This window comes from Anabrus simplex, chromosome 10 (genome assembly GCF_040414725.1).
Source record: "Anabrus simplex isolate iqAnaSimp1 chromosome 10, ASM4041472v1, whole genome shotgun sequence".
Lineage (NCBI taxonomy): Eukaryota > Metazoa > Arthropoda > Insecta > Orthoptera > Tettigoniidae > Anabrus > Anabrus simplex.
The window spans coordinates 66,178,626-66,250,714 of NC_090274.1; the positions used below are offsets into that span (position 1 = coordinate 66,178,626).

Consider the following 72,089-nt stretch of genomic DNA (forward strand, 5'->3'; position numbering starts at 1 on the left):
CAACAGAATCAAAAGCCTTTTTGAAATCTACAAACATGACTACAATGTCCTTTGAATTAAGTAACCTGTGGCGAATTATTGACTTAAGATTAAATATTTGTTCTGAGCATGATCTTCCTTTCCCGAAACCACCTTGATATTCACCTAAATGATTGTCTAGTGTTGTTTATACTCTGTTTAATAAAATCTTGGAAAATATTTTATATGCCACTGCTAATAAAGATATTCCTCCTCTGTAGCTTTTAACGTCCTGTTTATTACTTTTTTTGTGGAGTGGATGTATCAAGGCTACTTTCCATTCCTCAGGAATTTTTTCAGTCTTCCAGATTTCTTCAAAGAGTAATTGTAGCTCATTTGCTATATTTGGCAAGGACCACTTCAAAAGTTCCGCTGTAATAGAATCTTCTCCGCTAGCTTTGTTGTTTTTGAGGGTTTTAATTACTTCTTCATTTTCTTTTATAGTTGGTGGTATGTCTTCTTCCAAATTTTTATCAATATCTTGAAATTCTAATTTATGACTTAGTTCAGGACAGTTCAAAAGTTGATCAAAATATCTTGCTAATATCTCACAATTTTCAGTATTGCTTAGTCCAATTCTGTCGTTTTCATCCTTGAAACTAACATTTGTAATTTGGTACCCCTTTAATTCATTCTTAAAAGTCTGATAAAAGTCACGGGTGTTATTTTTTATAAAGATTTTGTCCATTTCTATAAGTTTCTCCTTTTGAAAGGCTCGTTTAGTACTTCTGATTATCCTTGCTGTTTCCTTCCTTTGTTGTTTAAACTGATCAAAATCTTCAATTTTTTTTAGCATTTCCATTTTTTCCATGTTTTAGCCCTCTCTGCTAAAGCTTCTTCACATATTTCATTCCACCATATTTTCCTTTTATTTTTTATTGGCCCAAATGTTTTCTGTGCTGCATAATTAATTGCTCTGGATATTTCTTGCCAGTTGCCTTGTTTAGCCACTTTAATTTCGTCTTGGTAGTTTTTAATCGATTCTTTTGTTATAGTAAGTCTGTCTACATTATATTTTATTAACCTCTGTGGCTTTCTTTGTTCTTTATTAGGTAGGAGTTTGGCTTTAATTTTAGAGAGATAATGGTCAGATTCAAATTCACCATTCCTTACTACTTTCACATTCATAATTTCTTTTGTACTTTTTTTAGAAACAGCCACATGATCTAACTGAAATTCTCCTAACATTGGGTTTGGAGATATACATGTTTTAGCTTTTCTGGGGAGTTTTCTAAAGAAGGTTGACATTAGTTTCAGGTGATAGCTTTGACACAAACTGATTAGCCTAATACCATTTGTATTTGTTCTTCTGTGGGCTGGGTAATGTCCTACTACATTTCTAAATTTCTTTTCTCTACCTATTTGTGCATTGAATTCACCTAATAGTAATATGGTGTTCATTTTCGGAATTTTGGATATTTCATTTTCCAAACGAACCCAGAATTCGTCCGTTTCTTTGAGGGTTCTTCCTATTGTCTTATTTTATTGGTGCAAGGCAATTAACAAGTGTGTACGTTTTGTTTTTGCATTTAATTGATAGGAGAGATATTCTTTCTGAGTTGGATTTAAATTCTGTTACATTTCCTATTTTACTTTTATAAATGTAGGAAGCTGTGCCAAGTAGTGGCATCCCCTTCATAATTTTGATTGCTGGTTTGCCTTTAAAGATCCTGTAGTTACAAGTGTCTATTACATTTTCATCAAGGAATCTAGTTTCTTGAACTGCCAAAATTTGAATTTTGTTTTTCTCTAGAAGTATTTCTAGTTCTTTTTGTTTACCAGTCTTGAGTAGAGAATTTACATTTAAAGTGTCAAAAAAGAGTTCCTTTTTGAGTTTTATTTTAGAAGGACTCCAAGGTTGCTCCGACTCAACCTTCTGATTGCAGTTGTTGGGACTCCCCAGAACCTTTAGTCCCAATGCATTGCGTGACGCAATGGTGGATTTCTCTTTCGAGTTACCACCTGGGGCAGTGCCTTCATTCAGCGGACTTTCCATACTGCAATTGAAATTGTATAAAATACAAATTGAGGAATTAGATTCCAGGGTAAGATCGGATTGTTAGTCCGAAATTTGATTTTTGTTCGTGGTTCACTCCACTAGGCTCTTCCGCTCTCTCCACCGTTCGGAACTAAAGCAGAGTTCCTCTTCCGCCTTCAAGACCGTTGGCCAGGTTTCACCTGTAACCCTAGGCAGGGGCCCTTACTGGGTGCTACCACCCGGAGCCCGATGGACCCAGGTTTTTTAACGAGTTTGTTACTCCTCCCCCTCCTCACTTCCCTGTCTCTTGATAGACGAGGCCCCGGGCTTGGGACCGGTAATAGCGGAGTTATTATTATTATTATTATTATTATTATTATTATTATTATTATTATTATTATTGAAAAAACCTACAACCTGTTTTCCAGTCATTGACCAGGTCAGGGATGTAATGAATGAAGCATATATAGGCTATTAGTACGATGGGGTTGCCACTCCCAAAGTGATATATTAATAACTGATAGATGCTATGAAATGAGAATGGAGAGTGTTGCTGGAATGAAAGGTGACAGGGAAAACCGGAGTACCCGGAGAAAAACCTGTCCCACCTCCGCTTTGTCCAGCACAAATCTCACATGAAGTGACCGGGATTTGAACCACGGTATCCAGCGGTGAGAGGCCAACGCGCTGCCGTCTGAGCCATGGAGGCTCTCATTATTATTATTATTATTATTATTATTATTATTATTATTATTATTATTATTATTATTATTATTATTATTATTATTATTATTTTAAAATGTCATGTTTTACCATCTTCTGACATCTTGATTCCCTGAATTCGTCTCTATATTATTCTGATATCGTGTATGGAGAGAACACACCGATTGTCATGTTTAACTCTGAAGTTTGAATAAGCAAATAGTGAATTGAATAAAAACATGGTAATAATTAACTACTATGTTTTATTTTTGTAACAAAATAATATCAAACAAAAAAGAAGAGCTATGTGTTCTTGATGGGTTGTTCAGCCCAAGATGGCGTTGGTCTTGGCGTTGACGTGAGCAACAGCATCAGCGACCCTGGCGGCCTGAACGGCAACTGTCTCAACAGGTGTTCCGGCAGCTGTGAGGGCGAGACCTGCAGGTCCTCCTGGGGCGAGTGTTGAGAGAGGACCAGCTGCGGCGGGTACCACTGCTGGGGCGGCTATTACTCCAGGGGCGGCCAGAACTCCAGGAGCGCCAAGGACTCCGGGGACTCCAAGCACTCCAGGGGCTCCAAGGACTCCGGGGACACCAAGCACTCCAGGGGCTCCAATGACTCCAGGAATGCCAAGTACTCCAGGGGCTCCGATGACACCTGGAACTCCAAGTACGCCAGGGGAAGCTAGTCCTGCGATACCTCCCGCGATAATACCAGCCTGGCTCACTGCCACCACTGCGCACAATACGATCTGAAAACAGAAGGGGAGAAAGGTCCGTTAGGTTTTAAAAATAATATTCATAATTGTAATACAGACAGGGAAGCTGCATGATTCTATTGAGAAGTGGAAATTTGAAGGGAATAAACAGAAAATCAAGGTAATGGTTGTAAACGAAGAATATAATAATAATAATTGTACCGGGCGGTACACCTCCACGCCGCTAATTCAAACTTTGCGCCAGTTGAAACTCCCCTACTGGAGGAAGTCTGAACCTTATCTAATGTGTTAATTTTCAAGTTTCTCAGAAGATGTCACTACTTGGAAATGTTGAAGTTTCTGAACTGGGTCGTTTTCGACGTATTTTTGTTTTGCTTGTAGTAAGAAGTGTGAACATTCTCTTCCAGAGGACACTACTGAAGAACTACAATGGTGCACCCTAGTGCGAAGTGAAAGAACTGTTTTTTGGAGAAATTTTTATTTCAAAAGTTTGTTCCTTGTTAAATTTCTTTCTGTTATTGTTTAAGTTGGCTGTATAACCCTTTCTTTCCCCTTGTTTTGAATTTAGCCAATCCCGAATTTCTTTAATTAATTTATGACCAATCAGGTGTATCTTCTCCAACTTGAATATCTTGCTTAACCCTAGCCAATAAAGTTTTTGTGGGAGGGTGTTCTCATTCCTGAAACGCCTCGAACTTTCCGCGAGAGTATATAAACTGCTGATTTTCGGGTCTCCGCGCCACTTCAGTAACATCTTTCAGTGTGTAAAGTACGTAGCAGGGGGGGGGGCGGGAAGCGCCTCTTTCTTCGGGCAGCAGTTCATCCACAAGGTAATGGCCTTTTAATAACTTCTTTTCTTGCTAGCTCAGCAGTTTAACTCTCGGGGCAGGTCCGAAGCCTTTTCCATGTAACTTTCCTGTAAAAATGTAAAGACACTCGGTGTCAATTCTTTCTGTTTTAACTACATATTGGGATAGAGAGTGCTTAACCCTCTCGAGCTCCCACTCATATTGCATTGATGTGAACTTAATTTTCACAACAGTTTCTTCCTTAACGTAATGTAAATTGTTTCCTTTTATAAGTCACCTCTTTAGTATGGGATTAGCCCTTGCAAGAACGGCCTAGTGCCAAGTAGGTTTTAAACAAATGTATTAGGAGTGCAGATCGCCTCCTCTCCAATTGGTATTTTAGAGGCCATGTAATTAACCTTTTCTCACTTAATAGGCCTCAGTAGGTTGGGTATTTTACCCCTGTGTTTATGTCCTTAGAGGACAGCTTGAAGGTGGAATTTGGTGTGGCCTTTGACAGGCTTACATTTTGAGAGCGATTTGCTCTTTCTTGAAAATTTTGTTTTCTGCGCGCCTCAAGGAGGCTTTACTGTGTAATTTGGAGCAAGTGCTCCTGGGCATGAATGGGGTTTTCTGCCCCTCTGTTGAAACTTGTTTTGGGGTAAAACTGGGCTAATTGCTCAAGAATTGTGAGTTCGGGGCTCGAAGCCCAAATCCTGTAAATACTGTAAATGTACTTTGTTGCCTTGCTACTCTGTACCTGCCATGCTTGTTATTTCTTGATTTTGAAAAGAAAATATAACCTTGTTAAATTTTATCTTAACGTTAATTTCGTATTTTGAGGCCCGTTCACCCCCGCACCTTCTTTCACCTCTGCTGTTCCACAGATACCTCGGAACAATAATAATAATAATAATAATAATAATAATAATAATAATAATAATAATAATAATAATAATAATAATAATAATAATCTGGATTCCGCCCTCACAGATCGTGCGCTGAACAAATATTCAATCTCAAAAACGCTTTAAAATTTAGGGCCCTCAGGAACTTCCCAATCATCTGTACCTTCGTTAATTTGAATTTTGCTGTTTTGGGGAAACAGTTAATGAGTAAACAAAGGTTTACAGTGATGCTGGGAGCTAATATGACAGGAACCGAAAACTAATACTTCTAATGATCGGAAAATCGGCGAAGCCTCGCTGTTTCTTGGGTGTGAATTAATTACCGGTTACGTACGAAAGCAACCACCGTAAGCAACCGTAAGCTCCATTTACGAACCTAGGCTGCGTGATATTGAAGAGAAGTTTCAAGGTGAAGGGAGGAAAGGTTAACAAACAGAAGATACTAACGGATTTTTTCCAAAGGTGTTAACGGAGGTATGTTTCTTGTTTCACTACTGCATGTACTGTATCCTGCATTGTAAAAGTTACTATAATAAGGGTAATAATTAAATTCATACCGTAAAATAGAGTTGGTTTGTATATTTATAAGTAGTGTAAAAAAGTAGTGTACCGGACGAGTTGCCCGTGCGCGTAGAGGCGCGCGGCTGTGAGCTTGCATCCGGGAGATGGTAGGTTCGAATCGCACTATCGGCAGCCTTGAAGATGGTATCCATGGTTTCCCATTTTCACATCAGGCAAATGCTGGGGCTGTACCTTAATTAAGGCCATGGCCGCTTCCTTCCCACTCCTAGGCATTTCCTATCCCATCGTCGCCATAAGACCTATCTGTGTCGGTGCGACGTAAAACCACTAGCAAAAGAAAATAATGTATTCAATATACAGTAATTCCGTGGATATATACGATTCAATTATGTGCTATACATGATCAAAAAAGGTATTCTCGATAACTCGAGATAACATTCAGCTCTCGAGGTGATTCCAGATATCCAGGTTCCACTGTAATAGCATATACAAGAACTCCTCCGGGACAACATTTCCGGCCTTCGATGTCTCCTAAAACTTTAGAAATAATTCGAGGGACGTGAAACAAGTAACATAATTGCTTGAAGTTCAGTGAGAGAAAATCCAAATACTTATGATATGTATGGGCCGTCGCCTACGATATTATACGGTATATAGTGTACGCAACAGTATGGGTTAACCGCGAACAATTGATACATTTTATCAAGCTCTTAGTTACAGAAAGAAAGCGCACAGTGGGAAGATGACGCTACTGACCTAGTGTACATAGACAACACTGGTAGAAGAACGTGGTTCACTTGACACAAGCTCTTAGTTACGAGAAGAAAGCGCACAGTGAGAAGATGTCGCTACTGGCGTAGTGTACATGGACAACACTGGTAGCAGAACGTGGTTCACTTGACACAAGCTCTTAGTTACAGAAAGAAAGCGCACAGTGAGAAGATGACGCTTCTGACCTAGTGTACATAGACAACACTGGTAGAAGAACGTGGTTCACTTGACACAAGCTCTTAGTTACGAGAAGAAAGCGCACAGTGAGAAGATGTCGCTACTGGCGTAGCGTACATGGACAACACTGGTAGAAGAACGTGGTTCACGTGATACAAGCTCTTAGTTAGAGAAAGAAAGCGCACAGTGAGAAGATGACGCTTCTGACCTAGTGTACATGGACAACACTGGTAGCAGAACGTGGTTCACGTGATACAAGCTCTTAGTTACAGATAGAAAGCGCACAGTGAGAAGATGACGCCTCTGACCTAGTGTACATGGACAACACTGGTAGCAGAACGTGGTTCACTTGACACAAGCTCTTAGTTACAGAAAGAAAGCGCACAGTGAGAAGATGACGCTTCTGACCTAGTGTACATGGACAACACTGGTAGCAGAACGTGGTTCACTTGACACAAGCTCTTAGTTACGAGAAGAAAGCGCACAGTGAGAAGATGACGCTACTGGCGTAGTGTACATGGACAACACTGGTAGCAGAACGTGGTTCACTTGACACAAGCTCTTAGTTACAGGAAGAAAGCGCACAGTGAGAAGATGACGCTACTGGCGTAGTGTACATGGACAACACTGGTAGCAGAACGTGGTTCACGTGACACAAGCTCTTAGTTACAGATAGAAAGCGCACAGTGAGAAGATGACGCTTCTGACCTAGTGTACATGGACAACACTGGTTGCCATGCTTACAATGCGGTGGGAAAATTGCTGATATTTATTCCAGAAAGACATCCAACCTGAAAACATGTCCATGTTAAGGAAAATTTAGTAATAGGAAATGCTTGGTTATACACCTGAGTAGTTTATTAAGGCTGTAAATAAACAGTTATACATGACACAACACATAAACTTTCAGAGTGCTCTGATAGTTAAAAACGATATCATTCGCATATAAACCGAACTATGTACAATTTTCTCCCACCAGTTGATTCTATGATTATTTGAGCGTCGGTTGGAGAAAATGGGACTGTTTTCTGAGTCGGACACTGCGATCTATTACTTGTGTCAAACAACTCACTTTTCTCACTCCTGATTTCTCTAATATGCCTCTTCAGTGATGCCTAGGCCATCTATGACAGCTAATGGTAGGGGTGTAGAGGATACAACCACCATTCGGGTTGAGGAATGAACTTACGTACATATATACAACAACAATAATAATAATAATAATAATAATAATAATAATAATAATAATAGTAATAATAATAATAAAACTCGAGAACTTATTAAACAAACCTGGCACGAAATCTAAAGTGAAATTTATTGAGGAAATCTCAGAACCATCCGACATTCAAACAGGCGTGAGGCGAGATGATGGACTCTATCTTATTCTGTTCAAAGTCGTCCTAGACAAGGTTATGGAAGAATGGGGGAAAAACTCAAGAAATGTGAGTTTTGAAAGCCAATCCGACTGGGCTTTCCCAAAGATTACCTCTACATAAAACACCTTGCTTTTGCAGATGATCTGGTGATACAAACATAGGATAAGGAGACTCCCGTTAAACAGCTCGAGATACTTAAAGGAAGTGCAGAAAAGGTGGGACTACAGATATCGTTCGAGAAAAATAAATTCTTATGTTAAAAGACAGATATCAAGATCCTGAAAACAAAATGTCGTACAATTGGCAGAGTCCCTTACTTTAAATACTTAGGAGAATTTATGAAATCGACAGTTTGGAGAAGATCTCACACAAAAGCTCTTCTCCAAAATGTCCAAAACATCTACAACAAAACATCCATGTCATGACATAGCAAAATTCGGCATTACAACACAGTCACAAAACTAACAGCCCTATACGCAAGTGAAATGCTGGTACTCAACAGAAAACAAGAACATGAAGAAATTAAAAAGAAGAGAGGAAGATTATTAGGAAAATCTTAGGAGCAAGATACACTCTAAAATGTTACAGGTTACAATCAATCAAAACAACATAAAAATTCTCAAACAACGAAACTGACATTATTCAAAGACGAATGAAATTCTTCGGCCATATGATTACATTACCAGAAAATCGAGTGACAAAAGGGATAATAGATTATCTAACCTCGCTTAAGAACTCAACACCCTGGCTTAACAAACTTTGAAAGGCCCTCAAAAATGCAAACATATGTTCGACAGACATCCTAGAAAGAGACATCTTTAGACACAAAGTAAACAACTGGGAAGCTACATCAGAGCAGCCACAACAAAAGCAGTACAGACCAAAGTGGTCGGAAGAACGTAAACAAGTCTTCTCGGAAAGGATGAAAACCTATTGAAAAAAAAAGAACAACCCACAGAATTAATGATTTGAGTTATTTGCTTTACGTCTTCCAATATTGGGAGAGTTCGCAAATAATAATAATAATAATAATAATAATAATAATAATAATAATAATAATAATAATAATAATAATAATAATAATAATAGAAGAAGAAGAATACAAAATATTTTAAAATGTTTTTTGTAAAAATTATCCGTTATGCGCGGTTTGTCGCAAACTTATTGCAAACACATGACATCTTCAGTAATCTTAACGACGTTTCTTTCCCGAGTGACATTCTGACCCATAAATAAACCTGTGGCAAACCTGCCTCCGCGCAATGCTCCTGGTGTGTGATATTTCTATGTTTTGAATGTTTTAGGTATCATCCAAGGGAGTGCACCGTATCTCCGTGAAGCACTAATATAAAGAATAACTTACGAAACGTTTCAATCCTTCAAAATAACACCTAGATAATGTGGGCTATAAGTAATAAATGCATAACACGTTTTGTGAAACCTAGTTGTAATTTTACAATCAACATAACGCCATTGTATCCACTGACTTCATAAAAGTCTTTCATGTAGTAATCGTCAATGGACATAAATAGACAAATGAAACAAAAAAATTCAGGCAAGCAACTCAATGTTGACCACGTATCCACTAAACTGATTAGAAATATTCGTACAGAAATCGTCTTTCTTTCTTTCTTTCTTAATCTGTTTACCCTCCAGGGTTGGCTTTTCCCTCGGACTCAGCGAGGGATCCCACCTCTACCGCCTCAAGTACAGTGTCCTGGAGCTTCAGACTCTGGGTCGGGGAATACAACTGGGGAGGATGACCAGAACCTCTCCCAGGCGGCCTCACCTGCTATGCTGAACAGGGGCCTTGGTGGGGGATGGGAAGGGGTAAGGAAACGTCCGTGGCCTTAAGTTAGGTACCATCCCGGTATTTGCCTGGAGGAGAAGTGGGAAACCACGGAAAAACACTTCCAGGATGGCTGAGGTGGGAATCGAACCCACCTCTATTCAGTTGACCTCCCGAGGCTGAGTGGACCCCGTTCCAGCCCTCGTACCACTTTTCAAATTTCGTGGCAGAGCCGGGAATCGAACCCGGACGCAGTAATCGTCAGTGGACATAAATAGACAAATGAAACGAAAAAATCCATAGTTCTAGAATATGAGCTACGAATTTTAGGTAAATAAAATATAATAACGTATGAGAATATATTCTTTATCTATTCCTAAAAATTACAATTATTTTATTATTCGTCGTTATCCGCTCGGTTAAATTAGCAGTTTGCATTTTTCTAGCAAAGGGAGCTCTATCGTGAGTCAACGCATTGTTTCACTTAAGCACCACAACGAGCGCTAATGTGAGTCAATGCAGAGTTTCACATAAGCGCTTGTAACTACATTCGGTATGGATATTTTTTCAAAAAATCAACAATATCTTAGTGTACTCTACCAAGGAACGCATTACAGAAAGAATAATGCAAATATATTAATTTGGCTAGCTTTTGAATCACAAGGAACACGAGTAAACAATGAAGCGATTTTAGGCTTTTTCTCCGAAATTCACTTATGCCGAAAGTGATTTCCGAAATTTGCTTTTCAGTTTCATAGAATTAACCAAGACTCATAATCTGAGACCTATCCGGTCTCTTTAGCCATTCAACTTTAGGCAAAATCGGGGAAACCACTTAATTTTTACGATTTTCATGGTATTTGGATACGTACCTCTGCTAAGAGTTAATGTTTTTTTGTACATGAAAACAAACCCATTGAAATGCGATTTGAAGACGGGGCACAGAATTGTGAAGCTGAGCCACCACGTCAACTGTTCTTGTTACGCGCTAAAGAGCACGTAATGCACGCCGGAAACTTCGACAGTCATTTCTTCAGAAACGGTCGGGTGTCTGCCGAAACATATGTTCGCTTATTTCCAGCCCTCTTTCACAGGGCAAAATTTCTAGGACATCTGGTTATTGTACTTTGGGGGTTCCTCTAATGAGCAAGGATGGGACCTAAAAGTTAGCGACCGAGCTCGATAGCTGTAGTCGCTTAAGTGCGGCCAGTATCCAGTATTCGGGAGATAGTAGGTTCGAACCCCACTGTCGGCAGCCCTGAAAATGGTTTTCCGTGGTTTCACATTTTCACACCAGGCAAATACTGGGGCTCTACCTTAATTAAGGCCACGGCCGTTCCTTCCCACTCCTAGCCCTTCGCTGTCCCATCGTCGCCATAAGACCTATCTGTGTCGGAGCGACGTAAAGCAACTAGCAAAAAAAAAACAGTTAGCGAGCACTTCTACCATTCGAACCTCCGAGTTTACTCAACGCGGATTATGTTTCCTCTAAGGGCAGGAGACTACTGACCGTGGTGTCCCAGATCCTCAACACAGTGAAGCAAACTTACCAAGAGTTTCATTTTGATGTTGTTAGACTCTTCGGTATTCACTGTCTGCTCTACAGTTCATTCCTCGGTCTTATATACCAGAAGAACCGTGGTGGTGGAATTCACCTTGCCTAGATCTACCAACTGGATGATGCAATATTCTAGGTGCACTTGATTTACAAGTACGCACAGACCTTGTCTATAGAAACCTATAGTGTCTATTTGCATGTCTAATATTAATATTCTGAGGTCAAACAGCTATAAATAAGGTAGGTGTTTTAATGCTGAAAAATTTCCTAGCAGACAAAGTAGGGGTCCTCATACTAAGAAAAACATAAAATTAAACGATTCCCATAATTCTGACGAAAGTTGAAGAGCTAAGGGGCCCGGAAATATTTCCAGTTTTGAGTGTTGGATAGCTGTATTACACTACAAAACACATTTCGATATTCACTTCCGCCCTAAATGCAATTCCGTGAAAACAGCCAAAAATCGCTTGTTTATTTAACTGTTTCCTTTTTGATTCAAATCCTAGATAAATTAACATTTTTCTTTAATGTTTTCCATGGTTCAATACCGTCAGGAATTTTCTGACTTCTTGGAAAATGTCCACACCGAATTTAGTTATAAGGGATTAAGGAAAGCCTTTCTTAAGAAAATAAATTCGCTCACTTCGAACACTGATGTAGGAATTAGAAACATGTTTTTGCAGACTTACGTCTGGAGCGCGGCATTGTATGAAGGTGAAACATGGACGATAAGTAGCTCAGAAAGAAAGAGGATAAAAGCTTTTGAAATGTGGTGTACCGAGCTCGATATACAGATTTCACCGAGAGAACCAGTCGTGATGTAAACATAAGCACGTGCTTGGGTTAACGTTTATTGGTTAGTGCTGCCGCGGGACACCTACGCGGAGACATGAAGCTAGTTCGTTAGCCACATCATAGCTAATGCGATCCTAGATGCAAAATGTCCGAAATATAATTCCTCAAATAATTTAAGTCAGAGAAATATACAAAAAACTATTTGTATTCAATGTTGTTTAATATAAACAAGCATTTCAAATTGAAGAGCACAAGGGACGCATTCGCTCTTGCTTGACCCGCCATTTTGTTAAGCTGCGAGCTTGGGAAGCAAGCAGTACAGTGCGTGAGTGAGTGAGTGAGACATTACTTGTTCTTGTGCAATGTGGATCACAGAGTTGAGTTCGGTAAGCATCGCAAAGGGAAACCTTTGAAAAGTGGCGAGAAGGCAATTGCACTGAATGTGTTTCATAAATTTTGTAAGAAATACCCGACTTTAGCTTTAAAGGATTTGCGAAGCTGACATCCTAGTTCACTTGTGTTTCGGAGTGGAGCATTAATACCGCGCGCAGCGAACGACTGCACCAAGGATTGGTAAGAACAGCTGGGAAATCGAAGAAGCGCTTACTTGGAAGGCGTTCGTCCTTTATCATATTCTGATTAGGTAAAGTACCGGTACTGTACATTTTATTGTTTTAATAATGCCTCTTCTAAGTTCCTCGCTAGAATTTTACCTGATTAGAATATTAAATGTGTGAAGTTTTACTTATATGCGCTGTTATGATTGATTTATTACGTATTTACGTTTCGGCCATAAATTCAAATCTATCTTTTCTGATATGTTATGATATGATATGATTTATTATTCATTGTTGGTCATTTTTCGCTGACAGTGAGTATAATTTGTGCCGTAATCCGCAGCACAATTGCCTGTCAACTACTGTACATGTTAACGTCAGTAGTATCCGGCAACAATCTATGTAGAGCTAATCCTGATGTAATAGCAGCAGTCAAGCGAAGTAACGACAGTTTCAAGACTGCCCACGTGGTTCCTGCCATGTGTCCGGAACTAGCCCAGTGATTCTCCAATCAGCGTTTAGACCGCGGATGGATACATACGGATACACATTTTTCTTTGTTTACATCAGGTTCGGTTCTCTCGGTGACGGGAGAATAGCTGCAGTCGCTTAACTGCGGCCAGTATCCAGTAATCGGGAGATAGTGGGTTCGAGTCCCACTGTCGGCAGCCCTGAAGATGGTTTCCCGTGGTTTCCCAATTTCACACCCAGGCAAATGCCGGGGCTGTAACTTAATTAAGGCCACGGCCGCTTCCTTCCACTTCCTAGACCTTTCCTACCCCATCGTCGCCACAAGACATATCTGTGTCGGTGCGACGTAAAGCAAATAGCAAAAAAAAAAAAAAAAAGAAATGTGGTGTTACAGAAGAATGCTGAAGGTGAGATGCAATGATCTACTCACAAATGAAGAGATACTCTTCATATTTTGATTTCTTTAATTTCCAAGGAAGATTTATGTTACTTTCTTGAAACATTTCTTTGACAGACATACAGACATATCAAATAGAAATAGAAAAGAACATAACATTCACAGAATTACTCACTTGGTACATATGAAGAAGCCAAATAACTACATTTTAAACTGGTAGAAATCGTTGCACTCTCGCTGGGATTTTGAGGTTAACATGCCACACTATCTGAACAATAAAATCAATGCTTGAAAAAGAGAATAAAAAATAGTAATGTTTATGTTACCAGCTATTTAACATTTAAAAAAATTAAAGTACCATGTTTGCCGTATACAGTGATGCCACATATGATATATACGTTCAAATTAATGGAAAACTATCTCCGATAGCGCAATTCTGAAATCAGATTTGAATTTAGCAAAGAAAATTCTTTTATAATAACATATTTTCAATCTTTGTAGAACAGTGTGACCTGTTTTCTTCTACATTCCTAGCATGAATACCAGCAAAAACGTGTGTTAATCAGCGAACATTTTATAAGACGTAGATATGTGGGGCTATCTAGTGATAAGACATGGAAGCGTTGTATGCTGGATCCGCTGTGATATTGAATGAAAGATGCATTATCTGCACCCCTTATTTGTCATAACATGGGAACAACCTACTCAGCCCCAAACCACATCCATTATTCTATTATTTTCCGGGTAGCAGTGAAATTTACGTACTCTTCTCCTTATTCCGTGTACCACTCCTTCATCTTTATAATAATATTGAAGACATTTCTTAGCAGGCAAAGTAGGTGTCCACACATACTACGAAAAAACATAGAATTGAGCAATTCCCTCAATTGTGCCGGAAGTTGAAGGGCTAAAGATACCGGAAATGTTTCAATTGACAATCCTGTATAGGTCTATCAAACTAAAAAAAATCAAATTCTGAAAATCGCTTGTTTCTTTGCTCTCGTTTCCTTTTGAATTCAAATCCTAGCTAAATTAACTCATTTACATAATTCTTCCTGTAATGTGTTCCTTGGTTCAGTACCCTCAGGCTTTTTTAAATTTTTTTTAATAATATCCCACACCAAATGTATTTATGAGGGCTTAAGCGAAACTTTGCATAGACTCACATTAGCGCTCGTAGTGGCGCTTTAGTGAAACAATATAATGACTCACATTAGTGCTCGTAGTGGCGCTTTAGTGAAACAATACATTGACTCACATTAGCGCTCGTAGTGGTACGGAAGGGCAAACTGCTAATATAATCGACCGGATGACAATGATTAAGAAAAGAATTGTAATTTTTAGGAATAAATAAAGAATATATGTTCAGATTTATAATGTTTTATTTACCTACAATTCGTAGCTTGTATCCCTAGGATATGGATGATGATGATACTTGTTGTTTAAAGGGCCTAAAATCTAAGGTCATCGACCCCCTAGGATAGTTTGAACATTAGAGTTGCTTGCCTGAAAGGCTAGAACTGTGATTTCTTTTTACATTGTAATAAATTTGACTTGATATACTACCGTCCTGGTAGGATATACAGCCTATGTACAGCAGTTCAGATGATCCAGTTGTTCCAAATTTGTATTCCCTACCAGATATATTCGTTTTAGATACCTTTACACTATACTGCTAATAATAAGAGATGGCTTGTGACATTTCGTAGAGGGAGGTCCGTTTACTGCCTGCCGAGGCGGGATAAAGGGAGTGGCTGTGTGGTTGCCATGGAAACGAGGGTGGGGCGACTGCGGTTGCCATGGAGATAAACCTTCAGGGAGGCTCGTCTTGCTGGGAGTTGCCAAACCTCTCACTTCACTTGTGAGCTAGATCTTGTTACAAGCATTTCAGTGTGAGTGGCCGTTAGTAAGTTTCTAATTGTATTTTAAATACTATGTACGTACGTACGCACGTGCAATCATTGTATTTATATTTTGAGTACGATGAATACTCCTCGAGGGAGAGGGAGGCCCAGGACTCGTCCACCTCGTGAAAAAAATACCACCGGCCATGGTGTGACAATTCATCACCAAGGAAGAGAAATGATATGTGCTGCAAGAGAATTCTTTGAAGAGGAGGCTACGAGTTTATCGGAAAGGAATGTTCCCTTAATTCCATTCCAGAGCAAAATTTGTTCTATTTGCGACCAGTTCCATTACAGTGGAAAACAAGAATGTGAAGAAAGACCAGTTCTTGTCTCATTTGCGATCACTGTAAAATTTTCAGCAGCTGTCAGTGTTTCCCAACTTTAACGCAGCAAGGGGACTGCTAATTAAGGCGTAGCTTTATATAATGGATACTCTTACAGAAATTTACGGAAAAGTGAGGATGTTTGGTGACAAGGGTTTGTTTTACCGCTGGATTTACGTCGCAGCGACACAGATAGGTCTTACGGCGACAATGGATAGGCCTTGGAGTGGGAAGGAAACGACCCTGGCTTGTTGTGTTTGTTGTGAAAATAGGAAACCACGGAAATCCATCTACAGGGCTACCGACAATGGGATTCGAACCCACTATTTTCCGAACGCAATATATTATCTTCGCGCTATCATTATAGAATCGTCATTTTTTCAACTTATTGTAATCTAAACATTTTCTTAACATTAAGTTCTGGAATCATGTACATCTAATCGAAGCGTACAGACAAAAATTATAATTTTATTTATATAGATGAAAGTAGACCGAGTGGCCGCGCGTTTTAACGCTCTGTGGCTATGGAGCCAAGCTCTGCATTCGGAAAACGCGTGGGTTCGAATCCCACCGTCGGCTCTTCTCAGAATAGTTTTCTGTGGCTTAATATCTTCACTTCCAGGCAAATGCCGGTACAGTTCCTATCCATAGGCACCCCTAACCCAATTTTATTCACCATAACACATTTCGTCTTCATTAGCCAGGAAGGGCATCCGGCAGTAGAAACATACTGTGTAAATTAATTAGGAAACCACGGAAAACCATCTTCAGGGCTGCCGACAGTGGGGTTCGAACCCACTATCTCCCGAATACTGAATACTGGCCGCACTTAAGCGACTGCAGCTATCCAGCTCGGTAAATAAAAGGTTTATTTGAGTCCTGTTTATTTCCTGTCAATCCCGATATAAACGCATCAGTCTCAAACGGTAAATATAAGTAATTTAATGACTTTCAACATACGATTCGTAAGATTCCCAGTTTCGCCAGTTACTTGACGGATGTCTTCCTGTACTAATCCTTCAGTAAGGATTTTCCTCACAGCAACCTGACTGTTTGTATGTCACTGATAAGAACCTGATTGTATAAGAGTGATCGCAAATGGGACGACACCGCCTGGCCAGGCAGTCTACAACAGATCACAGTGGTCAGAATGACGGAGAGAACAAGTGAGCCGGAAGAGAGGGGTAAGAGCATGTACAGAAAGGAATGCTGGAATGTGGCAACATCGTGAAATGCCACGTGCAGTGCTCCTCCCTCCAACCTTATCTGTCAGACACCATCTCTTCTTATTAGCAGTATAGACCTCACTCTGATATTGGAAATACCACACAGTCGACGTTAGCCATTCCGCATTCGACACCTATTCCCAAATAATTTTTCTGTGCATAATTAATACGGTAAGGGTGAAATATTAGAATCTTGTCTTACATGTGCAATTTTGAAACAAGACCTCTTTCTACTATCAGTTCTGAGTGTGAGCTAATTGTGAACGTAAATGACTTTATTTGCCTATACTAACCTACCCGTTGATCCGAAAACAGCTCCGTATGTCTAAGCTTTGTTTCGAGTAAAAAAAATATTGTAGACAAGCATAAACTTGAACATATCTCAAGGTGATGCATTTTACTTGTGTTAGTGCAATTACAATATGACCATTTAAAGGAGTCGGCGCTTCGCTGCCTACACTTCTCTTACCCTCCACGGCCGAATGGTATTCACCCATTGTGCTATATGATGAGTATTCAGCTCAAAGGCCCTGTGTATCTTAAGTAGTTCCGCCACCAGCTGTTATAGATGGCGAAGGTATGACTGAACAGGCGTACAAGGAGGAGGGCGGCAGTTTCCCGTTGTTTTCCTCATTCGATCCAGAGGTCACTATTTACACGCAGCAATTGACCATAAGAGTGACATTTTTACAATATTCATAACAGCAACTGGCTGGATAAGGAATGGTATTACCAGCATCGCTCATACCTCAGTCACTTTCATATTGTCAAAGCCAAGGATCAGACTGAGAAAGGTCAATGAAGGTAACAAATTTGTTCTAGCCCACATCAAACAAACCAAACTCCCATGGAGCAACAGCCCCATAGGGTCATGGCTTACCAAGTGGCCGCTGCTCAGCCTGAAGGCCTGCAGATTTTGAGGTGCTACGTGATCAGCACGACGAATATTCTCGGTCGTTATTCTTGGCTTTCTTGACCGGGGCCGCTATCTCACCGTCAAATAGCTCCTCAATTGTGATCACGCAGGCTGAGTGGACCTCGAACCAGCCCACAGACCCAGGTAAAAATCCCTGACCTGGCCGGAAATCCACTCGGAGTGTTCCGGATAAGAGGCATGCACGCTACCGCTATACCGTGGGGCTGGCAGCTCACAAGAGAATTTATTTATTTATTTGTTTGTTTGTTTGTTTGTTTGTTTGTTTGTTTGTTTGTTTGTTTGTTTGTTTGTTTGTCGTATGGCTTTTAGTGCCGGGAGTGTCCAAGAACATGTTCGGTTCCCTTTTGCAGGTCCTTCTGACACCCAAAGTAACATGCCTGCGTGAGTGCGAGGAGATGATGGTTATGTTGGTAGTTAGGGAGAGAGTGAAACTAGCTGTTGACACATCTACTACTCCTGTCGAATACCGCCATGGGATCTGCTCAAGACTTAACGTCTCCATCCGACAGACGAATCACCATCAACAGCGTCATAAGCCCTCACTCCACATGAACACTGCGGACTGGTTTGAATTTGAATCCAAGCTTTTGGGACACAGCCCAGTAATAATCCCGTCGTCCAATATTCTGATGGCCAAAATTTATTGCATCAACGAGACTCGAACCGGCTAATGCTAGGTTAAATGGAAGACTATCCATTTTTGTTTATGACACTAATATTTTCTATTCAGGTTCTTGAAATCATTAACTTGAACAAAATATTCAGTAGGATATTCTGTCACTTGAAACATGGCTTAATTCCAATCGATTAACTGTTAACCTAACAAAATAAAACTACATATTTTCTAACAAACGTTTATATGCATTAAATTTATACATAAATCTGCTTTTCTTAAATCATAGAGTAATGAGAGTGCAGAATACTAAATTGTTAGGGATGATTACAGATCAAAACCTATCGTGGACTAAACAGGTGCAGACTATCTGTGATAAAATTATCGCTGTTATTGGGACCCTTACTAGATTGAGTTATAAATTCACTTGCCGGTTTTGAGGGGTATTTACTATGCTCTTACTGAAAACCACATCTCTTATATGTCTGCGCATACTGTAATTAATAATTATTAAGAAAAGAACACTAAAAATAGTTCTCAAACTGCCCATTCTGAAATCGTATAACAATTGTATATTATTACTTCGAAATCTCCGCATAAAGCCTTCTGTAATTATGATCTATGCAAACACATCAATAATTACCATTTCACAGATTCGTAACTATGAAACAAGAATTATTTATAACATTCACTATAGTCATATGCGTTCTGTCCGACTCGTTGGCTGAACGGTCAGCGTACTGGCCTTCGGTCCAGAGGGTCCCGGGTTCGATTCCCGGTCGGGTCGGGGATTTTAACCTTAATTGGTTAATTCCAATGGCACGGGGGCTGGGTATATGTGTTGTCTTCATCATCATTTCATCTTCATCACGACGCGCAGGCCATCTACGAGTTTCAAATATAAAGACCTGCACCTGGCGAGCCGAACCCGTCCTGGGATATCCCGGCACTAAAAGCCATGCGGCATTTCATTTCATATGCTTTCTAATAGTTATGGTCAAATTATCTTTGGTGTTTTTCTATAACTATGTATAATTCATTTACAAAACATTTACATTTTACCATCTTTATCTATTTTCAAGTGTATTTTAACTACTTACATTAGTATGGTAATTATGTTCATGAAGATCTGTCCTATATTATCTATTACATCATATGACAGTATTTCTTTCTTTCGTTCTTTCCTTCTCTCTTTCTTGATCTGTTTACCGTCCAGGGTTTGTTTTCCCTCGGACTCATCGAGGAATCCCACCTCTACCACCTCAAAGGCAGTGTCCTAGAGCGCGAGACAATTGCTCTGGGAGCACCAGTACTCGCCCAGGCGAACTCACCTGCTATACTGAACAGGCGCCTTGTGGGGGCGACGAGAAGCTTGGAAGGGATATACAAGGAAGAGCGGAGAAAGTGGCTGTGGCCTTAAGTTAGGTACAACCCCGGCATTTGCCTGGAGAAGTGGGAAACCACGGAAAATCACATCGAGGATGGCTGAGGTGTAAATCAAACCCACCTCTAGTCAGTTGACCTCCCGATGCTGAGTGGACCCCGTTCCTTTCCTCGTGCCACTTTTCAAATTTCGCGGCAGAGCTAGGAATTGAACCCTGGCCTCCGGGGTGGCAACTAACCACGCTTGCCACTACACCACAGAGGCGGACTACATTATATACTTATTCTACTTTATTTTGTAATTACAATGTGAATATAGCCGCCATTGCACCAAGAAGAGTCTAGGCTCAGGTACCTACATTAAAAAAGAAATATTACAATTTAAGCAGGGATACCAGAAGGCATAGAGCAGGTGATCTGGAATTAGGGGATTGAAGTATTCTATTCTTCACCCTGTATATATACGGTTCCTAAGAGATCTGCTCACCATTTGTTTGAGCGATTAATTCTGTAGAAGCACTCTTTTCCTGAACCCAATTTGATCATTACAACATATTATACTCTAGAATCTCCGGCTTAGTTTCTCAAACATTTTTGCTCCAGCTCCCCTCCAGCCATTCGGTGTGATGGTGTTTCTACAAAGGCAGACTTTCGGCCTGTTTTGAATTGTTATAAAACCAAAAATTTTGTAGACTAAGAGGTCTGCAACCTTGCTATGTTCACTTATTGTTCGTTTCCATCTGTACCATTTGTTTTCATTCCTTTTCTTCTTAGTTTAACACAGTTTTTAGATTCAATTATGTTTTGTATTAACACCTCTTTTTCACTGAATTTTATCGCAGTGAGCTGTTTATTGCTGCATATGATATGTAAATATTATATTTGTGCTGTTTTTATTTCCGTCATGCCTCTCTTTTGTTTTTTTCATTTATTCTTTCATCATGTTCTTTGTCAAATTTTTAGCTTGTATTATGTAAATTATTTCAACACCCCCTCCCCCGTTTTTCACTGAGAATGGCTCAAACGAGTGGAAACATGTTTGAATTTGATTACTTCATCTAATGATGGAATTATATAATGTACTGAATTAGGAGGATACACTTAATTTTACCTTTGTAAAGCAATTTGATCAGTTCGATCCCGGTTAAGTCTGATTGTATTTGGAAGTTCACAGATGGTTCAGAGTCACGTGTGTTAGATCTTCTTCTTCCATTTCTTCTTGTTGTTCCCTTAATCCTGGAATAATGACCTTTGATGATACTTTCTTTATATCCATTTCCTATCTTCGCGCTTTTCTGCTAAATGGGTTGGTTTTATGAGGGATGTCCTGGTTGTCTGTACAGCATGTAGGAAGGAGCTAATCCATGTTACCTCCTCCCAGGCAAATTTCCTATAATCACGTGACCACGCAAGCGACTATCCGGTTCGGGTCATGCAGCTGTGAGCTTGCATACAGAAGATAGTGGGTTCGAACCCCACTTCGGCAGCCCTGAGATGGTTTTCTGTGGTTTCCCACTTTTATACCAGGCAAATACTGGGGGCTGTACTTTAATTAAGGCCACGGTCGCTTCCTACTCATTCCTAGCACTCTCCTATCCCATCGTCGCCATAAAACCTACCTGTGTCTGGTGCGCGTAAAGCCAATGCTGAAAGAAAAGAGCGTGCTATTTAAGGCGGCTCTTTTCTGTCTATTGGATGATGTGAGCAAGGAATTGTAGAATTCTTTGCTGGCACACTGATAATATCCTCATATTAATGCTCTGCTCACTCAGAATGGATTCATTGGTAAGAAATGCTACCTAAGAAATTATTTTCCAACACCACGTCTCAAGTGGGTTAAGTTAGGATTACCGCCACGTAAAGTAATTGTTATAGAATAAAATTCCGAAAACCATAAATGTAACTCATACCGAGGGACAGGCTTTGCGGTCAGCATCGCGAAGTTGTCAGCTTGCATTCGGGAGATAGTACATTCGAACCCCACTGTCGGCAGCAGTGAAGATGATTTTCCGTGGTTTCCCAGTTTCACACCAGACAATTATGTGTCTGTACTTTAATTAAGGTCACGCTTGCTTGCCTATAACATCGACGCCTTAAAACCTATCTGTGCCAGTGCGAGGTAAAGCAAATTTTGATGAAAAAGAATCTTCTGTTGGTGGGGGGCGTAGACCGAAGAACACACCCGCGGGATCTCCTGCTCTTCGTAAGAGGTGACTAAAAGGTGCAATCAACGGATGATGGTTTTTGAAACCATGAGATTACATGTGAGTAGTATCATTATGTGAGAAACACATGGGTATATATATTACTTGTGATTAGTACTATTATTTGAGGAACACCGTGAGTCTAATTTACCTGTGATTAATACCACTATACGAGGAACATCATGGGTCCAATTTAGCTGTGATTAGTACCATTATGAGGGGCCGGTGACCTGAATTTTGGACTCCTTTAGACAACAAGCTAGCTGCGAAAAAGAAATCAAACATCGCATCATTCTAGGACGTACAGCTATGGCAAAATTAAAGATCAGGCAAGATAGATCAATATCTATGAATACGAAGAAATGATTAGTCCATTCGCTTGTGTTCTCGATCTTCCTGTATGGATGCGAAACTTGGACCATAAAAGTTAAAGACAGCAACGCCTTTGAAATGTGGTTTTGGAGAAGGATTTTGCGAATACCGTGGGCAGCCAGGCGAACAAATGATTCTGTCATCCGGGAAATTGAAATACAAAAATGTCTATGCCAAGTTGTGTATAAGAGAATCCTGCAATGCTTTGGTCACATTATTAGAAGAGAAGATGACAACCTGGAAATATTAATTGTCCAAGGAAAAGTTTTTGGCACATTTTCACGAGGACGGGTCGCAAAAGATGAGTTGATCATGTAAGAGAGATCATGGACTTACCATGGAGAGTTACTGTCCGAAAAACGCAAGTACGTACAGAATGGTATCAGCTTATAAAAGAAACAACAAAGTCCTTGATTCTCAGTCATGAGTGGAACCACTGGAAATAGAGAGACAACAAGCGAAAGCAGAGTTCATACCGTTGTTTTCAGTTGTTTTATAGGAAGGTGGAGCATTGCGGATTGGATCCACTAATTGCTTTCAGTTCATAATCATATTCCATCGTCGTCATTTTGAATTCTAGTCAGTCGATGGATTTTGGAATTTTGATAATCACATCATTGGACTACATCACGTACCATTAGGGGCCAACGATCTATCATCATCAAGGAAAAGAAAGTCACTTGTGAATCGTCATTGACATTAGCCTAATATTCGTGGACCTGCCCAGTATGAAATTGAGATGATTTGGGTTCCAGATGCCTAGGAATTTGAGCCCAACAGATGCCCTTGTGGAGTTCCCATATGACTCGCTTACGTGGGTCAGACACTCCTCTGGATACGCCCAGCGCGCACCGAAGCTGTCACGGTCATCAAGTTCAGTGGCCGTGCTATAGATGGAGTGAGAGTGAAGCGCAATATCGGCTAAGTTCCGTGTTGGCGCTTTGCCCTGCCCTGGCCTCTCGCTGATTCACAACAGCAGGTACTGTTATTCTTAATGGATGCAGACCATAAATGTATTGCCTTTCTTTATCTTTGCTTTATCGGAGGTTATCAGTCAGTGAATCGGTAATTATTTAAATCAGTGTTGCCAGTTATTTACGGTTAAAATTCCCATTACATTGTTAAAATTTCCCTCAACTACCAGATATTTCCTACATCTCTGATATTTGTAATGCTAAACATGGACATATTTGACGAGAAGAATCTCTTCCTAAGATCAGTCAGAAGGGAACTCACACAGAGAAAAGACATAAATGGAGTACCATACTTACGTAGTCATGCCTGTTGAGCGATAAATGAAGTAAAGTTATTAATTACATAAATATTAGACTATGTTCACATTGCTGTAATTGGTGATGGTGATTGTGGGTTTAAGACGAAGTACGACTAGGCAACCATCCTCTCAGATGGCTGTAACGAATCTAGAGCAAAAATTAAAGTAGTATTTGAAGGACATCAGAAAACTACACAGAAACCGTAGTTGCCAAACATATTTACTTATACCTGTTGTTCTCTCAGCTCCTCAGGCAAAAATTAACCCCAATTCCACCTTTTCTTTGCAAGCGGGATGCACTTAATATTAATATTAATAATAATAATAATAATAATAATAATAATAATAATAATAATATAAGAAGAAGAAGAATTTGCTGAAGAAGTTTATGGGTCTTACTAATAAAAAGTCCTTATACCGTTGTTTAACTCTTGTTTAGTTATACAGTGAATAACCCCTGTATAAGCGTTTTACATTTTTCTTACTAATAAACGAGGTATACGCATTGTATTACTACACAGCACGTATACACCCGTTCCAAAGAGTAGGAATCTCTTCCTGTAGTTCACTGACGTATTTCGCACGTTCACTGCCTTTATGATCGCTTCTGCTGGTTATCTACGAGCAAAACTTTCCGGAAAGTCGCACAGTAGCACGGCATATCGAAAAGGCAGTGGCAACACTAAGTGAGACAGCTGGAAATTCGCTTATACTGATATCAACATTTCTTCAGCTTGCTTGTGTAATGAACGCCAAAAAAAGAAATGGAATGGCTTAAGAAAAGATCAATAGCTCCTAACTGGGATAGTACGGAAAACGTAAGCAGTTGTAATTGAATCGGCGAGTTGAAAAGGGTTCAAATTCCAAAATCCTTACTTTTCAGGAGAAAGGAAAACCTGTTTTGTAGCTAAACGAAAGGTTAGATCAAAAAAGTTTCTATTAGGTATTTTTACATCACATTTCTACGTATTCAACTACAAAGTATGGAAATCATATCACGTACGGTTTTCAAGTTATACCATTTTTTATGTCAAGGAATATGTCCCTTTTTATACTCAAATTTGAGAAAGATCTAAGATCTTTGTAGAGGCAGATAATGTATAATAAACTCGCAATTTAAAGTCTATTAAGCAGTAACACCTTACTACACAAACATACGCCCAACCACCATATTCATTGTCATTCCGTGAGACAGCTGGAAATTGACTTATATTGATATCAACATTTCTTCAGCTTGCTTGTGTAATGGACGCTAAAAAAAAGAAATGGAAAAGCTTAAGAAAATATCAAAAGCTCCTAACTGGGGTAGTACGGAAAACGTAAGCAATTGTAATTGAATCGGCGAGTTGAAAAGGGTAGGCCTACACATTCCAAAATCCGTACTTTTCAGGAGAAAGGAAAACCTGTTTTGTAGCTAAACGAAAGGTTAGATCAAAAAAGTTTCTATTAGGCATTTATATATCACATTTCTACGTATTCAACTACAAAGTATGGAAATCATATTACGTATGTTTTTCAAGTTATACCACTTTTTATCTCGAGGAATATGTCCCCTTGTATACGGTAGGTACCGGTACTCAATTAAAAAAGATCTTTGTAGGGGCAGATAGTGTATAATAAACTCGCAATATCAAAGGTCTATTAATCTGTAACACATTTTTACACAAAAATACGCCCAACCATCATTTATTTTATAGTTATTCATTGTCATTCCGTCTCTTTAAAGTGTGTTACTTTACGAAGATGTCTAGCTTCCATAACCTCTGAATGGTGTACCGTATGTCTTCTATGTTTAAAATATCGTGAAGATCATCAACGTTATCGTCATTCTTTCAACGTGTGTTCAATGTTAAATGGATAAGTCGAATATTTTCCAACGATTATATTACTGTCGACAATAAATACCACGAAAATAAACTGCTCACTCGTTTCTTTTTTTCCGCTACACGTTGCTATACAACGCTTATACAAGGGTCCTGGACTGTATAAGCAATTCAGTGAATAACTATAACAGATGTATACACAGGAGGCTTATACACGGTTTATTAGTAACGAATTTCGCGTAAACGGTGTATAAACCTTGTATAAAAGTTATACACCGTTTATTAGTAAGACGGTATTTGTTTATTTATCATCAGCAGAGTTATTATGTTTTCAATTACATCTGATTAATAATAATTAAAATAATAACAATAGGAACAGCATTTAGTTTTTCTTTAGAAGTAGCTTTACGTCGCACCGACACAAATAGGTCTTATGGCGACGATGGGAGAGGAAAGGGCTAGGAGTGCGAAGGAAGCGACCGTGGCCCTGATTAAAGTGCAGCCCCAGCATTTACCTGGTGTGAAAATTGGAAACCACGGAAAACCATCTTCAGGGCTGCCGATAATGGGTTTCGAACCCACTATCTCCCGCGTACTGGATACTGGCCGCACGTAAGCGACTGCAGCTATCGGACTCGGTTACCACAGCACTTGCACTACTACTAATACTACTACTACTACTGCTACTACTACTACTACTTGTTTACATAATGAAAGGACATGAAAACAGAAAACTGTGTATACATTTGAAATTACCGATACCTAAAAGAAGGAAATATAACTTTGTTACCAAATACGCAGAACAGGACAAAGAACTCTGCGTCTATGAGGCGTCCATAAGGTGACTACGAATTTCATCGTAAGATGTCTACGAATTCCACTAGCTGACGAGTGCAATACATCCACCATCCCGCTAATTTCATTCTGGGATCTTAGGGCTCCCATAAAACAAGAGTTCCTATGCGATTCAGTTCTGCGCCTGGGTAAGTGAAAGTCAACAGCCTGTCGTGTTTTACGGGAAGGAACACGAATTGGTAGCAACTGTAGTAATTTAGGACAATCAAGGAAATGGCCGATGCATTTGTGTATGAAACGTGCATTAACAAACTTGCGCCTAGTTCAGAGAGATTCAGTACGCATCATTGTACAGAATAGATCATAATCTATCGATAAAAGCTTGATACCAAACACTTTTTACTGATCTATTTTTAGAATTTGATGTCCGACTGATTTGCTGAATGGTCAGCGTTGAGGCGCTCGGGAACTGGGTGTTTGTGTTTGTCCCAACACTTTCCTCTTCATATTGACATGACACACTACACTACCAACCACCACATAAACACGCAATAGTGATTATATCTCCCCATACAGGGTTGGCGTCAGGAAGGGTATCCAACTGTAAAACAGGGTCAAATCACATGTGCAACAGAGTTCGCACCCGCGACCCCACAGGTGTGGGAAAACGGTAGAAGATTGTGAGAATCTGATCTATACTCGCCCTAAGGCAGTACCTTAATATTGCTGGGAAGGGATCCACACTTCAGATCAGTACTCTAGACCAGAGCGTATAAGCGAGAAATACAAGGCTTTCAGGGAGGCAACATAAAAAGAAGATCTCGAATTTATATGCAGTAATAGGTTACAGTGCATACTTACTGAAGCGTGTAACAAGTATACTCTAATCTGCACAACGGCTATCCTATGAGGTTTGTATAAACATTAGGGGTTAGACTCGTCAAACCCCTAGAATTTATATTACTCTCAATACATTACGGCAGAGCGGCCTAATATAAGTTCCAGCTCACAAGTTTCTCCGTATTAAACAGAAATAAACATAAATATTCATTTCTAAATATTTCAGTATGATTTGATGGGATCTGATAATGTTCTTTCAAGAAGAAAACGTGTCATTCTATTTTATTAAGTTGATTATTTTTCAGGTGTAATAGTGTTACGATATGTTTCCTCTTTGGGGTAGTTTAAAAACTTAATTGAATTGCTTTACTGTAGTTAGTTTTCCCGGTAAACACTATGAGGGTGAGTTTGTTGTTTGTGTGTTGTCTGTGGGTGTATAGGTTAGGAATGGCAAAGAAGTGGCCGTGGCATTTAAAAAAGAACCACGGAAACCATTTCGAGAATGACCAACTGAGAATTCGAACGTACCTGTCCGCCTAATACACAGCTAGAAGCGTACTCAGCTGACCTCTGAATATTCACTGCAATATAAAACGCGTCGTGATGTGTGAAACACAAATAAAGACTAAAATCTGCTGCAATGCAAGCTTTTGCAGTTATGTGCCATTGGCTTTCGTAAACTTTAAAAGACGCCAGATATGTGTTGCAGAGAGTTACCAGCTGCCAGCACCCGAGCATCGATATCTCCCTCCATTTAAATTGGGGCTTCATGCGCTAGAGTCACCAAGAGTTCCTAACCACGAAAAGTTCAAGTTCGGAGAACGAGTAGGCCATGCAGCAGAATGCGCACTTTTCAAAATATTTGTTTCAAATTTGCAATGAAATTTAAGTGTAATAGTTTAATTCTAAATCACGTCAAAAACTGCCTTAATTATCAGTTCCCGGTAATTTTATAAAGCGGACTTTTTGTCTTTTATATCATTCCTGGAAGTTTGACTATTGAATTTCATTACATTTGTTGTACAGAAAGGGGGAGATAAGATCATATATGATGGAATTAATAAGAGAATGAAACAAGATGTAGCAAACTATTATACAATCAACTCCTCGAAATTAATTTTAAAATTTATATTATTCTACAGTACACGTTGTCCTTGGTGGAAATTTCCAGCTTGAAAAAGACAGAATAAATAAATAAATAAATAAATAAATAAATAAATAAATAATTACAGAAATTAGAAACGTAACTTCTTCATGGAATATAGCATCAGGCTCCGTTTCATGCGGTGATCGTGAGAGAAAAAATGTTGGCTGCTCATATTGTTTCTTCTTCTGTTCCACAGAGTCTCGCTCAACTGCAGCAGACAAAAGTAAAAGAGAAAACTAACATGCATGCCCGTTTAGGACTGATACCAGTACAAAAGTGTATTTTATGTTGGTAATATGTTTTCATATGGTTCATGGTGTGGGTTACTGTAGTCACGTCCTAGATCGTGAACCATGGGCAACGGCTGAGTGGCCTAGTAAGTGGTCCTTAGAGTCGGGATACCAGTTGCTATGGAATGGGAGTGAGCATCTCGGACATACTCAGAGTCGTGGCCCTCCTTGTGCTCAGGCGGCTAGGACTACACAATTCACCGGTGATCCATAACCCATTAGAGGAAAGATCCTCACTTGGACTATGTGCAATTAGGGTAGCATCCTGCTTCATGAATTTACCGAGTTCAGAACACTTTAAGCAAGCCTCGGACCTATGGGAGTAACGGAGTCCCACTCCCATTTGACAGGCGAGGGACTCCTTGGAAACAACTTGGCGAACGAACTGGAATTCGATGGGGAGCTATCAATATTAATGGGGCTTATGGAAGAAAGAAAGTAGAACTGGCTGAGTCTGCACAGAGGATGCATCTGGATGTGCTAGGAGTAAGTGATATGCGGGTAAGGAGAGATAACGAGGAAGAGATAGGAGATTATAAAGTGTACTTGACGGGTGTTAGAAAGGGTAGGGCTGAATCTGGGGTAGGGCTCTTTATCAGGAATAACATTGCACGCACCATAGTCTCTGTTAGGCACGTAAATGAGCGAATGATGTGGGTAATAATAATTATCGTATGGCCTCAGCTACCGTGTGCAGACATTTCAAGTTGACGCCATCTGGCTGTCTGCTCGTCAATTTTGACGTTCCGTTTTACTCTAGGCCCACTAGATGGCAGACCGAGTAAACCGAAACTTTCTTGGGCGTCTGTGGCTAAGAGATCTTACACGACATGAAAACTTTTATCTTAACTTGGTTTAGAATCAGCATGTTCGTACTGGACCCATTTTAATTACCTTTAAGTAACCAGGTAATCTGTATAGGTTATTTAGCGCAGAGTTTCAGATATCTTAACTTTAATGTCCATATCATACCGCCTAGCGTAGTTTTCATTTTCGTATGCGTCTGTATAATGAAAATGAACCTTGTATACATTATTATACTGCAGAAGTGCCTAAATTCATCTTGAAAACATGAATACCTACAGTGCGGTAAGGTAAGGTTCAGTTTACTTTTGACGTGACCATAGAAAAATGAAAAGGTGGAAATTTTCTCATGCAACAATATGGTGTATTCTTTCTAATTTGTTTATTGTATTGGTTATATGATTTACTCCAAGGCTGCATACTTTCACCCCTCCTATTCAATCTCTACGGCGATCACATCTTCAAAAAAGCATTGCATGATACTGAAGTAGGTGTGAAAGTAAAGGGTGTCGACATAAACAATATTAGATATGCAGATGACACACTAATTGTATACGACACCGTAGAAGGTCTTCAAGGGCTGCTGAGTAGAATTCATCTCAATAGATAAACGTATGGTTTAAACATCAGTACCACAAAAACCAAGATCATTATATTTAGCAGAAGCAACAATGAGGAAGTCTCCGTTTTATTAATCAAAACATTGAACGTCTAACTGTTGATAAACTTAACCATAATAGGTATTTGCTTTGAGCCTGTATTGAATTATCTAAATCGATGAAATAAATTATTTAGAATACTTTTGTGTTTGCTCCACATTGTCAATACACTTTTAATAATTGAAAAGTATTTATTCATTCGTTTCATGAAAGAAGTACAGGTGACAACACGGTGTACACTGACTGACAGAGCAAATGCAACACCAAGAAGGAGTGGTTCGAAAGGGATGAAAGTTGGGGAAAAAACAGAGACGGCACGGACGAATAATTGATGTTTATTTCAAACCGATATGCAGGTTACACAATGCGCACGGCATCGACTCAGTAGGATGTAGGACCACCGCGAGCGGCGATGCACGCAGAAACACGTCGAGGTACAGAGTCAATAAGAGTGCGGACGGTGTCCTGAGGGATGGTTCTCCATTCTCTGTCAACCATTTGCCACAGTTGGTCGTCCGTACGAGGCTGGGGCAGAGTTTGCAAACGGCGTCCAATGAGATCCCACACGTGTTCGATTGGTGAGAGATCCGGAGAGTACGCTGGCCACGGAAGCATCTGTACACCTCGTAGAGCCTGTTGGGAGATGCGAGCAGTGTGTGTGGGCGGGCATTATCCTGCTGAAACAGAGCATTGGGCAGCCCCTGAAGGTACGGGAGTGCCACCGGCCGCAGCACATGCTGCACGTAGCGGTGGGCATTTAACGTGCCTTGAATACGCACTAGAGGTGACGTGGAATCATACCCAGTAGCGCCCCAAACCATGATGCCGCGTTGTCTAGCGGTAGGGCGCTCCACAGTTACTGCCGGATTTGACCTTTCTCCACGCCGACGCCACACTCGTCTGCGGTGACTATCACTGACAGAACAGAAGCGTGACTCATCGGAGAACACGACGTTCCGCCATTCCCTCATCCAAGTCGCTCTAGCCCGGCACCATGCCAGGCGTGCACGTCTATGCTGTGGAGTCAATGGTAGTCTTCTGAGCGGACGCCGGGAGTGCAGGCCTCCTTCAACCAATCGACGGGAAATTGTTCTGGTCGATATTGGAACAGCCAGGGTGTCTTGCACATGCTGAAGAATGGTGGTTGACGTGGCGTGCGGGGCTGCCACCGCTTGGCGGCGGATGCGCCGATCCTCGCGTGCTGACGTCACTCGGGCTGCGCCTGGAACCATCGCACGTGCCACATGTCCCTGCGCCAACCATCTTCGCCACAGGCGCTGCACCGTGGACACATCCCTATGGGTATCGGCTGCGATTTGACGAAGCGACCAACCTGCCCTTCTTAGCCCGATCACCATACCCCTCGTAAAGTCGTCTGTCTGCTGGAAATGCCTCCGTTGACGGCGGCCTGTCCTGTGGCACACGACAACACGTTCCACAATGACTGTCGGCTGAGAAATCACGGTACGAAGTGGGCCATTCGCCAACGCCGTGTCCCATTTATCGTTCGCTACGTGCGCAGCACAGCGGCGCATTTCACATCATGAGCATACCTCAGTGACGTCAGTCTACCCTGCAATTGGCATAAAGTTCTGACCACTCCTTCTTGGTGTTGCATTTGCTCTGTCAGTCAGTGTATAAACTAGCGCTTAATCATTTAAGGAAGCAAAAGAAGAAAACAAGAAAAACTTCAAGATCTTACATTTTTTAGGTATTCTCATTCAACATCATCTAAATATTAATACTTCTTTAAATTGTGAGCTAAACAAAAGATAGGGTCATATTGTTTTTATTCTTTGATTTTACTTCACTGATGAAAGGAATGCATATTGTTCCTGAAACAAGTATGAATGAATAAATACTTATCAATTATTAAAAGTGTATTACAAGGCGTACCCAGCACAAACTATTTTAAATATTTTATTTCATAGATTGAACGTCTAAGGTGGTTCTCATGCCTTTGGAGCACCTTAACAGACAAGGAGATCAGACGCTTATTGAGAATCCCAAATCATATTTTCAAAAGGTAAGTCAATTCTTTTGTGGTGATAATCTAAGCACCAAACTCAGCAAAAGCTGTTGAAATGTTACGTCTGGTCAAAACTGCTTTGTGAAGTAGAGACCTTGACTCCGAAAACTTCCTCCATGAACAGATTTGAAATATGGTTACACAGGAGAATGCTCAAAATGGCCTGTAACCAATCATGAAGTGTTAAGAAGAGCTGAAGCTGAGCGTGTGCTGGTAAATATCGTCAAAGCCTGGAAAGCAGTTTATTAAGGCCTTCTACACGTGATATTAGAAGGAAAGCGAGGAAGTGGGAGACCACTAACGCCTTGGCTCCGAAACATCAAAGATTGGACTTGCATCAACAACACCGATAAACTATTCAAGATAGCTGAAGAAAGGAGAGCTTTCTCCAGGGTGATCACCAACGTCTGAGGAACTGAGTATGGCACATGAAGAAGAAGAAGAATACGGTTTGAAATCTAAGAAAATTGAATGTCAGGTTCGGAATACAAAGTTGGGACGGGTAGATAATTTCAAGTTTTTAGGATGTATGTCCTCTCATGATGGTAGTAGAGTAAGCGAGATTGAATCAAGGAGCAGTAAAGATAATGCAGTGAGCTCGCAGTTGTGATCAACAGTACTTTGCAATAAGAGAGTCAGTGGTTCCAAATTTCGGTCATGACTCCCGTTAAGCAGTGATGAGTTGTAGATGCGAAAATGATTCGTCGCCAAAGAAAGTTGTAAAAAAGAAAAGAAAAAAGGGAAACTGTAGCATACATTGTTCTCGTGAATAGAATAGAGTACTCTCATTCCCAGCTCTGGATCGCCTGAAAATAGGGAAAGAGCACTCTTTTATTGCAATTCATTAAAGTTTGTTACATGCATTACATTTTTCTCTTATAATAATTTGAATATTACTACACTAATTTTAGTGTATTTTGTCCTAGATGTTAACAATGCTATATATAGTAGGTCAACATGTATCTTTCCTTAGCTTATTTAATGATTATTTTTGTGTCACAAGCCTTGTTGGAGTATCCTACCATTAACAACATGCGTTACTTAACCGCTGATTTATGAATAGAATATAATGATATAATGATAATGATAATATTTTAGCAATTGTATAGAAGTCTCTCTCTTTCTATTCTTGTTTTATATTCAATTCCCTGATATTTTACTCCGAGTGCTACTTTGTTCTAGTGCCAATCCTATCAATAGGGAAGCTAAAAATAAAATATATATAAAGGTAGCACTTGGCCCACTATGGTTCTGGACACGACACTTTAGTTGGTGAAGGGACTGAGGATAGACATCGGGTAGAATATCACAAGGACAGTAATTATATTGCAAGTAATATTTTATTTATATAACTTAATAGAAAAATAGAGGTGTTTATTATACATGTTGTACCATAGATAGCCTCGTAAGAAGGGTGAGATGTGGAGGGTGAAGTGTGGTGCCTATTTGCCGTAGATATGAGCAGCCTTGGCGTTGACGTGAGCAACGGCGTCGATGACACGTCCAGCCTGGACAGCGGGGGTCTCGATGGGGGTACCAGCGGGGGACAGAGCGGTGTATCCGGCGGGACCGCCAGCACTGAGTGTGGAGGCGGGGTGAGCGGCAGCGGGGACAACATGGGGGGCGGCGTAGGCTACAGCGGGAGCGGCGATGGCAGCGTGTCCGGCGAGAAGTCCGGGAGCACCGTAGGCACCGGCAAGAAGTCCGTGAACACCGTAGGCACCGGCGAGGAGTCCTGGAGCAGCGACGGCGGCAGGTGCGGCGACTACTCCATGAGCACCGTAGGCGCCAGCGACCAGACCTGGAGCACCATAGGCGGCGAGACCTCCTGCGAGGTAGCCAGCCTGGCTAACGGCGATGACGGCGCAGAGGACGACCTGGAGGAGAAAGTGAACAATATTGATAAAATATTATCTCAGACCAAAGTTTCGTTCAGTTCTAAGGAGGATATCATCAGGTCCATATATTTCTTACTGTGCTATGTACTGTACAATGATGACGGAGTGGGTTTGTACTATACTGTAATGCTAAAATGTTCACATTATTGCCCCTGTATGTCAGAAATGTCTGAAGGTACATTCGAAATTTTACATTTCTAGAGCTGCACTAAATATCTCTTGTAATTTCTCTGTACTAGAGTTGTTTCTTGTGGTCTGAATTGAAAACGGAAATCCACAGCCTGTTTCGAGTCGTTTAACCGTGTCAGGAAATAGAATGAATGAAGCCCCCCATCTAGCGGCGGGAAGAGAAACTGTGCCGGCTGTCGAAACATGTCATACTCCTCTGCGGTAATGATTAAAGACTGACAAATGCAATGAAACAATATTGGAGTTTGTTGCTGGAAAATATGACAGGAAACCCGGAGTATCGGAGAAAACCTGTCACGCCTCCGCTTTGTCGAGTAAAAATCTCACATGGAGTGACCGAGATTTGAACCACGGAACTCAGAGGTGTGAGGCCGGTGCAGTGCCACCTGAGCCACGGAAGCTCTCTTTATAATGATAATGTTATTTGCTTTACGTCCCACTAAATACTTTTACGGTTTACGGAGACGCTGAGGTGCCTGAATTTAGTCCCGCAGGAGTTCTCTTACGTGCCAGTAAATCTACCGACACAAGGCTGACGTATTTTAACACCTTCAAATACCACCGGACTGAGCCAGGACCGAACCTGCCAAGTCCCTCAGCCTGGCGGAGGCTCTCTTATGGTCTTAGTTAAATTTATGATGTCCTTTAAAGGAGCCTATCATTTAGGTCATCGTCCTCTAATGGTATGAAATGAAACGAAATGTAATAATAATTAGAATTTAAAATTTACCCACTGACTAGATTTTAAAAGTTGACGATGAAAAAAATGAGTCTTCTTCTTCTTCTTTTTTTTTTTGGGGCTACTGTTTTGGCCATGTTTTATGGCCGGATGCCCTTCCTGACGCAAACCCTATATGGAGGGATGTAATCACTATGGTGTGTTTCTGTGCTGGTTGGAAGTGTTATGTGTTGTCTGAATATGATGAGGAGAGTGTTGGGACGGACATATACACCCAGTCCCTGAGCCAAAAGAATTAATCAGAACCGATTAAAATCTCCGACCCTGCCGGAAATCGAAACCGGGACCCTGTGAACCGAAGGCCAGTACCCTGAAGAAATATAATGATTATAAAGTTAAAATTATCAGTGGATCTAATTCGCAATGCCTTATTTTCGTAAAAAATATTTTTAAATACGGTACATAAAAAGTATTATAATGGAATAAGGCCTTTTGTAATCAAACCATATATGCGATCAAATTAAAAGTAAAAAAAAAACACATTAAGAATACACAAAGACGGAATAAAACAATGGAAAACTAACAGAATAAAACAGTTACAAAAATTTTAAGAACAAATAGAAACTTCACTTTTAAACACGATATCCCCAGTTATAGAAATTAACGAAATGCGATTAAAATTCCCAACCCCCCCCCCCCCCGGGAATCGAACTCGGTATACTCTGAACCAAAGGTCTTGATTCGGACCACTCAACCAGCCAATTACCAATGATATGCATTTAGGTGGCAGATTCCCTAAATTTTCCTTAATTTATTTCAAGGAATTCGGAAATTTATTGAACATCTCCTAACTCTAACTCCTATTTGTCTTGTTCAATCCCAATTTTATTTTCCTATTTTTATCCTTCCTACTACTAAACTATTATTATATGCTTTATCTCCAATGGCAGCAGTGGCGGCTCCTTGGGGGTGAGGTTAAGGAGTTTTCTGCTTCCCCATCTTAAAATGATTATAGGGGACAGAATACCATCCCCCCCCAAAAAAAGGCTTCTCCTTCTAGATATTAATTCCCCCTAAAACGTAGAGTTTGGTAGTCTTCAGAGGCTGCTGTGGCGCTGAATCTGCAGAAGGTGGTAGATAGTTTGATATCAAGAAATGAGATTAGAAACCGACCATTTCTTCAGAGAGGTACATTTCCCAATGGAGACTGTTCAGGTTGTACATCTGGTTGAAGAGCTTTTCACATTTCATATCATGAAATAAATAATATGCAGTACGGTAAAAGGACAGTTATTAAGAAAATTTATTTTTGAATTCTGTTCTGATTCTTTAACTTGTGATCATTTTTGATAGCTTCGTACATAAAACATTTCTTCAAATTATTTGCTGTATTTATAAATGAAGTACTATTTTTCTGTTTACTTGTGAATATTATTGAATATTGTTATTAGGCCCAAGTAGGAATGTTTGCATTAATAATTGTTCCACAATTCACATGCCTGACTGACAGCTAGAAATATGCCACTTAGTCTAACATCTCTTCTCCTTACTCGCAAGTCCTCCCAACTTAAAGTTTGCAATATTTTCGTAACACTACCCGTTTGTCGAAAATCCCCCAGAAAAATACTAGCTGCTTTCCTTTGGATCTTTTCCAGTATTGTTTTTCAGTAAACCTGGTGAGGTGTTCCATACACTGGAACCATGCTCTAATTACGGTCTTACCAGAGACTTATACGCCCTCTCCTTTACATCCTTTCTTCAAGCTCTCGGCAAATGATCCCGTGTAACCCACACCCTCCGCCGTTAATTGAACTGATTGGGAGAAGAAATCTTATCAGTATAATTCTCAAAGGAGACCAAGATTTTCTTTTTTTAAGAGTAATCAGTTGATATGATTCAATGGAAAACTAGTGAGCTTGTTACGCAAGCGATGACTCCTAAGCCAGATCCGTGGTACAGATTGGACTTCACCACATTGGAATTCAGCTGAGAGCTACTTACCAAGAACTTCATGTTGCTGATAGGTTTGTTGGCGCTGCTGGTATTTCCAGTACTCGCTGTAAGGCTGTGTGTACCTCTACGGACCGTACGCCCTCCTTTTATACCTCTCTCCAGCACAGGTGTGGTTAAACGCCCCTCCTAACTGTCGTAACAGTGTACAATACCTAAGATAGGGTTTTTTCTTCCTACTTCCTTTCCGTCGATATTTGCTCTTTCATGGCCAATAATTGCCACAGCGCCATGCCTTAAGGACAACGAACGCACCGCAACCCTTTCACATCTCAGCAGGGTCGTTCGGAGCAAGGTCACACACAATAAGGTACAGTAGATCTATTGTTAAGTTATGCAAGGTCTAGCCTTTGACAATGAAATACGTGAAAACTGTGGTTAGAGGCTCACAGGTATGTGGTAAGATCTGTTCCGTTTTTTGCTCACCGACTTGCGTGATGTTATAATTTGTCCTTACAACTTTCTTGCACGCTTCGTAAGCAGCGCATTTAATAGCAGATATTATACCTACTGTACATTGGGAAGTTCAATATAACTGACTTGAATAATAATAATAATAATAATAATAATAATAATAATAATAATAATAATAATAATAACAGCAGATGCATCAAAATGGCAAGCGCCTACCACCTATGTAAGTGTGTGTACAAATCCCTCTCCCTTAACATCAAAATCAGGCATTACACTACTGTAGTGAGACCGTCAGTATTATATGCCTTAGAATGCCTAAACATGGTAAGAAAAGGGCAACTTTGAAAAGTGGAACTGAAGGAAAGGAAGATCCTGAGAAATATCATGCGCCCTATTATAGAAGGAGGCAAGTACAGAATCAGGCACAACTACGAACTGTACCAACAATTGGAGAGCATTACAACGTCTATGAGAAAGAGGAGTTTGAACTTCTATGGTCATGTGATGAGAATGGACAATCAGAGGCTCACCTCCAGAATCTTCCACATCGTCTCTAGAGGGAAAGTGACTAATGCCAAGTGGGCAAGACTCGTCAGAAAAGACCTTCAAGAAATGGGCATTGCTCCCTGTGAAATCTATGGCAGGAATAGGTACAGAACGTTGATCAGAACATCAAACTCTATCCAGTCACTAACAGAAAAAACAGTGCGTACGGGAGGAGGTGTGAAATGGACTCAGGAGCGAAAAGGCATTCACAGTGCAAGAATGAAGGAGTACTGGTCAAAGAAAAAAGTTGCTAGAGATAAGAACCACGTGGTTCATAACAGGCCCAAACGGAACTAAATCTTTCTTTCTTTCTTTCCTTCTTTCTTTCTTTCTTTCTTTCTTCTTTTTCCTACCGCTTTTCCCACACCTGTGGGGTCACGGGTGTGAACTGCGTCGGTCGCACATTTGATTTGGCCGTGTTTTACGGCCGGGTGCCCTTCCTGACGCACACACTATATGGAGGGATGTAATCGCTATTGCATGTTTCTGTGGTGGTTGCTAGTGTAGCGTGTTGTGTTGTGAACCTCCAAAGTTCAAAGCCCCTGGTGGTGGTGGTGGTGGTGATTATTGTTTTAAGAGGAAGTACAACTAGGCAACCATCCTCTATATAACACTAATCAGAGGGAAAAATTGAATGGATCCGACAATTCGAAAAATGAAGATATCGGTCAAAGAAAGACAAGGGCCACGAAGGGCGTGAAAGTGAAAGACTCCCTAGCCCTCGCAAACCTAATAGCGTCGGGGTCGGAAAAGAACAAGAGCTGACCAAGAGAGGTCGGTCAGGATAGATGAAAGTGAGGAGCCTGGCACAAGTAATTGGAGACAAGGCCAGGACTCAGCTAAGGGACCCGTAGTCGCCAACCCACGCTCCAAAGTTCAGAGCCCCTGGGGCCCCTTTTGGTCGCCTCTTACGACAGGCAGGGGATACTGTGGGTGTTATTCTACCGCCCCCACCTACAGGGGGATCGAGTCTTAGGGTGTCTTTCATTCCCACGCCTTTCTTTGTCCGTTACCTTCATTTTTTGAAGTGTAGATCCCTTTCTTTCTTTCTCTTTCACTCTGGCCACCTGTGGGTGGGGGACGCACATGAAAAATCCACCCACGGTATCCTCTGCCTGTCGTAAGAGGTGACTAAAAGGGGCGACCAAGGGATGATTGAATTAGAACCATGAGACTACATTTACAGTATCCGTGATTAGTACCAGTATATGAGCTGTGCTTACCGTGATAGAGCAAAGGACAGAACTACCAGGTACGGTTGCAAGAAGTTCGAACATGCAGCTATGTGTGCTCCAAGTGCTTGGAGGATGTAGAAAGTGACCTAAATGTGCTGAAACATGTTAATTCTTTATTATGTATAATGTATTACGTGGTCCGGCTCCATGGATAAGTGGTTAGCGTGCTGGCTTTTGGTCACAGGGGTCCTGGGTTCGGTTCCCGGCAGGTTCGGGGATTTTAACCATTATTGGTTAATTTCTCTGGCACGGGGGCTGGGTGTATGTGTCGTCTTCATCATCATTTCATCCTCATCACGACGCGCAGGTCGCCTACGGGAGTCAAATTAAAAGACCTGCACCTGGCAAGCCGAACATGTCCTCGGACACTCCCGGCACTAAAAGCCATATGCCATTTTATTGTTTATGTATTACGTGTTTGTCTGTGTTTGACAATCTTTTTTTTTTCGGCTATCCCTTGTGTCGTTAAAGTTATTACTCCTTTACTATTCTAAACCATTTCAACATTTTTATTGTTAACAACAACAACAACAACAACAACAACAACAACAACAACATGGCCTCAGCTACCGTGTGCAGACATTTCAATTTGACGCCATCTGGCTGTCTGCTCGTCAATTTCAACGTTCCGTTTTACTCTAGGCCCACTAGATGGCAGACCGAGTAAACCGAAACTCTCTTGGGCGTCTATGGCTGAGATTTAATGAATTTTGTCGGGTAAACACCAAATGGGTCACCAGAGATCTTTTACATGCCGACATCGTACGACATGGAGTGTCGAATGGACTTTTTTCCGCCCTTCAAAAATCCGACTACCTCTGCCGGGTTTGAACCCGCTATCTTGGGATCTGGAGGTCAACACTCTACCACTGATCCACAGAGGCAGCTATTTTTATTGTTGTATATACTTTTAGAATTATCAAACATATTTTAAATTAGTTATTGTCCCTTAAAAATGCATTTTCTGTGTTAGTTTATATTCACAAATCCTAAATCCACCACGCCTACTCACGGCGTGAAAGGCAGGGTGATTACCGCAAGGTAAGAGGCTCAGCCCCAGCACTTGTATTGCGTGAAAATGGGAAACCAGCATCTTCAGGGCTACCGACAGTGGGCTTAGAAGCCGCTAACTCCCGAATGCAAGCTGATACACACGTGATCAAATCCGTGCCGGGCTGAGTGGCTCAGACGGTTAAGGCGCTGGTCTTCTGACCCCAACGTGGCAGGTTGGATCCTGGCTCAGTCCGGTGGTATTTGAAGGTGCTCAAATACGTCAGCCACGTGTCGGTAGATTACCTGGCACGTAAAAGATCTCCTGCGGGACTAAATTCCGGCACCTCGGCGTCTCCGAAAACCGTAAAACAATAGTTAGTGGGACGTAAAACAAATAACATTATTATTATCAAATCCGTGCAGCTGAGGACATACGCAGCGAAACAATACGTATTTCCCTGTATGAATTCCTTACACGCTGTTGTCCTTCGACGGAAACACTTAAGTGTTGAAGGGATTTCCCCTTCTCTTTTATGCCACATACATAACCTACCTCTAATTCATCTCAGTTCGTATCATGATCTTGATCTACCTCGCTGTGTGAAAGGTCATACACTTCCACTCAAAGCAAATGTACATGTCCTGCGTGTTGTCAGTCTGTAGAATACATCCTAGAGTCAGGTTGCTAAGATACCGCACTTTTCAGCGAAGTCATAGGTAATATACTGTAATAGGGCAAGGTAAGTAAGGTGTATTCTGCACGAAGGCAGGTCCGAACTTCCGCAGAGGTGTGCCTGAGCCGGAGTTTACGTACGGTACAGTGGCCAGTTCCTTTCCGCTCCTCCATTCTTCTACCCTCCACCAATAGTGCGTGGCCACCCTTCCAAATCATGACCACGCCCAATGTTACTTAACTTCGGAGATCTCACGGGATTCGGTGTTTCAACACGGCTACGACCTTTGGCAAATAATGAAGTTAAACTGGACCAACGATTCAGAACATATATACAATGCCAAATAGAACTAAATTTTCCGGAATCTGTTATATTCTCGTTTGAAACTGATATTCGGTACCGACCCTTTAGCCGTATTTAGTCAACTGGAATATTAAAAACATGTAACACAGCAATCTAAAAAAAAAGAACGCACTTTGAAAATTAAGAAAAAAACTTTTAAAAAACAAGTCATTAATGAATGTATATTGGAGATGGAGAGACCTTTCGTCGTAAAAGAGTGCATACAACATTAGTGGCACTAGTGGCGTCGTGGTGCTTGTAACAAAACTCTTGTCCTTGATTTTTGCGTATGACTTGTAGATCTTTAAACGATGTACTTCCAAATTTAAGTAAGGGGGACTATCGGTAAAATAAGGCAAACGGAACAGTAGCCCCTTATTTGCGACTGCCAAAGTGGATCGTGTATTTAAAACCAAAAAAGATGGCATTATCAGATTGGAGTGAGAATCTAATTATGGCGGTTTATGCCTGATCATTGCCAGTGATAGGTTGGATTAACAAAACATTACCGATGCCTTCTAGTTTATTACAAGCTATTACCGGAAGCCCTGAAGCTGGTTTTCCGTGGTTTCCCATTTTCACACCAGGCAGATCCTGGGGCTGTACCTTAAGACCACGGCCACTTTATTCCCACTCCTAGGCCTTTCCTATCCCATAGTAGCCATAAGACATATATGTGTCGGCGCAACATAAAACAAGTTTAAAAAAGCAGCTATAGCAATTCACGAAACACATCCTCCACAACGAATGAGCATTAGTTGGTGGACGAATTTACCCTAGTATATGTAATTACTGTCAGTACGACTCACAATCAAGCTTATAACATATGAAGTTTTAAGGTACTTTAAGTGGATTCAAAAAGTCATTTTTGAAGGTAATTACGTTGTTCCATGAGTACCAAAATTGTACCTAATTAATTCACTCCTATAGTTTATTAATAATGTAGGTCATTTACTAAAAAATGGAATAAGTTAGGGAGGGATTTATTTGGTCGAACGCACAGTAAACAGTTCGTCGTATGCTAATGAAGTTGTGTAAGAGACGACAGTATCGAAAGCTTGACAATGTCTTCAAAAATGAAAGGAGTCCGCCTCTGTGGTGTCGTTGTTAGTGTGATTCGCTGCCACCCACTGAGGCCCGGGTTCGATTCAAGGCTCTGCCACGAAATTTGAAAAGTGGTACGAGGGCTGGAACGGGGTCGACTCTGCCTCGGGAGGTCAACTGAGTAGACGTGGGTTCGATTCCTACCTCAGCCATCCTCGAAGTGGTTTTCCGTGGTTTCTCACTTCTCCTCCAGGCAAATGCCGGGATGGTACATAACTTAAGGCAACGGCCGCTTCTTCTCTCTTCCTTGTCTATCCCTTCCAATCTTACCATCCCCCACCAAGGCCTCTGTTCAGCATAGCAGGTGAGGCCACCTGGGCCAGGTACTGGTCATTCTCCCCAGTTGTAACCCCCAACCAATTGTCTCACGCTCCAGAATACTGCCCTTGGGGCGGTAGAGGTGGGATCCTTCGCTGAGTCCGAGGGAAAAACTAACCTTGGAGCGTAAGATTAAGAAAGAACGAAAAAATGAAACGGAAATGTAGCGAAGCTGATACTTCCAAGATTAAAATTATGAAGGTATCATGCCTGATAGGAAGGATAAAACTGGATTAGTAGATATAATTTTTATTCTTCCTGGAGTGAAGTACAGTAAGTAAATTTGAATCAATTCGTAGCAATGCAACCCTCTAGAGCCTAGTAACAGGTACCAAATTCGAACGAGCCCTATCGAAAATACTTTTTTTACAACAGCATAATCACGTAATATTTTTCGAGATATTAATTTAGAAATATGATCAAAGTATAATTTATAAAACCAACTACGCTCTGCAACAGGGTAAAGTATTTAATTCAAGTGTGAAGAAATCAATTCTGAACTACAGTGTAATATATTCCTTTTTGTTTATAATCTCACCGGGCAAAAGTTAGTCAACCTAGTGCGCAGTCACAGATTGATTGTTAAACCTGTACATATGGCGCAACGAACAAGTCCCGTGTTCAATCGTATGCGCACTGCTTCTTCTACGTGAGCACAAGGCAGTAGCGATCAATGAGACACTGATGTTTCAAGCGCACAGTGTGCGTCGACATGTAAGAATGTGACAGAGTGGCAAAAAGGGGGCAATTGTGTTTGGCCGTGCCTAGGGTCATACTGTGCGGACTGTTCAATGTATCTACAAGCAGTATGAAAAATGAAATGTCGTATGGCTTTTAGTGCCGGGATATCCCAGGACGGGTTCGGCTCGCCAGGTGCAGGTCTTTCTATTTGACACCCGTAGGTGACCTGCGCGTCGTGATGAGGATGAAAATGATGATGAAGACAACACATACACCCAGCCCCCGTGCCATTGGAATTAACCAATTAAGGTTAAAATCCCCGAACCGGCCGGGAATCGAACCCGGGACCCTCTGAACCGAAGGCCAGTACGCTGACCGTTCAGCCAACTAGTCGGACTCTACAAGCAGTGATGTAGGCCTATTGCACGCCACCACGAAACACGACAGTCAGAATTGTGGTCAGGAAAAGATCTTGAGTGAGAGGGACAGGAGACGTGTTTCACGGCTTGTGAATCAAAATCAACTCCAAACCCGACAGGAATTGCTGCAGTCAGTGAATGAAGGTCCATCCCAACCTGTTAGCGAGAGAACATTGCGACGGGAACTGCATGCAATGAATGTTTGGAGTCCATCAGCTCGCAAGAAGCCATTGCTCACACAGGCGCACACAAAGCTGTGCATCTTCAATGGGCTAGAAGTCATTGAACGTGGACTGGCGGAACGTAATGTGGTCTCACGAAACACGTTTTTGCCTGTATTCCAATGACGCACGCCATTGAGTGCACCGAAGGCCAAAGGAAGCATTTCATCCTGGATGTGTGCAGGGTCAGGTTCAAGCCGGAGGTGCGTCTGTGATGTTTTGGGGGCGTTTTTCGTATCAGGATTGGGCCCTCTCACTGCGGTGACTACTGACATGAACCAGCATGTTTATTTAAACATTCTGGCTGATCAGGTTTTGCCTTCCAGTCAGCATCTGCAGGGTGAGTATGCTATTGATACCCCGATTTTTCAAGATTACAACAGTAAAGTTCATAGAGCTGGACGCATATGTGACTGGTTTTATGAACATTCCCCCATCCTCTTATATCTCGATTGGCCTGAAAAGTCACCTGACTTGAACCCGATTGAAAATCTGTGGGACATGGAGCAACAGGTAAAACGCTATAATCAGCATCCCCGCAATTTGGTGGAATTGCACGATCAAATCCTCAGGGAGTGGTTTGATGCGGATGATGATGCTTGTTGTTTAAAGGGGTCTAACATCTAGGTCATCGGCCCAGTAAGTGGCTTGATCTGGATGCGACGTACCTGCATAACCTTTTGGACTCGCTTTCTAACCAGAGGCGAAATTAAATGGTGTTAAATGATGCTTATAATGATTTTTCCAGGGCTGACTAAATTTTTGTCCGGTGAGCCTACATGTTGCATTATGTCGCACAGACACTGATAGGTCTTATGAGTAAAGGGATAGGAGTAGGAAGGAAGTGACAGTGGCCTAAATTCGGGTATAGCCTCAGCATTTGGCCTGGTGTGAAAATGGGAAACCACTGAAAACCATCTTCAGGGCTGCCGGCAGTGGGGTTTGAACCCACTATCTCCCGATTACTGGATACTGGCCGCACTTAAGAGATCGGTGGAAATAGGAAAATAAACGTTTCTAAACCTATTATATTCTTAACACACTTTTAGTATTTAATTTTTTTCAGTTTGTCAACCTGTTGTAGAATAGGTTTAGCCCCTGTATCTTTGGGCCACAAGCCCACTTAGGGTTTTAGATATTTCTAGAAGGAGTGCAAGCGTTTGACCTCCTTGCAGTTTGTTTATGGTCGGTTTCAAACTGCCTTTTCTTTTTTATATTAGGGCCATTTAGTGTGGGCAAAAATTCCCCTGTAGATATGTTGTCTTGTCTAGAATTGAATGTGGTGTGAAGTCCCTTGAGGGACAGAAACTTATAAACTATTGAGCAATAGACAAGCCCACCTTGGGACTACCCTGTGTAAATTTCGTTTCAATTAAGAGCATCCGCTAGGTTGGAAGTGCCTACTAGAAACTGATGCCCCCGAGAGGCTGGACGATGATATATTTGGAGTGCAGACTCCCCGATAGGAGCAAATAGTGCTCTTGAAAATTTTGTACCTGCCAAGAGCAATTCAGTTCTTTTCTGTATAAATTATTATTTGTAATTCACTCAAGTTTGTACCTGATTTTAGGACTTTAAGTCATTGTTATTGGAGCTAATGAGCTCATTATAAGATTCTTATTGCTTATTCAGATCTTTTATTTATCAAATTACAAAAAGGAAAGAAATAAAATTTCTAAATTAGCGTGTTAACTTGTGCTCTAATTAATTCCTTGTCCATCCATTCACCCTGCAGCTTCTTACGCCTCTATAAACCATGGTAACCCCGGAACAATTACCATTATTATTATTATTACTATTTGCATGAAGGAGCTATACCAAATGACTTGAGAGTTGCTATAGAAGCCCCAGTGTATAAAGAAAGTGGTGTTAAAAAAGTGGATAATTACAGGACAGTCAGATTAATATGTGTAGTTTTTAAGCGCTGGGAAATCATTCTTTCTGTATATATTGGACAAGTTTGCGGAATTACTAACTGCTATTATAAAAGGCAGTTCGTGTTTAGGAAAGGTTATTCCAATCAGGCTGAACCTGTAACATTCCAGCAAGATGTAGGAAATATTTTAGATTCAGGAGGTCTAGAAAACGTCAGGGCTATGGGTCTAGACCAGGGCCTCTCAGGCGCCCAAAATCTCACGCGTGCAAATCGAGGCGCAAGAGCTCTGTGCACTGTGCATCGGTTCCACTCGGCTCAACTCGGCTCGGATTTGGAGCGCTACGGAGCAAGTGAGGAAGAGGGAGACAGGAGTAGCGAGCGAGACAGGCGTGGGAAAAGAGAGAGACAGCGCTATTGCTCCAAATCGAGGATCTGCACTCTGGGAAACCAAGCGAAGTCGTCTTTTGCACCGTGCAACCGGACTTGTGCGAAATAAAATACTTTTTGCGGACCAAACACACAAACCCCTGTGGGTGGGGGAGGCAGACGAATAATTCACCCACGGTATCCCCTGCCTGTCGTAAGAGGGATTAAACGGGGCGACCAAAGGATGATTGTATTAGAACCATGAAACACCTTGTGATTAGTACCACCACGCGGGGAACACCTTGGGTCGTTTTTCCTTGCGCGTAGGTACCAAATAGGTTTGTAATTAGTAGCAAAACAGTGCGACGGCTTTTACAGTACGTGTGATTAGTACCCATAATCAGGAACACCACGGGATAGCGCGAGTCCCTGTGGTTAGTACACATATGTGACGAACACCATAGGTTTGCGTTGCCTGTAAATGGCACCGCAATGTACATAACACCATACGTCTGTATTCCATGTGCGAATTTGATTACCTGTGAGTAGTACCATAATGTGTGGAATACCGCGAGTGTCGACGCTACTTTTGATTAGTGTCGCAACATAACAAATACGATGGTTCTTCTTTCCTAGCGATAAGTACCATTATGAGGGGTCGATGACCTGGATTTTGTACTCCTTTCGACTACAAGCATCATCGATTCAGTATCGTGCTATGGAAGCAGTCCCTTGGTCAGTAATACTGTTGTTTTACGCCAGCTTCTGTGCATGTGAGGCACTGTGGGTCGGCTCCACGGATTGATTTAAATTCATATCCGTCCATCCGTTCCATCTTCGTCCTCACGTTTTAAATTCTGGTCAGTGGAGTATTTTGGACTTTTAATTTTTCATTTCATTTCGTCTCATTTCGTAGCATTAGGGCCCGATGACTTAGATGTTAGGCCCCTCTAAATAACAAGCATAATCATCATAATCTTTCTTGGAATACTTCCATTCTTATAACTTTCCTTTCAAAAATCTCTCTCTCCTTAGTATCCTATTCTCTTACTTTATTTCTTTCTAGTTTTTTGTTGACCTTTCTCCCAAGTGTACTTGAATATCTGTTTTCTAATCTATTATAATCCATTCTATAGATATATCCAGAAAGCAGCAATCTCCCTTTCTTATGGTTTATGTTATATTTTCTATGTTCTGGTATACCTCCTTATTAATTCTTAATGTTATTTATTTATTTATTTATTTATTTATTTATTTATTTATTTATTTATTTATTTATTTATTTATTTATTTATTTATTTATTTATTTATTTACCCCTGTGGTTGTGGGACGCAGACGAGGAATACACCCACAGTATCCGCTGCCTGTCGTAAGAGCGACTAAAAGGGGAGACCAAGGGATGCTGAAATTAGAAACATGAGGCCACTTACGTGAGGAACACTACGGGATTGGGCGTTTGCCTGCGTTTAGTACCACCGTGTGTATCCTACCGAGGTTGTGGGGGCGGGTACTGGGCTGCGCGGACTAATGTCCATGCGAGAAAAGGTGCCGAACACTGCGCTGAAATTTTCTGGTTCCCCTTTTTCAGAATGGGTCTGCGTTACCTATGAATATTACCACAATATGAGGAATATCATGGTTCTGCTTCACCAGTAATTAGTAATACTATGTGGGTTCGATGACCTGGAGTTTGGACCCTTTCTTATAACAAGCATCATCTCAGAAAAGAAGCCATTGTGAACTGGATCCACTGATTGATTTCGATTCATGGTCATTTTTTCAATATCATTCGCTTTATATTTTAGTCAGTGGGTTTATTTTTAAGTTTTAATTTTCGTTTCATTTGGCCGCACTCCGTACCATTATGGGCCGATGACGTAGCTGTTAAGCCCTTAAATCAACATCATATTTATGTATTTACTTGTTAATTTATGTATTTATTTATTTGTTTTTCTTTGTTCCTCTCATTTCTGTATCCTTCTGTTTGGTATACTTTGTACATGGAAAACTCCAGTCGGAGGTAGCGGAAATTAGCGGTAAGTTATTTGTTATTATCAGTAGGACTTAAACTCGAAATCAAAATCCTTCAAGCCGCATTTTCAAAATTTCGTTACTCTGCTTTGGAATTGCTGCTTTAGATCTGCACCGTCAGGTGAATTTCTCGACTTCCCTCCATACTTACGGAAAGTTAGCAATGAGTAATACATAACATCTGCTGTAATATGTATGCACTTTCGTCACGTTTCTGTACTCGGAGACACATTGTAAGGCGCCAGTTAAGGAATGAAGAAACATTGAAACTGACCTGAAAATTTCCAATTACTTCCTTGTATTTCACATCCACCCTGAAGTATTAGACAGTACATAACTTCACGTTCTATTTCATTGTATGTAGCAAGTACTGAAAGAGCATGCCAAATTGCATTCTGTCAGATTTGCTACAATAGAGGAGCAATGTATAGCAAGGAAGCATGGTGCATACCAAATGCACGATTTCAATTGCAGACATCACGTCTATCTCCTGGACTCCTTGACATTAGCTACTTCATGCGGATGAATGTGTTACTGTGGTACAGACACGTCCCAGAGGAACTAAAACGGAAAATAGTATATAGTTCTTTCTTGCAAGTCGCTTTTTGTCGCGTCGACACAGATAGGTCTTGTGCTCGAAACGTATAGAAAATGCTGGGTAACTTGTTATTTCATTCCTAAGGGTGGTTTCTTAGAATGCTCTTGCAGCTCAATATTGGGACTTGCTTTGATGTTATTTGTCCATGAATTGGATAATTGGGCAGCTTGTAACACGATCCCTGTCTGTGGATTTCCGTCTTCTGCGGACGGAGAATTTAAGGACAAGTTTTAATCACCCCCTGCCCCCCTCGCCCCATCATCGTTCCACAGTAGACAATTTAAGTTTCCCATGAGAAGACATCAAGGCTAATACGAGAACACAGATTGTGCATATTTTCGCGTTATTTCGACCTAAGCATACCTGAATGAAGCTGATGATGACCGCGAAGCAGTCGAAACGTGTAGGCCTACTATTAATCTTCTTCTACATAAATAAAATCGTAACGACCCTGTGTCTGTACATTGACTATTTTGGCGAAACGTGCGTATAGTTATCCGTTTTAGGAGTAATAATGACCATCTGCATAATTTTTAGCTTTGGTGCCTGTAGGTGAATCTTTATCTGACCCTGTAATAATTAAGAGGGGAATTCCTCAAGGCAGTATTATCGGACCTTTATGTTGTCTTATATGTATAAATGATATAAGTAAAGAAGTGGAATCAGAGGTAAGGCTTTTTGCGGATGATGTTATTCTCTATAGAGTAAAAAATAAGTTACAAGATTGTGGGCAACTGCAACGTGACCTCGAAAATGTTGTGAGATGGACAGCAGGCAATGGTATGTTGATAAACGGGGTTAAAAGTCAGGTGAGTTTCACAAATAGGAAAAGTACCCTCAGTTTTAATTACTGCGTTGATGGGGTAAAAGTTCCTTTTGGGGATCATTGTAAGTATCTAGGTGTTAATATAAATGGAAAGATCTGCATTGGGGTAATCACATAAATAGGATTGTAAATAAAGGGTACAGATCTCTGCATATGGTTATGAGGGTGTTTAGGGGTTGTAGTAAGGATGTAAAGGAGAGGGTATATAAGTCTCTGGTAAGACCCCAACTATGGTTCCAGTGTATGGGACCCTCACCAGGATTACTTGATTCAAGAACTGGAAAAAATCCAAAGAAAAGCAGCTCGTTTTGGTTTGGGTGATTTCCGACAAAAGAGTAGCGTTACAAAAATGTTGCAAAGTTTGGGCTGGGCAGAACTGAGAGAAAGAAGGAGAGCTGCTCGACTAAGTGGTATGTTCCGAGCTGTCAGCGGAGAGATGGCGTGGAATGGCATTAGTAGACGAATAAGTTTGAGTGGCGTTTATAAAAGTAGGAAAGATCACAATATGAAGATAAAGTTGGAGTTCAAGAGGACAAATTTGGGCAAATATTCGTTTATAGGAAGGGGAGTTAGGGATTGGAATAACTTACCAAGGGAGATGTTCAATAAATTTCCAATTTCTTTGAAATCATTTAGGAAAAGACTAGGAAAACAACAGATAGGTAATCTGCCACCTGGGCGAATGCCCTAAATGCAGATCAGTATTGATTGATTGATTGATTGATTGATTGATTGATTGATTGATTGATTGATTGATTGATTGATTGATTGATTGATTGATTGATTGATTGAATTACCATATTGATTGTCTGTTTGTCGGTTTGTCTGTTTGTCTGTTTGTCTGTCTTTCTATAACCTGAAAACTACTGGATATATCTCCACCAAACTTCATATTTAGAATCCACCTGTCCTTGGGTAGTTTTTAGGGCAAATATTGTTTCTAAATCCCTGAACTGATTGGGGGTTTATACGAAACCGAAACCGTGATTTTGCTCTCCCTCAAAATATACACAACCAAACTTAATGGAAATCTACCTGCCTTAATGGAAATTAATTTCTAAACACTTTTTTCTCATGTGCATCATTTCTATACCAGGATTAATAACGGGGATATCATGAACGGACCGTTTTTCGGTACAAGTCCCACCGGACTTAACACAAGAGCGGGTGCGCGTAAAGCGTATTTCTTACAACTTGAAAACTACTGAAGATATTTGAACCAAACTTTATTTTTAGCATCCACCTGCCCAAGGGTAGGTTATAAGGTAAATAACATTTCAAATTATCGCAATGGATCAACCTGACTGGAAATCGATCAACCTTTTTGGAAATCCAATTCTAATTTCTTTTTCTCATGTGCATTTTTCAACAGGAGGATTTTTTTCTAGTTGCTTTACGTCGCACCGACACAGATAGGTCTTATGGCGACGATGGGACAGGAAAGGGCTAGGAGTGGGAAGGAAGCGGCCGTGACCTTAATTAAGATACAGCCTCAGCATTTGCCTGGTGTGAAAATGGGAAACCACGGAAAACCATGTTCAGGGCTGCCGACAGTGGGGTTCGAACCTACTATCTCCCGAATACTGCATACTGGCCGCACTTAAGCGACTGCAGCTATCGAGAACAGGAGGATTAATAAGGGAGATAACATGAAAGGTCGATTTCTCAGGCTAAGTCTAGTGGACATAGCCCAAAAGGTGTTATACGTGCCACAGATTCCTTATCTATCTACGTAAATCATATCGCATCGGCCGTGTGCCTGTACATTGACTATTTTGGCGAAATTTTCGTATAGATTTCCGTTTATAGGGTAATAATGACCATCTGCATATTTTTTAGCTATAGCTTGCTGGAAGTCCTAAATTTTACCCCCCCTCACCCAAAATCAAGATTGCCTCACAATCTGCCACACGAGCTGAAAAATTGAAATTAAGCAAAATTATACGTTTATTCGGTAACGTACAGAAAACTTCCAAGGTCTTTACATTTTTCACTTTTTATGCCGAATAATATCGAAATATAGGCAATTTAATGACCGTACAGACCTTCGTTTCGAGGTATTTTGCTGCTAAACGGTAAGTCCTATCACGAAACGGATGGCATAATCTCCGTTCAATTTGGAGTGATCTACAACTTTGGTCCTGTGATATTTTGTCGCCTCTCTCTCTCTCTCTCTCTCTCTCTCTCTCTCCCTCCCTTGTAGGCTAGATTTCGCTATATTTTTCGATTGTTCGTAAATTTCGTGCTTTTTACACGTTTGTTACTTAGATTGACACACACATAAGAAAGATATAGTCATCGAATTTGGCACGCATATAGACACTACCAATGGCTATATGCGAACCCAATTTCATGATTCTATCTTCCTCATAAGTACGTGAGAAATAATGTATGAGAAAAATGTACCCAAATTTCACCCCATTCAAATATCGTAACTCAATCGAACCCTATAAATATGCGAGATACGAGAAAATGTTTCAACACCAAACATGTAGAGCGAGAAAAGGGACGTCTGAGGGTGCAGACCGTTTGTAGGTATGATGTACCCCTTAGGAGCAGTAAATCTCGAAATGAAGGTTTTCACTTACAAACGTGCCCATGCTTATGTCATCTAGATAAATATAATCGTAACGACCGTGTGTCTGTACTTTTACTATTTTGGCGGAATTTTCATACAGTTACCTGTTTCAGTTGTAATAATGACCATCTGCATATTTCATAGCTTTGGTGTCTGTCGGTTTGATTGTATGAGTTTTTATAACTTGAAAACTACTGAATATATTTCTACCAAATTGATACTTAGAATCCACCTGTCCTTGTCCAGGTTTTAGAGCCAATATAATTTCTGAATACCTAACTTTACTGGGGTGTTTATCCGAAACCCGAACCATGATTTTGCACTTCCTCAAAATATGCACATCCGAAATTAATACAAAATCTACAATCCTTAATGGAAATCCATTTCTAAAACTTCTTCCTCATGTGAATTTTTCGACAAGAGGATTAATAAGTGAGATATCATGAACGGTTGGTTTTGCTGGTTAAGTCCAGCAGACGTAGCAAAAAGGTGTTGTACGTGGAGCAGATTCCTTATCTATCTGTATAAATAAAATCGTAACGACTGTGTGTGCCTGTATATTGAATATTTTGGTGAAATTTTCGTACAGCTACCCGTTTGAGGGGTAATAATGATCATCTGCATATTTTTGGTTTAATTTTCTGAAAGTCCTAATTTTTACACCCCTCACCCAAAATCCAGATTGCAGCATATTCTTCCAGACGAGCAAGAAAATTGAAATTTGACAAAATTATACGTTTCAGCCTGTAACGGACGCAAACTTCCAAGATCTTAAAATTTTTCATTTTTTATCCCCGAAGAATATCGAAATATGGGGGCAATTTTGATGATGGTTCAGGCCTTCGTTTCGAGATATTTCGTGGGAAAAACGGGAAGTCCTATCACATAACGGATGGCACAATCTTCGTTGAATTAGGAGTGATCTTCAACCTTGGTCTTATGACTGTTTGTCGTATCTGTATCGCTTATAAGTTAGATACGTCTCCTTTTCTCGATTTTAAGTAAATTTGGACTTTTTACCTGTATAATTCATACTTCCAATCACCTACAGGAAAGAGTGAATCATTACACTCTACACGAACATTGGCACATTGGTCCACCCAGTACCCATATGTGAGCCAAATGCTGTCACGTAATTATCCGAAAAGTAATGCAATGTAAGATAATCTTACACAAATTTCAACCTATTCAACATTTCTGACTCAAACTGACCCACGAAAAGATAAGATGTGAGAAAATATCAAGGACCAGCCATTTAGTTCGCTAAATACTGCGTCTTACGGTACAATCTTTTGTCGATATGACGTAACGTTTAGCAGCAGTTAATATGTAAATGAAAGTCTGCAATATTGTAAACATGCATATATTTTCGTATGTCGATCTATATATATATTCATTGGTGTCGATTTGTAGCGATCGAGAAAGGGTGTGTCTGCTATTGTAATCAGTACTCCCTACACCGACTTTGACTGGCAGTAGGAATGGGGTCCTACGCCAACTCCTGTGTAACTGGCATTAGTAAGGTGGGCCTACCATTGTAATGAATAATTCACTTCTCGATTTGTCTTGCAGAAGGCAAGGGATCATGCAGTTTTGTTCGAAAGTCCCCTACCCTATCGTGTTTGGCTCTAGGCAAGGGTACGCGCCATTATAAAGAAATGTTCCAATCTAAAATGTGACTAGCATTAGGCATAGTGGCCTGCTATTTTCATGGAAACTCACTAATTCTGTGTGACTGGCAGTAAGCTGGTTGGCAACAGGAAAATGGGCCTGTCATTATAATGATAACGGCACAACTCAATTTTAACTGGTAGTAGGGAAGTTGCCTGCTATTATAATAAAAACTCCTCAACTGTAATCTGTCTGAAAGTAGGAAAAGGGCCTGCCATTGTAACGAAAACTCCCCAAATCGATTGTGACCACGCAGCAGGCAATGGGGCCTGCAATTATAATGTAAACTTGCCAACTCGATTGTGAATGGCAGTAGGCAAGTGAGCCTGCCGTTGTCATCACATCTCCGCAACCCACACTTTACACTTTACGTATGGGGATCTCCCCATGCTATTTCTCGGATAAGGCTAAGAGACATGCAATTTTAAAACAGTCTCACTTACTGCACGCAAAGTATTTACCTTGATATCCGTATACAATTTAGAATACCGTAGCGAAGCACGGGTACATTTGCTAGTCTATAGGCCTACTATAACTAGCAAGATACCCGTGCTTGGCTACGGTATTACACTGAAATTTATAATTGAATGCTTAACATTTTGTATATAATCCGCCGAAATTCGCGATCTGATTCGTTTTCTAAGAGAATCCGCCGAAATTTGCGGTCTGACTTGTATTCTGAGAGATTACGCCAAAGTTCCTCCCATTTTTCAACCTTTCTTTCCAACAATCAGTTTCGTATTTCCCGGGCTAGGTCCAGGTATTTCGCCCTGTCAGTTGGGTCCCTAAATATTTGCCATATTTTCCTATAAGCATTTTTAATATGGGCCAAATCCTTGAGGAGATCCGGCGTGGTGTCTTGGGTGCCTTGGCGGTACTGTACCCGCGGCCGGTCTGCATTCGTAGTCATTACCCGGCCAGGACCTGTTTCCAGCGAGGTCCGCACATTTTGACGACGGTCCAGAACATAATAAATATTATTATTAGGGTGGGTGATATTAGTTGAATTTAGAATAATATTATTATTATTATTATTGTTATTATTATTATTGATGTTCTGAAACACGCAGCAAGATGCAAGACCGCTACTTGGTGGTAAATTACATCAGCTCCCATTGTCATTGCTGACAATGCGACCAGCACCATTGTCGCGCGTAGGCAAGTGCGGGGGATTTCTGGCGATACGAATGATATACTTCCGTGCATTGAATTATTTACCTGATTATAGAGGTGAACAATTGCACGGTCAATTTCATTCCTATCGTTTATTTCAAATGTGTTTAAATTTGTATTTATATGCCAGGAGAATCGACAGTAATCTAACTTTAGCCGGGCTGAGTGGCTCAGACGGTTGAGGCGCTGACCTTCTGACCCAAACTTGGCAGGTTCGATCCTGGCTCAGTCCGGTGGTATTTGAAGGTGCTCAAATACGTCAGCCTCGTCTCGGTAGATTTACTGGCACGTAAAAGAACTGCTGCGGGACTAAATTCCGGCACCTCGGCGTCCCCAAAAAACCGTAAAAGTAGTTAATGGGACGTAAAGCAAATAGCATTATGAATTTAACTTTAAGTTCTCCAAAGGAATAGATGGCTCTTGAAAACGAACCCAGAAAAGATTAAAAATGATCGCTTTATGATCAGAATCAAGTACATTATGAACAGTAAAATCAATTGGTCCCAGCTCCTTTTTCATCCCACTGCCGTTAAGTTGATTTACCCCCTCCCCCACTCCAAAAAAAGGAAGGCGTGTTTCTTTAGCCTATGTTTAAGGGAGATTTCAAATACCAATGTTCACGTCTGTTACCTTCAGTTTTGAGATATAAGTATCCCCATAAAAAAATTCACTTTTTCACTTTCCTATTAAATTAATTTTCCGGAAAAATACTTGTTTCTTTATTAGTAAAGGATCTTCTAAATACCAATTATCACGACTGTAACATCTTCAGTTTTTGAGATATGTGTCCTCGTAAAAGGAATTCAACTCCTTTTCACCCCCGCTTCCCCAGATGATTTTCCCCTCCAAAAATGCGTTTTCTTTGTTTTTAAAGGAAATACAAATGCCAATTTTCACGTCTGTAACAACTTTAGTTTTTTATAAATGATAAGTATCCTCATACAATTAATTCAATTAATTTTTCAGTTCTTTCACCCATCCCTCTACATTGGATTTTGCGAAATCAAAGGAATGTGTGTTTCTTTACTTTTAAAGCAGATTCCAAACACCAATTTTCACATCTGCAACATCTTTCGTTTTTGAGGTAATAGTGTCTTCATACAAATAATTAAACTAATTTTTCAATTTCCCCCCCCCCCTTTAAGTGGATTTCTGAAAACAAAAACTACGTATTTCTTTATTTTGAAAGGAGATTCCAAATACAAATGTTCACGTCTGTAATATCTTCAATTTTTAAGATATCAGTATCCTAATAAAAATAACTCAACCCAATTTTCAGTCATTTTTACCCCCCACGCAAGTGGTTTTTCCGAAAAAATACATGTATTTTATTTTTAATACATATTAAAAATAACATTTTTCACTTATGTAAAATGTCAAGTTTTGAGATATGCTGTAGACATGCTCATTTTAAAATTTCACCCATTTTTAGTTCCCCTTAAGTGGAGTTTCGGAAAACAAATCACCTATATTTCCTCACTTTTACAGGATATTGCAAATACCAATTTTTACGTCTGTAAAATTTTACGTTTCTGAAATATACTGTAGATATAGTGTTTCTAAAAATTCACCTCATTTGTCACTCCTGTTTAACCCCCATTAATTCGATTTTCCAAAAACAAAAAAATACGTGTATCTTTACTTTCAAAGGGGATTCCAAATACCAATTTTCAGGTCTGTAATATCTCAGTTTCCGAGATATAAGTATCCTCATTAAAGGAATTTAACTACTTTTCACCATTTTTCATCCCTTCTAGTGGGATTTCCCGAAAACAAAAAGTACATATTTTTTAAAAATACTGGTTTTTTATTTATAAAGGAGATTCCAAATATCAATTTTCAGGTCTGTAATGTCGTTAATTTCTGAGATATAAATATCCTCATTAAAGCAGTCAACCCCTTTTTTTGCCCTTTTCCACCCCCTCCCCTTGTTTGGATTTTCCGCAAAAAAAAGTACGTGTTTCTTTATTTTTAAAGGAGATTCTGAACACCAGTTTTTACATCTGTAAACTTTCAAAGTTTTGAGAAATAGATACCATCATTTAGCGACGAAATATACAAAATTTCTCCCTTAGTGAGCACCTATATTGTAATATAAATGTGTCCACAAAATTTTGTTTCATTATGTCAAGTAGTTTTGTCTCGGCGATGGTGAATGAGTCAGTCAGTCAATCAGTCAGTCAGTCAGTCAGTCAGTCAGTCAGTCAGGACATGTTCTTCTATACTAATATACACTGACTGACAGAGCAAATGCAACACCAAGAAGGAGTGGTCAGAACTTTATGCCAATTGCAGGGTAGACTGACGTCACTGAGGTATGCTCATGATGTGAAATGCGCCGCTGTGCTGCGCACGTAGCGAACGATAAATGGGACACGGCGTTGGCGAATGGCCCACTTCGTACCGTGATTTCTCAGCCGACAGTCATTGTAGAACGTGTTGTCGTGTGCCACAGGACACGTGTATAGCTAAGAATGCCAGGCCGCCGTCAACGGAGGCATTTCCAGCAGACAGACGACTTTACGAGGGGTATGGTGATCGGGCTGAGAAGGGCAGGTTGGTCGCTTCGTCAAATCGCAGCCGATACCCATAGGGATGTGTCCACGGTGCAGCGCCTGTGGCGAAGATGGTTGGCGCAGGGACATGTGGCACGTGCGAGGGGTCCAGGCGCAGCCCGAGTGTCGTCAGCACGCGAGGATCGGCGCATCCGCTGCCAAGCGGTGGCAGCCCCGCACGCCACGTCAACCGCCATTCTTCAGCATGTGCAAGACACCCTGGCTGTTCCAATATCGACCAGAACAATTTCCCGTCGATTGGTTGAAGGAGGCCTGCACTCCCGGCGTCCGCTCAGAAGACTACCATTGACTCCACAGCATAGACGTGCACGCCTGGCATGGTGCCGGGCTAGAGCGACTTGGATGAGGGAATGGCGGAACGTCGTGTTCTCCGATGAGTCACGCTTCTGTTCTGTCAGTGATAGTCACCGCAGACGAGTGTGGCGTCGGCGTGGAGAAAGGTCAAATCCGGCAGTAACTGTGGAGCGCCCTACCGCTAGACAACGCGGCATCATGGTTTGGGGAGCTATTGCGTATGATTCCACGTCACCTCTAGTGCGTATTCAAGGCACGTTAAATGCCCACCGCTACGTGCAGCATGTGCTGCAGACGGTGGCACTCCCGTACCTTCAGGGGCTGCCCAATGCTCTGTTTCAGCAGGATAATGCCCGCCCACACACTAATCGCATCTCCCAACAGGCTCTACGAGGTGTACAGATGCTTCCGTGGCCAGCGTACTCTCCACATCTCTCACCAATCGAACACGTGTGGGATCTCATTGGACGCCGTTTGCAAACTCTGCCCCAGCCTCGTACGGACGACCAACTGTGGCAAATGGTTGACAGAGAATGGAGAACCATCCCTCAGGACACCATCCGCACTCTTATTGACTCTATACCTCGACGTGTTTCTGCGTGCATCGCCGCTCGCGGTGGTCCTACATCCTACAGAGTCGATGCCGTGCGCATTGTGTAACCTGCATATCGGTTTGAAATAAACATCAATTATTCATCCGTGCCGTCTCTGTTTTTTCCCCAACTTTCATCCCTTTCGTACCACTTCTTCTTGGTGTTGCATTTGCTCTGTCAGTCAGTGTATAAAGAGGTAAACTTTGTTTGTATGTAATGGCTAATCTCAGGAACTATCGGACCGATCCTAGAAAATATTTTACTAATGTAAATATGCATTATCCCTGAGGGACATGGGCTATATATTACCTTCGAAGCAATTCGAGGGAGGGTGTGGGAGATATAAAAAAAACGCTAATATAGGCGAAATGTCGAATTTGTCGTACAAGGGCGAGGCAAAGCTCAATTTAAGCCCCTTGGCGCAGAGAACAAAACTCGGTAAGCCCTGCGGGCTGAAAACCATGTTTCAAGGCCCTAAAACCAACCGTTATTGAGATATTGGCACCACACTACCCCTGCTCTAGGAATCGGATAAAGAAATGAACTGCCGTAACAATGGTAACGCCAGCTGCAATATTCTACAGCAGCGTGATTATCTACAATATATCGCAAAAACCTAACATGCTTCACATATGAAAACTAGTATTTAGATTTTTCTTTAAAAATAAAAGAACACAAATTTTGTCTTCAGAAATACAACTAAAGGGGTGTTGTGGACGGGGGTGGGGGGAGGTGAAAAGGAGGTTAAAATGAGGATACATATATCTTAGAAACTGAAGATGTTACAGACGTTAAAATTGGTACTTGGAATCTCCTTTAAAAACAAATGAACACACTGTTTTTTTGGAAAATCCACTTAAGGCGGGGGTATAAAAAATAAAGTGGGTGTATTTTTAAAATGAGTATCTTCTTCTTCTATCGCGTTTCCCACACCTGTGGGGTTGCCGGTGCGAACTGCGCCGCACATGTGGATTTGACCTTGTTTTACGGCGGGATGCCCTTCCTGACTGCAACCCTATGTGTAGGAATGTAATTACTATTCCGTGTTCCTGTTGTGGTTGGTAATGTGGTGTATTGAGTGAATATGAAGAGGAGAGTGTTGGGACAAACACAAAAAACCTGTCCCTGACCCTAATAACTCGCGATTAAAATCCCCGACCCAGTCCGGAATCGAACCCGGAACACTGTGACCGAAGACCTCAACGCTGACCACTGAACAGACACTAGGAACACGACGAAGACCCAGTGCGGTGGATTTTGTCAAAACTAGCGAAAAAACTGCCAGAAACTGGACCCGGGCCTCTCACAGACAACAAACATATAAGAGTGGCAAATAAATAAAAATATAACAGTAATAAGGGCAAGAACTTAAATTTATTATCAAGAGGAAATCGAGAAAAAAAGGTTGCATAGGTAAAACAAGGGGGCCAAAAATCAAATTGCTAATATTAATAATATATGTCCCATAATCAAAATAAACCAGACTCATTGATTACAGCACCTTCACACACGCTTACCTTCATAGAAGACGTGAAGAAAAGTTTGGAATAAGGACATGGCATCTATAATAAATAATTAAACAATATGAATTCAGGTGGGTAAAAAACATTTCTTTGTAGCACATCGGGTCTAAACAGTCATATGTTTAGGGGGTAACAGCACCTAATTATAACATTCTCCCTTTCAGTTCCCCAGATAAGACATAAAACTCTCAACAATAAAAATCACGTCCTCCGGGAATACAATATCATTAAGTAAAAGAGCTTAAAATGAGAGAAGAGGGAAGGGTGCACCGAGCTCATAAAATTCAAGCAGAGAGGAAAAGGGAAAAACAAGGACTGGGGCAGTTTTTAAAATGAGTATATCACGGTATATTTCATAATCGTAACATGTTACAGGCGTAAAAATTGGTATTTGTAATCTCCTTTAATAATAAAGAAACACGTACTTTTTCTTTTCGGAAAATCAACTTAAACTGGAGATCGAAAATAAGTGAAGGACGAGTTGAATTCTCTTTATGAGGATACTTATATGTCAAGAAGTAAAGTCTTACAGACGTGAAATCTTGTATTTGGAATCTATTTTAGAAGTAAAGAATACTTTCTTTTCGACCTAAAAAAGAGGAATGTTTCTAACATATAGAGTTCCATGTCGCATGTTCCAGATTTAGGTCTGCCAGTAGCTTGGTCATCTTAGCGCCAAAAGGCAATGCCACAAACATGGTTTACAAAGATATTCTGGGGGAAATGAAAAGCAATTTTTCGGTAAGTTTTTATACTTTAGAGATTTTCAGTACCGAGGAAAAATTATTTTTTATCAGACTACGAAATCCTCGCGAGGGAAGCCGTGGGTAACAGCTAGCGCTTTTATAAAATTGCCAAAGGTATTGATTAGGTGGATAAATAATTCTTTGTCTTATTCATAGTTAAAACTCAAATAAATAAGCTATATTTCTAACAGATGATGCACAGACACTGATCAAACGAATGTTCACAGCAATAAAATCACAAACTAAACTCCTGTCTATCTGACCTACGTGAATGATTGCTGGTTGGCAGTGCCGGAAATATTTTTACTCAGCATTCTTTGAACGGCTCAATGGATATCACAGGCTTCCACCGAAATGTGTAACTTCAAAGGGGAAAATGTCCGAAGTTGTGAAATGTGTTTCTTACCCATTAAAAATCTAAAATATTAAAAAAAAATAGTAACAGGTAACGCATCATAATAAATTATACACCATTTCATTCAGCAGAGCCCAAATAATTTTGCGAAAAATATTCTTTTAAAAGTAATTCTTTGATAATATGTTACCTTCCTATTCCCCTTTTTCACACCAGGCAAATGCTGGGGCTGTACCATAATTAAGGCCACAGCCGCTTCCTTCCCACTCCTAGATTTTTCCTATCCCGTCGTCATAAGACCTATCTGTGTCGGTACGACGTAAAGCAGACTGTAAACAAAACTACTCCCCTTAAGAAAAAACCAAACCAAACCCCATGGCAGTACAGCCCTTGAAGGCCTCGGCCTACCAAGCGAGCATTGCTCAGCCTGAAGGCCTGCAGATTACGAGGTGTCGTGTGGTCAGCACGACGAATATTTTCGGCTGTTATTCTTGGCTTTCTAGACCGGGGCCGGTACCTCACCGTGAATAGCTCCTCACTTCTAATCACGTGGGCTGAGTGGACATCGTACCAGCCCTCAGGTCCATGTAAAAATCCCCGACCTGGCCGGGAATCGAACCCAGGGCATCCGGGTAAGAGGCAGGCACGCTACCCCTACAGCACGAGGTCGGCACTCCCCTTAAGGCAGCAGCATAATAACTGACAGCATTGTGTATTTATAACAATGGACAATGAAACTTTAACCACAATGGAGCTATGTGAAGAATGCGATTCCTGCTACTTTTAAATCTTTACATTCTGCATTTGTCTAGGAATTTCTTTTATTCCCTGCTTTTTCCTTGTGTTCGGATTAAGCGAAGTTTAGCTTTCAGGGGTGCAAATAACGGGGTTTTAGTGCATTTTAGATGAAATAAAGGAAAATACCAAACAACAGATTAGTAATAAGAGAAGAACATTTATTTACAAAAATATTTCATTTGTACAGACCGAAAAAAAGATTTTTGAAGCATTGTTTATCCAATGAGAGCGGCAGTCTTGGCGTTCAGGTGAGCGGCGGCGTCAGCAGCTCTGGCGGCCTGTACGCCGATGGTGTCTACAGGGGTACCAAGAGGAGTGAGGGCAAGTCCGGCGGGACCACCAGGGGCGAGGGTGGAGATAGGGTGAGCGGCAGCGGGCACCACTGCTGGCGCGGCGGCAATCAGGCCTGGTGCGGCTAGAAGTCCAGGTGCAGCAATAGCGCCGGGGGCAGCGAGAAGTCCAGGAGCGGCCAGAACTCCAGGAGCGGCAATGGCACCTGGGGCAGCGATAATTCCTCGAGCAGCTAAGAGTCCAGGAGCGGCCAGAACTCCAGGGGCAACAAGTGCTGCAGGAGCAGAGAGGTAGCCAGCCTGGCTGACAGCCACTACGGCACAAAGGACGATCTAAAGGAAAGAAGAAACCACCGTTCTGGATTACTGATACTGTCTGGAAGAGTTAAGTATGAAAGATGATTTAATACATAGGACTGGTATTGCACAAGATAATATCCGATATCCTGAATATTCGTATTTCATATCACAGTCTTGGAACTACTGATGACCAGTCTGAGACGGGAGTCTCGAGATTTCTCGAGACCAGCGCAGACACCTGTTTCTCGCGAGAAAATTCGAGAGATCTCAAGAGCGTTCTCCCCGCATTGTGCGGCGAGCAGCGCGTTGTAGAACTCATACTTTCTGAGATATGTAACTAAATATCGAAAGTTACATTTTTCTACCGATTCACACTCCCCGGTTCCCTTAAGAGCATAAGAACACCTCCGGCCAAGTCTGCATCACAAGACTCTACCCTATCGATAACAACTGCGAGGTATCCATGTAGTTGTACATCTTATATGCAGATATTAACAGGGCTATTCGGCTCCGATGTCCACCTCAAATAACCGTTTAAGGTACTGACATGCTGTTTCCGCTTTCGTTAACGGAATAAAGGGGGCTCATACTTGAACATGGAGTACCTTTCCAGACTGTTGGTAAATTTTATCGGCACACACGTTTCCATATGAGAACGTTATTTCACGCAAAAGAACTGTTGATGATATCCTGTCAAGCTTACGCTCGTAATTGCTGGGAAGTCATTCAGATTGCAGCACAGAAGAATCGATCTCAAGTTTCTCGCGAGAGTCTCGAGGTCTGTGACGTCAGTCTCAAGATTCTCGAGCGAGAGCATTGCCCTTCACTATTTCTAACTAATGAAAGTAACGTGGGTTCGAATCCCGGCATCGGCATCTCTGAAGATGTTTTCCCTTGGTTCCCCATTTTCACACCAGGCAAATGGTGGAGCTGTACCTTACTTAAGGCCACGGACCTTTCCCGTCTTTTCGTCGCCGAAAATTTGTGACAATCTAGAGCAGGATAAATTTAATTTCGATGGGCTGAGTGGCTCAGGCGGTTCAGGCCCTGGCCTTCTGACTCCAACTTGGCGGGTTCAATTCTGGCTCTGTCTCTTGGTATTTGAAGGTGCTCAAATACGTCAGCTTCGTGTCGGTATATTTACCGGCACGTAAAAGAACTCCTGCGGGACTAAATTCCGGCATCTCGGCGTCTCCGAAAACCGTAAAATTCGTTGGGGGAGGTAAAGCAAATATTATTAATTAATTAATTAATAATAATCATAATAATAATAATAATAATAATAATAATAATAATAATAATAATAATAATCTCACTCTGATTACCAAGCGCGTAACCAAACAAATTTAATAATTGTAATTAATGAGAATGAATGAAATGTCCTATGGCTTTTAGTGCCGGAAGTGTCCGAGGACATGTTCGGCTCGCCAGGTGCAGGTCATTCTATTTGACTCCCGTAGGCGACCTGCACGTCGGGATAAGGATGAAATGATGATGATGAACTAAACACATACACCCAGCCCCCGGGCCAGCGAAATTAACCAGTCATGGTTAAAATTCCTGACCCTGCCGGAAATCGAACCCACGAACCCTATGATCAAAGGCCAGTACGCTAAAAATTTAGCCATGGAGCCGGACATTAAGGAGAATAAATGAAAGATATAGGCCTACTTATTTACAAAATATTAATAAATATTTTCAGTGTATAAATATACTGTTTCATTTTCCGTTTATGTTCTTTGGGTCACATTGTATTTATATGAGAGCTTTGAGTTTCGTCCAAGTTATATTCTTGATGTTAATAATAATAATAATAATAATAATCATAATAATAATAATAATGGGCGAGTTGGCCGTGCGCGTAGAGGCGCGCGGCTGTGAGCTTGCATCCGGGAGATAGTAGGTTCGAATCCCACTATCGGCAGCCCTGAAGATGGTTTTCCGTGGTTTCCCATTTTCACACTAGGCAAATGCTGGGGCTGTACCTTAATTAAGGCCACGGCCACTTCCTTTCAACTCCTAGGCCTTTTCTATCCCATCGTCGCCATAAGACCTATCTGTGTCGGTGTGACGTAAAGCCCCTAGCAAAATAATAATAATAATAATAATAATAATAATAATAATAATAATAATAATAATAATAATAATAATTTACCAGGTGAGTTGGCCGTGCGGTTAGGGGCGCACAGCTGTGAGCTTGCATCCGGGAGATAGTGGGTTCAAATCCCACTGGCGGCAGCCATGAAGATGGTTTTCCGTGGTTTCCCATTTTCACACTAGAAAAATGCTGAGACTGTACCTTAATTAAGGCCACGGCCGCTTCCTTCCCACTTCTAACCCTTTCCTATCCCATCGTCGCCATAAGGTCTCTCTGTGTCGTTGCGACGCAAAGCCACTAGCAAAATAATATTATTGTTTTTGCATCTCACTAACTACTTTGACGGCTGTCGGAAACACCGATTTGCCGCAATTTAGTCCCGCAGGAGTTCTTTTACGTGCCAGTAAATCTACCGACACGAGACTGACATACCTGAGTGCCTTCAAATAGCATCGCACGGAGCCAGGATCAAACCTGCCAAGTTGCGGTCAGAAGACCAGCGCCTCAACCGTCTGGGCCATCAGCCCAGCTTACGTCTTGTGAATTGTGCCCTCTGCAATATTTACGCCAATGAATATAATATAATATGTTTCGGTGCTCTGCCTTGATGAATTGTCATAAAAATAAGTGTACGCAAATGCGGGAAAAAGACGATAAAGTAGTAAGCTGTGATTGGTTGAGAATCCTAATATTCTTACACGGGACCATTCATAGGTTCCTAAACAAAATAGCCAGCTCGATATGAGTAAACAAGTATATTATACCATCGCTCTAATCTGAAAATTAAAATATTAATCGGTCAGATCCTCTCTCACTCACCAAGAACTTCATGATGAGGTTGGTAGCGCTGCTGATGGTTCAGTACTCGCTGTGTGCTGCTGTACAGGGAGCCCTATCTTATATACCAGGGCGAAAGACCGCTGTTTGACCATCAAACGGCTGATGCAATATGGAAGTCTGATTTAAGCATAAGCTGACCTAAGGTCGTTATGTATTCTAGAGAGGCCAACGCCTTTTCACTACTATTACAAGAGCAATTAATATGTACGACGTGCTAGACATCTCACTGCCATGAGTTTAAAAGGGAGTTATTTGTGATAAATTGAACCGAACATGTAGATATATAGATCCATACTAATATATACACAACGACTGTGAGGAAGCATGGGCGGAAAATCCGTGAGAAGCTTCAGTTGTAAAACAATTTTATCCACAGAGTTTATCACAATTATAAAAAATAGACCGGATTTTAGCAGAAGCGATTGGGGTAAATTTTCATTCATCGGGAAGTGCGTGAAGGAGTAGAAGAATTTACTAGGAGAAGTGTTTAATCCTTTTCTCAAAATCTGTACAGATATTCAAGAAAAGCTTAAACAGAAACAGAGAAAAGAAACGTTAGGGAACATTCGACCTGTGCAGGTTATTGTATATAAAGAAATTTTGTGAATACATTAATTCCATCGCCTTGTCCGCGGAGATTGAGCAGCGGAAGTAGAGGAATGCGTGGATTTGTGAAGTACAGTGGGGACTGCATGTGAGATGGTTGTGTGTTTCAGTACATTATACGTGGAAATTTGTAAATAATATAAATGTATGAAAGAGTCCAACTCGTTGGTTGAATGGTCAGCGTACTGGCCTTCGGTTCAGAGGGTCCCGGGTTCGATTCCCGGTCGCTTCGGGGATTTAAATCGCTTCTGATTAGTTCTTCTGGCTCGGGGACTGGGTGTTTGTGTCCGTCCCAAAACTCTCCTCCTCATATTCAGACACCACACTACACTACCAACCACCACAGAAACACGCAACAGTGACTACATCCCTTCACATATGGTTGGCTTCAGGAAGGGCATCCGGCCGTAAAATAGGGCCAAATCCACATGTGCGACACAATTCCCACGCGCGACCCCACAGGCACGGGAAAAAGCGGTAGGAAAGTAATAATACTAAGAAGATAGATTTATGAAGGATGAGCTGTGTGTTTAATAGAAAAATTTTAGTGGAAATTATTGTACAGTACTGTATTTTAGGATATATTATTTTTTATTTAAAATTTAGTGCTTGATAATAATACATTTTTGTATCAGTTGCCACCAAGTTAGACATCTTATTTGCAAGTAAAGTGATTTTGATTGGATTTAAAACACTCGACCGATTTTGAAATTTCTCTCACCTTGTAGAGCTTCGGTGATACCTTGAACTTCGTTCTTGCCTCGGCTGCCCCTGAAAAAGTTATACTCACCGAAATTCGGAGACTCATCTCATTGGTGATCGGTCCCTGCCGTCGGTTATGGATACATATTGGGATTATATGACCACGGATAACTATCTACTGAATAAAAGATTTTGGCACAGACTGTTTCTTAAAAATTGTGTATAAAATTTTATTAATTCAAGTCCGAGAAAATTTAAAATGTAATCTTCCTAAATTCAGAAGTTAAATTATAACCCAAAGCAAAGACTGTAGCTGTAAAATAACACTGTATCCATGACTATCAATCAACATAATAATATTTAAACACATTATGAATTTAATGTCCTGAAAATTGCATAAACAAATTATATGATATTATAATTAATTGAAGTTGTTGATTAATTGTAAAATGTACTTCCAAACTTTCCACCTATCAGATATATGTGCTGAATTTATACACTTTGGAATGGTGATACTATAATAATAATAATAATAATAATAATAATAATAATAATAATAATAATAATAATAATAATAATAATAATAGTAATGATAATAGGTTCGAACTCTCAGCATATGGTATCTTATTATGGATTTTAGATTAAGTATTTGTTCTGCACTTGATCGGGCTTTCCAAAAACCTGCTTGTTTGTGTTCAACTTGCTGTTCTTGTCGTTCAAGGATGGATAGTGACAGGATCTTGTAGGCTACTGACAGAAGATAAATTCCATGGTAATTGTTTTACAGTATATTTCCTTTCTTGGGTAAAGGATGGATCAAGGCTAGCTTCCAGTCCTCTGGTAGTTGTTCCTTTTCCCATACATCTACAATGGTTTGGTGAAGGAGGCGAAAGACGTTAAATGAAAGAAACCTTTACAAACCCGTAAGGATTGGGACAAAGAAAAACGGAGTGAAAATAGACTGCTTAGCGTTCGCTGATGATAAAGCTGTTATGACAGAAAATTTCGAAAGTGCAACAGAACAGATCAATGTGTTGAAGGAAGTAGCAGAACTAACAGGTTTACAAATTTCCTATCAAAAGACAGAAGTAATGTCAAATGTCAAAGATGATACGGCACAACTAAACACCAAATATGGAACGATGAACCGTGTTAGTAAATTTAAATACCTTAGGGAATGGATTCAGCAAACTGGACTTGACAAAGAGGCCATAGCAGCAAGAATGAAGAAAATGGAAGTCACTTTCCAAACCACCCCCAACATATAAAACAAAAAGTGCTTTTCCCCGAGCACAAAAATTCGTCACTACAACACTGTCATCAAACCAGTATCACTGTATGCATGTGAATGCCTTATCCTGTCCGAGAAATGTTTGCTTGCAGATTTAGGGAGGAAAGAAGGAAAGAAAGAAAGAAAGAAAGAAAGAAAGATCCTGCACACCATACTTGGCCCAAACTCCAAAAATGGCATCTACATTAGAAAATCCAGGCAAGAAGTATACTCTAAGATACAGAAGATCACGGACACAATGCGTAAAGGCAGAGTTCGCTTCTACGGTCATATACGACGGATGATCGACTCTCGATGGACGAAACGTATCTTCATTATATTTCACTCAAAACCAAAAACGGCAATGCCATGGTACGTCAATATCAAGAAAGATCTTAAAAAACTGGGCCTACAAGCAGAAGATGCACAAGACCGAAATCTTTTCAGAGCATCCATCAAGACTTTTAGGACTTTTCGGGACGAAAAACGGGGCAACTGGTGCTAAATGGACAGAAGAACGTCGTGCTAAACACAGTGAGTTAATGAAGACGATGTGGATCAAGCGAAAAATGAACAAATGTCATGATGTAAAGTGAGGCTTATCGTGGTCCCTAGTGGCCGATTAGCGAAGTTGAATGAATAATAATAATAATAATAATAATAATAATAATAATAATAATAATAATAATAGAATAATTACTGACGTCAACCTTCATAATTATCAATGTGTCTAATAAAGTCGATTACCAATGTGTATAATAAATTTAATTACCTATGTGTATAACAAATTTAATTGCTCAGAACATTCAAGGATAATTGAGTTAATTCTCCTTTGACAAACATCTGTGATTAACACTTATATTATTCAAACTCCTTTTCCGAAACAACCATTAAGTTATATCACCGTGTAAAATATAAAATGAAACCATATTCAATAAAAGTTAAAATTGTCATTATCTCATATCTAGAGATTACTGAACTGAGTGAACATAATTTGATTAATTAACACAAGGTTTTCACAATTTAAATAAAATGATTTTTACAACTATAGTTTAGTAACTCATATAATTTTTCGTTTTTGTTGTTGCTGGGGTTACATCAAATGAATCTAAGATATTTATTTCTGTATTTTAAGCGAGCCCCTTCCTAACATTTACTAAATCAAACTAGGGATAATAACTCTCGCACTTAATAAAATTCAAGAAGAAAGTAAACTATTATTTAGAAACGGAGTCACAGTCAAACAAATAGCCTATTCTAAAATCAAATAAAAATCGCACTGCTGAAAAATAATGACATCCTCTCACTAGTCTATATAGAACTGAAATTGAAAACCTAGAACCTGTTTTCCAGTCATTGACCGGGTCAGGGATGTAATGAATGAATCATATATAGGTTATTAGTACGATGGGGTCGCCACTCCCAAAGTGATTTAGTAATGGCTGATAGATGCTATGAAATGAGAATTGAGAGTGTTGCTGGAATGAAAGATGACAGGGAAAACCGGAGTACCCGGAGAAAAACCTTATATACACAACTATACATTAGTAAGTTCTCCACACGAGGAGCTGTACGAAGAAATTCAATGTCAGGTTACATAAAATGAATGTGGCTTATTTCAGTGGCCAATATAATATAATCACCAAAATCACCGTTCACCACGACTATGAATAATATTAATCTCGTGGTTATCCTTATATTTTCATGATTAATTATATGCTGAATAAAATGAAATAGATTTTTGAAACCAATATTCAGGTAAACACTATCTGTAAAAATTATGAAGATTAATTATAATAATAAAATATGGCGACCAAAAAATCATGTCCATAACAATTCCAAATAAACCAATTGGGTATTTTGTAGCTTTAATACATATTATCGTAACAATACTAAATGATTTAATCATGTACCGGTAAGTATTATCTCATAACGATGCTGGGTCACACCTAGTCGTTTGCTTATTCATTTAGTCCTTACCATTTAACTGGCATAGCATTACAACACAATCCTACTCCGAAGTACCTCGGAGTCACTCTGGATCGTGCCTTAACCTACAGAAAACATTGTTTGAACATCAAGCAGAAAGTGGCTGCTAGAAACAATGGAACATCTTGGGGAGAACAACCAGACAGTGAGGACATCTGCCCTTTCGCTCTGCTATTCCGCATCTGAATACGCATGCCCAGTGTGGTACAAATCTTGCCATGCCAAAGCAGTTGATGCAGCACTCAACGAAACCTGCCGCATTATTACCAGATATTTGAGACCTACACCTTTGGAAAAAGTGTATTGCCTGCAGGAGTAGCACTTCCCGATATCCGCTGTGAAGTGGCAGCCAAGAAAGGAAAGAGAAATGTGTTGACATCGGAAGCCCACCCTTTGTTTGGATATGAGCCACCACGCCAGCGGCTTAAGTCTAGGAAAAGCTTCTTCAGAGTAACCGAAACACTTGCAGGAACAGCGCAGCAAGCAAGAATTCAAGAATGGAGTCAACATACGAGGATCAGTCAATGGATGACCCCAAAAGAGGAACTCGCTCCTGGCCATGTCACAGATTGGATGAATTGGAGAGCACTGAATAGACTGCGCTCTGGTGTTACGCGGTGCAGGGAAAACCAGAAGAAATGGAGTTTCGAAGTGGACAGTACCTTGTATGTATGTGGAGAAGAGCAGACCACAACCCATTTGCTGCGATGTAGTTCATGCCCATTCAGCTGCACAACAGAAGACCTGGTTAAAGCAAAGTCAAATGCACTTGATGTTGCAAGGTTTTGGGCTCACATAGTTTAATGTGGCTCTTCGCCATTGAAGTCTATGTCAGCTTCATTGCTGGCCTCAATTTCATCAACTCCTAGGCTGGCACATAAAATTACGCTTTTATTCAACGGGAAGACTTTCACACAATATTATATATTCCATAATCTGGACCTTTTTAAAATACGTGACGTCACTCAGTATCGTATTTTTACAATAGTAAATTAGTTCCTACTACATAACTTTATAACATACCAATTGTTTATTTTAAATTGTTACTTGGAAGTGCAAATAATAAAACATTGGCTGGAATAATATTCCTGCCATCCTGACTTGATATCAATGAAATTACAAACTGATTCACACAAAAGAATTATACATTTCACAATCCAGGCTCGACTTGCCGGTTACTATAAAATATCAAAATTAGTTAATCATGAAAATGAATTTAACAGTTCTCCACTCAATTAATTTATAAAATATGTGCTTATGGCACCACCTGAGTCCATAACAACATCCTACAAGAACGTAGAAAAATACGCTGGCAACCGGACTTCAAAACATATTAATAATAATAACAATATTAATAATCTCCATCAAGCGTAGACAACAACAAAAAATACTCTAAATAAGTTGACTGCACTCTCGTACATATTACATCACTAACTAGACATTATTACCGAGCTCGATAGCTGCAGTCGCTTAAGTGCGGGCAGTATCCAGTATTCGGGAGATAGTAGGTTCGAATCCCACTGTCGGCAGCCCTGAAAATGGTTTTCCGTGGTTTCCCATTTTCACACCAGGAAAATGCTGGAGCTGTACCTTAATTAAGGCCACGGCCGCTTCCTTCCCACTCCTAGCCCTTTCCTGTCCCATCGTCGCCATAAAACCTATCTGTTTCGGTGTGACGTAAAGCAATTAGCAACAAAAAAACACTAGACATTATTACTACCGACTCGCGTAAATTGAATGATATATACAAACAATAAATATATATCTTAGATTCTAACAAGATTGTATGATGTACTTACAGGATTCCAACTATGCCCAGCCCAATAGTTTGGGGGGCTTCCGTGATGGATGAAATTAGAACACCATTATTGGGAGATCACTATTTTCCATATTCTTGAGGTATCCACTAATTGGTTACACTAACACTAACACTAACGTCGAAGTATTCACACACCTCTATCCTCACTGAATATTTTATCTTGTGTAGCGAATTATCATTGTTGGTGATAGTTATTTCTGTCTGAAGTCACCGTTCTACTCTCATATACAGATTCTGTTATTCTGAACCTTCCCTTGTTTTTCGACAAAGCACTCCTGCAGTGTCTGCTTCTCGGGC

General features: G+C 40.6%; 1 protein-coding gene across 1 annotated transcript; it reads right to left on the bottom strand.

Moving 5' to 3' along the window:
- Positions 1–33,488: 33,488 nt before the first annotated feature.
- Positions 33,489–36,969, bottom strand: LOC136882204 (cuticle protein 18.7). The gene is made up of 2 exons (XM_067154768.2): positions 36,918–36,969; positions 33,489–34,027 (listed from the first exon to the last, which is right to left on the bottom strand). Exons 1-2 carry the CDS (start codon positions 36,927–36,929, stop codon positions 33,593–33,595), a joined length of 447 nt encoding a protein of 148 aa, XP_067010869.2. The 5' UTR covers positions 36,930–36,969; the 3' UTR covers positions 33,489–33,592.
- Positions 36,970–72,089: the final 35,120 nt, after the last annotated feature.